The following is a 70422-nucleotide window of genomic DNA, read 5'->3' on the forward strand; positions in this document are numbered from 1 at the left end:
GCCCTTCCCCCGTGTTGGGGGCACTTCAGCAGGGGAGGATGGGAACCTAGTGACAGCCCCATTCTCCTCGACAGGCACGCTGCTGGTATCATGTCTGGAGAGAGCCTGGAGATGGAAAATGGCTGTGAGAAAGGTTCTGTGTTGGCCGTGAGTGATTCCGACCCAGACTTTGCTGTTCAGGAGAGCAGAGTTGGAAGGGCTGGGTCCCTCCCTGGGCTCTACCCTCTCAGACACAGCTGGTCTGGGTGCTGACTCCATCACACTGCAATAAATAGGGACAATTGTCACATGGTCACTGAGGCAAAAGCCTCTCACTCGACTGAAGGCACCCATTGCCAGGAACACCTACCGAATGCACGGGCTGTTTGTCACCTCTGCAATAGCACAGGTCTGACTTCTCTGGAGCCCGTGGGCAGAGCCCCTGCTCGTCAATCCTGCACCTACAAAAAGGAACTGATCGAAGTTCCTCCAAAAAAAGAAGTCATTTTGTGTGTTTTCTCTGAGAAATGGCATAAAACAGGCTCAGACAAAACTCTCCTCACTTGTCAATATCTTCTCCTCTTTCAACAGTCTCCCATTCCTGCGGTGAAACAATGTCCAACGGCAGCTCCATCACAGAGTTCCTACTCTTGAGATTTGCAGACACACGGGAGCTGCAGCTTTTAACCTTCGGGCTCTTCCTGGGCATCTACCTGGCTGCGCTCCTGGGCAATGGACTCATCATCACTGCTGTAGCCTGTGACCCCCACCTCCACACCCCCATGTACTTCTTCCTCCTCAACCTCTCCCTCATCGACCTGGGCTCCCTCTCCACCACTCTCCCCAAAGCCATGGCCAATGCCCTCTGGAACACCAGGGCCATCTCCTACTCAGGATGTGTTGCCCAGGTTTTTCTCTTTATCTTCTTGATCACAGCAGAGTTTTGTCTTCTCACCGTCATGGCCTACGACCGCTACGTTGCCATCTGCAACCCCCTGCACTACGGGACCCTCCTGGGCAGCAGAGCTTGTGTCCACATGGCAGCAGCTGCCTGGGGCACTGCTTTTCCCTATGCTGTGCTGCACACGGCCAATACATTTTCTCTGCCCCTCTGCCAGGGCAATGCTGTGGACCAGATCTTCTGTGAAATCCCCCAGATCCTCAAGCTCTCCTGCTCAGACACCTACCTCAGGGAGGTTGGGGTACTTGTGGTCGGTATCTGTTTAGGCTTTGGGTGTTTTGTGTTCATTGTGGTGTCCTACGTGCAGATCTTCAGGGCCGTGCTGAGGATCCCCTCGGAGCAGGGACGCCACAAAGCCTTTTCCACCTGCCTCCCTCACCTGGCCGTGGTCTCCCTGTTTGTCAGCACTGGCATGTTTGCCTACCTGAAGCTCCCCTCCATCTCCTCCCCACTCCTGAACCTTCTGCTGGCAGTTCTGTACTCGGTGGTTCCTCCAGCAGTGAACCCCCTCATCTACAGCATGAGGAACCAGGAGCTCAAGGACGCCCTGAGGAAACTGATGACTGGTTGCTTTGCAGAAGCACCAATGAACTGCCCATCTTCCCCTGCATATCACTAGTAATGGAACTCATTACAGGCCCAGCCTCTCTTTGGTGGGTTGTTTGATTTGGTTTCTTTGGGGTTTAGCTTGCTCGGGGAGTATTCTGTCCTCAAAAATGTTGCCATTCTTCATCCTATTTCTATGTCAGTCTCTGCCTGCCTTGTGTGCCTCAGAGACTTTGTGTAAATAAGGAGCTGTGCTGTCTGCGTGTTTAAACCAAATAAAGGACCCTGCACCGACTTGTTTGTCTGAGTTCCTTTCTCCAAGTTCTTTTCTGGAGCTGCAAGGTCAGCATCTGTGTGCAGAGGTGGAGGGGGCAGTAGCCACCCTGAGCTGGGTCTGCCTCTCATCCTCACCAGCATGGCCCTGGCCACCACAGCCCACTGTCTCTGCAGAGCAGCACCACCAGTTCAGGGTCTGTGGGGAGCCTGGGGAGGGGGTGCAGGAATGGCCATCCAGGTCAGCAGAGATGAGCTCTGTAGGGAAAAGTCTCTGTGGGGAGATGGGAGTCCCAGGAGAAGAGCAGGGCACCGTGTGTGTGTGCAGGGGGGACATGGAAAGAGAAACCCTGTGGTGTGGGTGACAGCTTGGGTCAGGCTGCCCTTTCCCTGGGTCAAAAGGACCTTCCTGAGGATCCCCGAGGCCAGTTGTCTCCTGCTGTCGTGGGGAGCAAGTTTGGCACGTGGGTCTGCAAGGTACCTGGGTTGGGGATCTCCTCAGCATGCCGGCTGGATGAAGGTTCTCTGTGGCCTCCGTTTCCTTCTGTGACACCAGTCCTAGCAGAGCTGCTTTGCTGGGCTCGACTGGGGAGATGGCAGAAAGGAGTCAAGATTGAGGGAAGGGCTGGGCTGGCTGGGCTGGCGAGTGCCCCCGACAGGAAACAGCATTGAGCTGGGGCGGATTTAGGGCACGGACTCCTATTGGGGAGAAACTGAAGACCTTTATTGTTTGCCACAGCATCATTATATCCTTTTCTCTACTAGTACAACCACCACTATGTAAGCTGTGACTGGTGTACGGGCATTGTCCACGCGCCACTACCACTAACACCATTGGGTGCTGTCCTGCAGGCTTGTGTTCTTCTCGAGTCTAACGGTCTGCACCTATTTACTTCCCTGTTCTCTTCCTTTACTCTTGTTCAAGGCTCAGGGCAGGAGCTGCCTGAATCCTGTTAACTCTTTCCATCCCTTCTCTCCTTGTTCCTCCTCAATTCCCCATTTTGGTTTTCCTACCATATAGACAGTTACTGACGTTCAGAGGATCATTCCCTACATGCAAGATAAGAAACATGGTAATATTAAAATTATTCACATGATTATACTTAAAATCAATAACACAACCTTGATTAAGATCTCCAGCCATTCCCTCAGGCCCCGATTGTTTAATAAGGTAGCTAAAGGAGCCATGAGGATGCTAGCTGCATTACAATGCACACCTATCAACCCTCGTAATGCAGTTACTTCTTTCCCAATTACTTCTACATTATCTATGTGTAGTCCAACAAGGCACGTGTGAAAAGGCTGTTCTGGTTGTGCCATCAAGACGTAGAAGGCTGTCTGGTTCAAGGCATGAGCCAAAGATACCCGTATGTTACTGCTGTTCTGGGGTGTCAGCGTCTTCATCATATGTCCCATAGTCTGTATTGATGTGATCAACACTTCCACTCCCAGCAGCGTGATTAGGTAGATCGCCATCCCCATATTTTGTTTTTTCAAGCCACAGCCTTACACACTGCACTGGAATCCACTCTGGTCCTTGATCTGAGGAAACACAAGCATACCCTCTACCCCACGTTATTAACATGAATGGTCCTTCCCATTTCCCTCTCTCTAGCGAACGCACCCAGACCTTCACATTTGGGTTTAGTATATCTGACATTCTGGAACCTAGGCTTAAAAAATGTTTAATTAGAGGTGGTTGTTGGTCCCCTATGTCGTTTCTAAGGTCTACACAATTCAAGACACAGACCATTTTCCATAAGCTTATCTGCGGGCTTTCCCCCTGCATTCCCCCTTTTGGTTTTTGCAGCATGTTTTTTACAATTTGGTGAGTGCGTTCAACGATTGCTTGTCCTTGTGGAGAGTGTGGAATGCCCATGACGTGTTTTACACCCCACATTTGTAAAAACATTTGTGTCTTTTTGCTGTTATATCTGGGACCATTATCTGTCTTTATAGTTGCTGGTATTCCTAATACTGCAAAGGCAGCAGTCCCGTGTCTAAGAACGTCCCTTGCTTTTTTCCCTGCATTCAGCTGTTGCCCATATCGCCCCTGAATAGGTATCAACTGAAACACGTACCCACTTCTGGCTTCCCAATTCTGAGACGTGTCACATCTGATGGCCATAATTTAAGTGCTTGGAGACCTCGAGGGTTAACTCCAGTTGGGCCTGCGGCCGCAAATTGTTGACAATCAGGACACATACGCACAATTGCACGAGCATCATTGCAGGAGAAACAAAATAGTTTTTGAAGAGCTCGAGCAGATTGGTAGAAAAATTCATGTGATAATTGGGCTTGTTTGAAGATTTGTGGTGTAGGCCCCGCCCAGGTCAGGGCAGTCAATCTGTCTGCTTCCCAATTCCCTTCTGCTATAGCTCCAGGTCAAGTAGTACGGCCTCGTATATGTAGGACGTAAAAATCACTTACCCGGTTGTTGACCAAACTCCATAGTTGTTTAAACAGGGAAAATAACTGCTCATTATTGACATCTTTTAATGAAGCTTTTTTTATTCTTTGAACGAGCCTGCAAACCTACTGTGAGTCAGTGACTATGTTCAAAGGTTCACTCCACCTTTGGAACACCTTAATAACTGCAACCAGTTCTACAATTTGGGGCATTCCTGAGACTGTACGAATCTCCCTCTCCCATTTTCATCCTTCTTTCCAAACTATCACTGCTCGTCCTCATTTTCCTGAGCCATCGGTAAATACTGTGCACCCAGGTACGGGAACTGGGCTGCGTCAGGGTCGGGAGATGATGTGCTTGTCTTTAAAAGACACGAATAATTTGTGTGACAGTAAATGAATACTGATATTTCCAGTAAAATTCAGCAGCGCAGTTTGAAGGGGTAGACTATTTGCCATTCTCCATTCCTGACAGTCTTTTGTAAATGGTACATAGAGAATTAATACTTCTTGTCCTTGTAATTGTACTGCCCGTTTCCGCCCTTTACATATTAACATTGCAAACATCTCTGCCCTGGTTATAATGGTCTTTGTTGGCTGATGTAGCAGGAAGATCCGCTCTATGAGGATGAGGGGGTCTGCTTCAGTCTCCACCCATTGTCCTAATAATGCCAAGGGTTGTGACAGTGTATTTATAATAAAAAGTTGGAGGCCAGGACCCTCCCTTAGTCGGCCCGCTTGCCTTGACTGAATTGCAAGTTCAACAAGGGCTAGAGCTTGTTGCGCTTCCAGTGTTAGACTACGTCGCGAATCCAAGGCAGGGTCACCCTTCAACAACATGAACAAAGGCTGTAAAGTATCATTATTGATTCCCAGTAGTGATTAACCCAATTGACAGCACCTAAGATTTTTGGCAGATCATTTAGCGTTGTGATTTCCCATTTCAAGACCACCTTCTGGGGTTCTACAGTTCGTTCCATTATTTTCCACCCCAGGTAGCGCCAAGGGGGTTCCTCTTGTACTTTTTCAGGTGCTACCTCGAGTCCATAAAACTGTAGGGCCTTCAACGCTTCATTGACCACTTCCTTCTAAATTGTCAACTCAGCCCCTGCAATCAAGATATCGTCCATAGAATGATACACCAGTATCTGCGGGGGCTGTTCACGAACCCCAGAGAGTGCCCTTGCCACACACATTTGACAGATAGTAGGGCTGTTCTTCATTCCCTGAGGCAAGACAGTCCAGTGACAGCATTGCGTGGGTGCACTATTGTTAACAGCTGGAACGGAGAAAGCAAAGCGAAAACAATCCTGCTTTGCGAGGGGAATTGTAAAGAAACAATTAGATCCATTACAATTATCGGCCAATTTGATGGAAATATTGTGGGAGAGGGGACTCCGGGTTGTAAGGCTCCCATACTTTCTATCACAGCGTTGATCTGCCTCAGGTCATGTTAACAAGTGTCATTTCCCAGTCTTTATCTTAATGACAAAGATTGGTGTGTGTGGGAGGACACTCATGAAATAAGGGACATGTGAACAATCCAGCCTTTCCAGAGAATCCGAGCTGGGACGTACCGGAACTGCTGAAAGCGTAAACAACTTGCGGTGCAGGGGGCATGAACATCTTACAGGGGCAGGAGAAGAGACAGCCACCATTAATGACGCAGTTTTAGTTTCTTGAAGAAGATGGGTGTGAACATCTGTGAACGTGATTTGAACAGGACTCGCAATGTGGCCAGTCGGGTTGGACTACGGGCCGTTATTTGCGATGAAGCCAATCAGTATCTATTGGGTGTGGTGGAGGGTTATAAATTGCACTGGAAACACGGAAATAAAGGTTCACTTGTTAGATCACATTGATCGTGTCAGTGTCCTCACGCAGCTCCCACAAGTGGTGCCCGAACAGGGACCCTCAGATTCCTCAGAACAAAGTTGCAATACTTGGAGAGGAAGAGGGTGGAAGGCCGACCGAAAGAGATCCGCTGCCCCGGCGGAGTAATTAAAAAAAAAAAAAAAAAAAAAAAGATACAAAGAGTATCAGCGATCCGCCCAGTCGCTAAGCGGTGACTCACATAGTTACCAGGAAGGAGGAGAGAAAAGGAAGGTGCGCACCTCATCGTGAAACGGTTATGGAATCTCACCCTCACCAGGTGAGCGGTCGGGGAGACAGATGGGGTTGGACAAGCAACAGGAGGCTGTCCTAAATCTGCTCCAGCACATACTCTTAGTGAGAGGACTCAAGTATGAATCCTCGGCTCTTAAAGGGCTGTTATTATGGGCATGGAATAGAAGTTTAATCTCTTCCATGGGAGTTGCTTTTGAACTCGCTATGTGGGAGGCCATAGGGAAAGAGTTATGGGAAGATATAAGCTCGGGGGGAGCAAGAGCAAAAGAAGCAGCAAGTACGCCACGTTATGGAAATTGCTTATGGAGATGTTGCATAGTATGAAAGCTGAAAGGGCTGCTGCAGCTTCTGCCTTTGCTGCCTTTACCCCCTCCTCAGGCGATTTTTTGCCAACAACTACTACTTCTACCTTTTCTATGTGAATTTCTGTTCCTGTTCCACCTCCCTTGACCCCTGCTAATCAGACACAGACAGCGAGTTTGGGGGCTAGTGGGGCCTCTGCGGGGACCGCACCCTCGGAGGAGGAGGTGCGCCATAATGGCGCCAACCCGATCGCAGTGAGAAGGGACTCAGAAGAGAACGTGGAAAAACTACCAGGGGGCGTGGGCAAAGAAAAGGGGGAAGTACGAGAGCCAGCAGACCCACCCGAATCCCACCCCTATCCTGACGACACAACGACCCACCCAGAATCCTGCCCTTATGGCGACGTCACAGCGACCCGCCCAGAATCCCACCCTTACCCCCGTGTCACAGTGACCCGCCCAGAATCCCGCCCTTATCCCCGCATCACAGCGACCCACCCGGAATCCCACCCAGAATCCCACCCAGAATCCCACCCCTCTCGCCAACAGGAAGAGTTTTCTCTTCCGGAAAACGAAAGAGAAAAAAAAAGAGCTGTTTGATGAGCTTTTGCGGTAAGTCGTGAACAAGCTATCGGAATTGAACACTAGAGAAGATGATAATAAAAAACATCCACAAGAGTCTCCGGACACTATTATTCAAAATAATTCTTTTGCTGTACCATCGTCACCACCAGTGCCTTTGTCACAAATGCCTGTGCCAACTACTTCATTTTCAAATACGTTATTAAATGAACAAGAACCAGGATGAAGATGGAAAGGAGTTATTCGTGATGCTTTAATTGAAGGAAATTTTCTTCCGTCTGCCTTTCCTATTGTTACAGATCAAGCAGGAGGTAGAAAATGGGAACCATTTGATTGGAAAATCTTTGAAAAAGCACGTTTAGCAGTATCACAATATGGGCTTCAATCTAGTTATACTCAGCAATTATTACGATCTATTTTTACAGCAGGTGTTTTGTTACCACTTGATTCACAACAGATTGCTAACATTCTTTTGTCCCCTTCTCAGCAGCTTATGTTCTCCAAGGCCTGGCAACAACTCTGTGACCAGGAGGCTGCACGACCAAGGCAGCAAGGGGATCCATTGTATGGGGTACAAGCACAAATGCTAACAGGCCAAGGTCCTTTTGCAAACGTGGCTTTACAACAAGGTTTTTTAGGAGAGGCATTACAATTATCACAGCGGTTAGCTTACCAAGCAATGTTTTCAATCAGGGAACCAGGAAAAGTATATTCCTTTGCCAATATTAAGCAGAATCCACAAGAAACCTTTTCTGCTTTCATTGACCGTTTACATCAGGTTATTAAAAGTCATCCAGATTTGGATGAGGCAATGAAGGAAAAGGTATTTAAAATTTTTGCTTTTGAAAATGCTAATGATAGAACAAAAAGAGTTTTAAGTACACTACCTAGAGATGCTCAAGTAGCGGATATGCTTGAAGTTGTAGAACGCACTACTGGTACTGCATCTATGCTTGCTGCTGTGGTATACAGTGCAGTTCGACCCTTCTTTAATAGAATGGCAGGAAGTAAGCAAAAGAAATGTTTCAATTGTAGAAAAATGGGTCACCTTGTGAGCCAATGTAAACAGCACGCTCAACACGCTGGTAAAAACTGGTGTGTAAATTGCAAAAAGGATAATCACCACACTCGTGACTGCCATAGGCAGGGAAACTGGAAATCGAGCGCGTTATTCCCTCGTGTGATGACAGTAAATCAGGGATTACCTGCACACTCTCCAATTCTGACTCAAAAATCAGATCCGGAATCAGTTCCCTCCATGCTGCCACCTCAGGAAGTGCCGGAGTGGATCTGGAAACCACAATAGATTCAACACTTTTCAATACTGAAGTAGCCTTAATAGACACAAATTTAAAGGGACCATTAGGAAAGGGACTATCAGCATTATTAATTGGCAGGTCATCCACATCACGTCAAGGTATTTTTGTATTACCAGGAGTTATTGACGCAGACTACACAGGGATAATTAAAATCATGGTATATACATTAACTCCACCTGTTCTTATTCCAAAAGGTGGCAAAATTGCTCAACAAGTGCTTTTCCATGCCTGTGTACCTTCATCCAATGACATCGAACGCAACGATGGAGGGTTCAGCTCTATTGGTCGACCAGACGTATACTTTGCTTTGGATCTAAAACGGACAAAACCTGAAATGATGATAATGATGACAGGACCAGATGGACTTAAAATAACTAGAAAAATGTTAATTGATCCTGGCGCTGATGTTACAATCATAGCTGCACACAATTGGCCCACTACTTGGCCAACTCTTAGCTCTCAATTGGGTGTGTTTGGTACACACAATCCACTAGAATTAGCAAAGAAGTAATTTTATTCACATTTCCAGATGGGGCGCAGGTATCTACTAGGCCCTATGTCATGAATACATCAATTACACTGGTAGGTAGAGACCTACTAAGCCAAATGAAAGCACAAATTGTGACTCACCCTTTTTAGTTGCGGCTACTGGGGAGCAGCCTATCCTCAAGATACATTGGAAAACAAAGACACCAGTGTGGATTGATCAGTGGCCGCTCACCCGTGAAAAGCTTCTCAAAATTTCGGAATTAGTACAAGAACAATTGTGTGCAGGCCATGTTGTGCAGTCAGTAAGTCCATGGAACACTCCAATTTTTACAATACCAAAGAAAAATGGAAAGTGGAGATTGCTACATGACCTACGAGCTATAAATGCAGTAATGGAGGATATGGGAGCCTTACAACCAGGCTTACCATTGCCATCCATGATTCCAGAAAAATGGAATTTATTGGTAATAGATTTAAAAGATTGTTTTTTCACAATATCTTTACATCCAGATGATGCGGAACGTTTTGCCTTTACAGTACCCTCTGTGAATAGAGCTGAACCAGCAAAAAGATATCATTGGATTTTGCTGCCACAAGGCATGAAAAATTCACCTACAATGTCTCAAATGTTTGTGGCCTGGGCGCTAGAACCAATTCGGAAAAAGTATCCACAGTACTTGATATATCATTATATGGATGATATATTAATTGCTGGGGAACACCTGGACACAAAAATGCTCATATTTGAACTCATCGCCCAATTAGGAGAAAAAGGATTGAAAATTGCTCCAGAAAAAATTCAAGAAAAAGCTCCATGGTACTATTTAGGATGGATTATAACTGAATCCCAAATAAGGCCACAGAAAATTGAATTGAAAACAGACATTAAAACATTGTCAGATGTACAAAGATTGGTTGGTGACACCCAGTGGGTACGAAATATTTGTGGAATTACTAATGATGATTTAAGCCCTCTGATTCAACTGTTGGGAACGAGCAATCATGCAAATGAGTTTAGAGAAATCGGCCCATCTCAAAAAACTGCATTACAAACAATTTCAGCAAAATTAACATCTCATTATGGATCAAGATTTGTAAAGAACGAACCAATTATGTTAATGGTTGTTAATTCTAGTCAAAACAGAAAATATCCATTTGCTTTTATTATGCAATGGGACAAATCAAAAACTGACCCTTTATCAATTTTGGAATGGCTTTTCTTACCTAGGCAATTACATAAAACTGTTGTAACAAGAATTGAATTACTTGCTCTTCTGATTATGAAAGGACGATCACGACTACTAGAGATTTCAGGGAAAGATCCAGAAATAATAGTGTTACCAGTAGCATCTGTCTGGCTTGATTGGAATTTACGACATTCTATGGAATCACAAACATCATTATGTGACTTTTCAGGCCAATTAACTGATCAATTTCCTGCTCACAAAATGTTAACATTTTTAACTAATCAAGATTTTGTTTCAACTCCAAAATTATCTGAGGTTCCAGTGGAAGGACTTACAATATTCACCAATGCAGGACGAAAATCAAAAAAGGCTGTCAGTACATGGCAATCACCTACAGGTACCTGGGAGGAACACATCATCCAAGGAGACTCAAACGATTCACTACAGACTCTTGAACTACAAGCGGTGGTACGGACATTTTCAAACTGGACGCAACAACCTATTAATATTGTTTCGGATTCATTGTATGTAGTAGGTATAGTGCGTCGTTTAGAGAGAGCTATGTTAAAAACAGTATCTAATCCAATTTTAGGCAAATTGTTAAGTCAGTTACTGCATTTATTGAACATGCGTTCTGATCCTTACTTTATCATGCGTATTCGTAGTCATCTAGCTAATGAAGGTTTGGCAGTAGGAAATAACCGTGCTGATCAGTTAGTAGCGCCTGTATGGGCAGGACCACCTGTAGATGCATTTCAACAAGCTCGCATGTCTCGTGATTTTTTCCATCAGTCAGCTAAAGTGCTTCACAAACAATTCCATATTCCCTTAGCAGATGCACCAGGTATAGTTAAATCCTGTGCTTCATGTCAGAAATTAGGCTTTGGTCTGGGTCAAGGTGTCAAGCCACGAGGATTGCATGCGCTTCAGCTATGGCAAATGGATGTAACTCATATTGCAGAATTTGGACGTTCGAAATATGTGCATGTTTGTATAGATACTTACTCTATGGCAATTTGGGCTACCGCACAGACTGGAGAATCCACACGACATGTTGAGCGACATCTTTATGCATGCTTCGCTGTTTTAGGTATTCCACTTGAAATTAAGACAGATAATGCACCTGCTTACGCTTCACTTCGCTTGGCACGCTTTTGCAATCTTTGGGGTATTAACCATCATACAGGTATACCTCACTCTCCTACCGGTCAGGCAATTGTTGAACGCTCTCACCAGACACTAAAAGCGATGTTGTTAAAACAAAAAGGAGGAACCCAGGGTTGGTCACCTAATGATCGATTAATGAAAGCATTGTATGTTTTGAATTTTTTACGTTTAGCAGGGAACAGTGAGGAGCCACCTATGTTAATGCACGGCAGAGGAATGGGTTCGTGCTGGAAGGAAGAAACACGAGGCCTAGTGCTCTATAAGGATTTAAAAACAGGAAAATGGGAAGGACCAGCAGAATTAAAAGTAATGGGTAGGGGATATATGTGCTTACTTACAGGTAATGGACCACTGTGGGTTCCAGCAAAGTGGGTGAGGCCATATATACCGGACACAAACAAGGATGTGGAGACAAACAGTGATAGCCTGCAGTCTACTGACGATGACAACTGCTCTGCATAGAATTGACATCCGACAGAATATGTGGGTAACATGGGCCAATGAAACAGGGAACAATGCCTTTTGTCTATCTATGGCCACTCCTTCTGATCCTTTCCGAACATGCTTTGTTGGAGTTCCATATTTCAATCCGCAAGATTGGACCAGGTTTGTCTCAAATAGTTCCATCTTAATCGAAAGTGTTGTCAATTGCACATGCTTTGCAATATTCAAACAAACCCAGGTTCTGCCTAATTGTAAAAAAGGAGGTAAAAATAAGACGGGGTTGACAACGGCATTGATCATTCAACACCTCAACAAAACATTACCGCGGGATCCGCAGGAATTAGATTTGGTAGGTTCTAGCTATGGCAATACTTCTTGCTTTGGCTTTGCAGGTAGAATGGTTATAGGAGGTGATGCGCACAAAAAATTTGACTGGACTGGATGGACGAACGTAACCAGTCCTTCCCCATGGTATGATTACAGGAGCAAAAATGGTGACTGTGACGGAGCAGTTGGATGGGAAACACTAGGGAACGAAGTGAGTATTTGGAACAATGGTAGTGCTAAGGCGTTACCGGAGGGTATCTTTTTAATTTGCGGAGATAGAGCGTGGCAAGGGATTCCGAAAAAAGTAATTGGGTGACCATGTTATCTTGGTAAACTGACACTTTTTGCACCTTCTATACTACAGCTTAGAAGTCGTAATCGCTTAAAGAGAGACTTAGCACAGCTGATGCCTGATTGTAGCGATAACGTGCAGCTTTTGGGAAGGGCTTCTAGAATTGCTTTATCATTATTTTTGCCAGGAGCTGCTGGAGGCAATGCCTTGCGAGAACTATCGCATTTAGCATGCTGGACTGCTAAGCAAATTAATCTGGCCTCAAGCATACTAACAGAATTGCTGGAAGATGTAGATAGTGTTAGACATGCAGTATTACAGAATAGAGCAACCATAGATTTCTTGTTATTGGCATTAGGTCACGGGTGCAAAGAATTTGAGGGATTGTGTTGCATGACTCTTTCTGATCATTCTCAATCAATTCACAAGCACATACAAAATCTGCAAAAGAAAATCGAAAAGATTGGCATTGATCGTTCTCCGTTGGACACGTGGTTGAGTTCTTGGGGTATAAGTGGATGGTTACTACACTGGGTAAAGTATGGTATCCTTATTATTATTATGATATTAATTGTACTGCTGATGCTACCTTGTATCCTACGGTACATAAGCTCAATGGTCGAGCAGGCTGTAAAACAAGTCTGGATTGTTCAAAAAAAAGAAAGGGGGATGTGTGGCAGTATATTTACAAAGTAAGGGACATGTGAACAATCCAGTCTTTTCAGAGAGCCTGGGCTGGGACGTACCAGAACTGCTGAAAGCATAAACAACTTCCGGTGCAGAGGGCATCAACATCTTGCAGGTGCAGGAGAAGAGACAGCCGCCATTAATGACGCAGTTTTAATTCCTGAAGAAGATGGGTGTGAACATCTGTGAACGTGACTTGAACAGGACTCGCAATATGGCCAATCGGGTTGGACTATGGGCCGTTATTTGCGATGAAGCCAATCAGTATTTATTGGGTGTGGTGGAGGGTTATATATTGCACTGAAAAACACGGAAATAAAGGTTCACTTGTTAGATCACATTGATCGTGCCAGTGTCCTCACGCAGCTCCCGCACTTTACTCTTTGTTCATTCTGACACCTCTCACATATGCAGCTGCTTTGAGATTCAGCGACTAAAAGATTTCAGAAGTCTAGTTTTCTCTTGCCAGCTCTTTCATTACGTTTAAACCTATGTTTGTGTATCTATCGATGTAACACATTTCTCACAGGATTATCCCTTGTCAAAAGGCGACCTCATTAGGGACACCTTGTACTTAGCACACGGTTGAGGAGTGTGTTTTATTGTTGATGAGACTTGGTCATGCTTTAATTTTCTTTGCTTGCCATAGGAGAAGTCCTTCTGTGCCTGTGTGCAGGTAGTTCTCTAAGGAAAGCAGGTGGGAGATGATGCAATGGAGATGTGACATTTGTCTGCAGGCTTGAGTGGAGAAGTCTGAGGTAAGAGAGGATGTAAATCCCCGTTGGCCAAAGACAGCAATGGGGAGGTAGAGCAGGTGAGGAGCAAAGCTGTCCGTACAGTGTCAGACCTCAAGGGACTGCTGTTCCTAGCTGTACAGAGCTCCTGAGGAGACACTGTGCATCAGTGTCAATTGCAGAATGCTACTATCACCTCTTCTTTAAATTGAAGAGTAAATAGAATTACACTATAAAATTAATTTTAATTAAGTGCATTTTAAATTTTCATCTGTAATTACATTCTGAAAGGATTCCAATTAGCTGTAGAAATCTCAAATACCTGAAGAAAATGAAAGGAATAGAAATATCTCCTTAGGGCTTTCTGTCTTTTAAAGAGCCCCATGGGGTATTTGGCCTTAAGTAAAGGAATCTTAGCGACTGGGAAGAGATTGAGCAAACTGCTAAATTTGCCAGAGTCAGAAGCAAACCCCAAAGTCCCTAGAATGACTGATTGGCCCCACTGAGGGCCACTGCTGACAAAGCCTCCCCAGGGACTCCTTAGAGCAGAGAACTGGAGGCTGTGCTTGCAGGCAGGCAAAGGCCCTGTGCAGGGGGCTGGAGTGCTGAGAAAACCCTGGCTTTGTTTCACCCAGCAGAAAGTCCAAAGCCTGAGCCTCAGGCCCTGGGCAGGCAGATCCTGCCCCTCGCGGGGGGCTCAGGGCTCTTCCCGGGGGCAGTGGGGTGTGAGGGGGAGCAGTGCCAAAGGCAGGGAAACTGGACAAGCCCTCCCGCCTTCCCCAAGCAACAGGCAAGGAGAAACGGGAATTTTTGCCTGGGAGGCCTTGGTGGCAGAGGCCACTGCCATAGCCAAGGGGCCCAAGGCCTTGCTCCTGTTGGGCCTTTGAGCCTTGCCAGAGCCCTCGGCCATCTCTGCTGCAGGCTGTCCTGCACTCTGCCACGCCTGCCCCTCTTCCCTTGCCGGCTGCACACACCCATCTTGCTTTCCCACACAGCTCTGCCCTCAGCATTTCTAGAGCTTTACTGATGTCTGTCCACCCTCACTCTCTGTTCCTTGAAACACAAAGCCATGGGCTGATCCAGACTCCCTCTGGGGACCCCTTGCACCAAAAGGCTACCCTTTGAGGGAGATTTGTTGTTCCTCATATATAGTCTTAATCTTCCAGGCGACACTTTGTGGAGATTTTCTTCTCTTCCCACTACCAAGAAAAGCTCCATCATCACTGGAGCCACCCTTCAAGCAGTTATTATAGAGCCCTAGGCTTGCACTTCATCAGCCCAAAGAACGCCATGCCCCTCAGCCTTCCACACAGGCCCCAAACCCCATCCTGGCAGATCCCATCTGGAGCCTCTCCCGTTCTATCCCATTCCTTCAGAACAGAGCGCTCCACTTGCAGACACACTAGTCCAGATGTGGCCACACCAGTGCTCAGTCAAGGGCCATGATAACTCCTGTCTGGGTGGCCACGCTCCCCCTAATACAGCCCTGTGTGCAGCAGGCCTTATTCAAGGTCAGCATGTCCCACTGACTACTGCGGCTTCCCTCATCATGCCCAGGCTCCTCTCCTCAAGGTCGCAGAATCACAGAATCACAGAAGGGTGGGGGTTGGAAGGGCCCTCTGGAGATCATCTAGTCCAACCCCCCTGCTAAAGCAGGTTCACCTAGAGCAGGTTACACTCGTTGGTGTCCAGGTGTGTTTTGAATATATCCGGAGAAGGAGACTCCACAATGTCCCTGGGCAGCCTGTTCCAATGCTCTCTAACCCTCAATATAAGCAAGTTTTTCCACATGTTGAGGCAGATCTTTATGTGCTACAGTTTGTGCCCATTGCCTCTTGTCCTATTGTTGGGCACCAGTAAAAACAGCCTGGCCTCATCCTCCTGACAGTCACTCTTTAGATACTTATAAGTGTTGATAAGGTCCCCTCTCAGTCTTCCCTTTTCTAGGCTAAACAGACCCAGGGTCCTATCCCTTTCCTCAAAAGAGAGATGCTCCAGTCCCCTCATCATCTTTGTAGCCCTCTACTGGAGTCTCACCAGCAGTTCCCTGTCCCTCTTGACCTGGGGGTCCCAGAACTGAACATAGTACTTTATATTTGGCCTCACCGGGGCAGAGCAGAGGGGGAGGAGAACCTCCATCCACCTGATAGCCACACGCTTCTTCACGCACCCCAGGATACCACTGGCCTTCTTGGCTACAAGGGCACATGGCTGGCTCATGGTTAACTCGCTGTCCACCACAGCTCCCAGGTCCTTCTCAGCAGAGCTGCTCTCCAGCAGGTTGCCCCCCAGCCTGTACTGGTGCAGGGGGTTATTCTTCCCCAGGTGCGGGTTCCTACACTTGCCCTTGTTGAACCTCATGAGATTCCACTCTGTCCACCACTCCAGCCCGTCCAGGTCTCGCTGAATGGCAGCACAGCCTTCTGGCGTGTCAGCCCCTCCTCCCAGTTTAATATCAACAGCATATTTTAGTTGTCTATTTTAGCAAGTACTGCAGCAGATGTCACCTAAATGAGCGTTGCAAATATCTGGACAGATGCAACAATCATGGAATCATAGAATCATGTTTTTTGAACACCTCCAGGGATGGTGACTCCGCCACTACCCTGGGCAGCCTGTTCCAGTGTTTGACCACTTTTTCAGTAAAGAAATATTTCTTCATATCCAATCTAAACCTGCCCTTGTGCAATTTGAGGCCATTTCCCCCTGACCTATCACTTCTTACTTGGGAGAAGAGACTGACCCCCACCTCACTACAACCTCCTCTCAGGTAGTTGTAGAGAGCAATAAGGTCTCCCCTCAGCCTCCTCTTCTCCAGAGTAAACAACCCCAGTTCCCTCGGCCGCTCCTAACAAGACCTGTTCTCCAGACCCTTCACCAGATTTGTTGCCCCTCTCTGGACACGCTCTAGCACCAAAATGTCTTTCTTGCAGTGAGGGGCCCAAAACTGCACACAGGATTTGAGGTGTGGCCTCACCAGTGCAGAGCACAGGGGCGCCATGATCTCCCTACGCCTGCTGGCCACACCATTGCTGATACAGGCCAGGATGCTGTTGGCCTTCTTGCCCACCCGGGCACACTGCTGGCTCATGTTCAGCTGCCTGTCGACCAGCACCCCCAGGGCCTTTTCTGCCGGGCAGCTTTCCAGCCACTCATCCCCAGCCTGTAGCGCTGCATGGGGTTGTAGTGACCCAGGTGCAGGACTCGGGTACTTGGCCTTGTTGATCCTCATAGCATTCGCCTCATCCCATTGATCCAGCCTGTCCAGATCCCTCTGCAGAACCTCTCTACCTTTGAGCAGATCAACACTCCCACCCAATATAGTGCCACCTCCAAACTCACTGAGGGAGCACTCAATCCCCTCATCCAGATGACCAACAAAGATGTTAAACAAGACCAGCCCCAATACTGAGCCCTGGGGGACACTGCTTGTGACCAGTCACCATCTGGATTGAACTCCATTCACCACCACTCTGTGCTCAGTCCTCCAGCCAGTTACCCTGACCCAACCTGAGCTCGTTGTCATGACCAGTAACTCCACACAACAAACCTTTCTTGTCCTGAGTATCCACCATACCAAATGGAACCCAAGTCATGGATGACGTCAAAGGAGCGGGCACTTTACGGACAAGTTCATAAACATTTGTGACAGGTGGCCCATGGTTAAAGCAATGACAGCTGTCTGCACACAGCATGATTGGAGGGGGATGGTTGTATATGAGGGTCTTTTGGATAGTGTAGGACCGGACTGTCACAGAAACGGTATGGAATAACGCGAGGAGAGTGGACTGAGTCTCACTCGGCTGCACTTAATTCTCTTCAGGAATACTCCCATGGTGCTGTGTTTCACATTTGTGACCAAAACAATGCTGAGAACACACGAATGTTCTAGCTGTTTCTGAACAGCTAGAGTTTACACAGCGTCAAGGCCTTCTCTGTTTCTGATTGTGCCCCTGCAGTAAATAGAGGGGTGAGGGTTCAAGGGGTAGGGGAAAAAAGAAAACAGGCCAATGAACTCATATGACCATTTTATCTCCCAAGTATTCTTGCATTTACTCTCTTTTTTCCTCTTCCCTTGTCCCACTGAGGTTGGAGGAGGGAGGTGTGCAAGCTGCAGGGTGGTGCCTGATTCCTTGCTGGGGTTAATCCAAAACATTTACAAACAAGAAAAACTGGTGAGGAATGGAAAAATCCAGGGTGAGAAGGTAGAATGGACAATCCAGAGAACGGGGAAGAAGGCAAAGAGCAGGGCTACAAAATATCAGACTTTCGCCTGCTGAGAGACCCTCTTAGAAGAACCCATGGGCTACAGCCCTGCAGAAAAGACGGGAGCAGAGAGCTGTTTGATGCTCAAGGATCTCCTCTTCACAATACAGAATAGTCCACCTTGATATGCTGGAAATCTCATAAAGATGGCAGGAGGCTGGCATGGGTGAGAAAGGAGGTCTTGACTAAAACCAAGCATGAAGGGGAAGCCCAGAAAATGTGTCAGCTGACTGCCTTCCAGCCTCCTTGGTTCTGTGATTCTGGGAGGAGAGCGACACTCCAGAGCTCTTGGCAGCATTGCCCTCTTGCCAGGAGCTCCCTTCGTCCCAGGCAGGCAAAGGCAAGGGAAAGGTGGCTCTGATGCTGAGGAAACCTGGGGGTGTTCCATGAAGGCTATAGGTCGTGACTTCCAGACTCTGGGAAGGGAGAACATGTCCCTCAGGTGTTGCTCAGGCATCTCCTGGGGACAGTCTGATCTGTACGGTGCAATGGCAAGCGCAGGTGTGGGACACTGTAGGACATCCTGTGGTGGAGACGCTCAAGGGCTCTGGCAAAATAAAAAGCCCCCAAGAGAGCTGAGGTCTTTCTCCCCTTGGCTAGGGCTGTTGTCTCAGCCCCCAACGCCTACCAGAAGACCCCTTCACCTTATGGCACCAGCCCCTCAGTGCCTCCTCAGCCCACCCAGGACAAACCCAGAAGCAGAGGACCTTGGCCCTGCCCTTGGCACTGCACATGCCCACATCACCCTGCCCCAGGAAGAACCCTGAGGAATGGGTGAGGGACAGGGTCTGCCTTGCAGGGGCTGGGGAGTCAGAGCATTCTTTTGGCTTGATGAAGCACACCAAGGGTTACTCAGCATCAGAGCCACCTTCACCTTGCCTTTGCCTACCTGTCCTCACTGCCTCCAGGTTTCTCCTTTAACAGCCCCCAGGGAGGCTTTGTCAGTAACGTCCCTCAGGGGAACCCATTAGTGCTCCAAGAAAATTTGGAGTTTGCATCTGACTTGGACTCCTCCAGAGGTTTCCTCAGCTTCCCCTCAGTGTCTGGGTTTCACGGACGTGGCATCAAAACCACCAGAGAGATCATAAAAAAGTTCTTGGGCTGTTGCTGTGCTGCTGATCTGGGCTGGGCTCCTGGGACAGAGAGAGCTCCTAGCAAGCAGGCAGAGCTGCAGGGAGACAGCTCTGCCCAGCAGCAGCTGCTCTGCCAAGCGCAGCAGGGCTGAGGGGGCTGCCTGTGGGCATCAAGGAGAAAGGAGCGGGGCAGAGAAAGGTTGAAGGCAGGGGAGAGTGGGAGGATGGCTGAGAGCTCACTGGAGGAGAACTCTTCCCAGCCTCTGACACAGTAAGTCTCTGGGTGCAGGGCAATGTGATGGTGGCTCCTTGCAGGATCTCCTGGATGTGTCCAACCTCTGGGATCTGTCTGTGATGTAGAAGAGGAAGACGGGCTGCAGAGCAGGGCTTCCCTGGTGCAGTGTGAGAGGGACAGGGCATGACGGCTGCCTTCTGGTGGGGATGGCTGTGGGGTGTGAAACCCGGTGGTGATGGCTTGAGGGTGTGAATGTGTTGTGCAGTATAGGTTGCCCAGGGCTGTCCTTCCAAGCAGTGCCTCTTCACCCAGGGAGGCTCTGACCAGGGGCAGGAACTCTGTCATCAGCCAGAGTCAGAACTCATCCTGCTTCAGGAACTCCTCGTGGAGATGTGGGGAGAAGCTCTGGGTGGAAGGACAGAACGCCAGCAAAGATGTTTCTCTCCTGACACATAAATCTTTTCCTTCAGCTGAGAAAAGGGACTGAGAGCAACTGGCCTGAGGTGTCACCAACATGGAGGTGCTGTGCTCTGCTGTGTAAGGAGAAGGCTTTCCCAAGTGCCAGCTGTCTTCCTCTCCTGTTCATTATTTGCAGAATGACCAGGGTACTGCTCTGCATTTTTTTCTCCTATTCCAGCTGTTCCTTTTCTTGCTTTTCAAAGCCCCGGGGTTTGGGGCGATTGTTGAAGTATCTCAGATTCATTTGAGACACTGTTCCTGGGGGCCTCTGGGCAATGTAGTGTGAGACTTGGAAACAGGTTGAGTCTCCCTTCAGGAGATGCTGGGCACTGCCTTTCAAGCAACTGAGCATCTCCCTAGGGTAAGGATCTTGAAGTCCCCTTCCCCCGTGCTGGAGGCACTTTAGCAGGGGAGGATGGGAGGAGGTGACAGCCCCATTCTCCCCCACAGGCACTCTGCTGTTAGCATGTCTGGAGAGAGCCTGGAGATGGAAAATGGCTGTCAGAAAGGTTCTGTGTCTGCCGTGAGTGATTCCGACCCAGATTTGTCGTTCAGGAGAGCAGAGTTGGAAGGGCTGGGTCCCTCCCTGGGCTCTTCCCTCTCAGACACAGCTGGTCTGGGTGCTGACTCCAATGCACCGGAATAAATAGGGACAATTGTCACATGGTCACTGAGACAAATACCTCTCACTGGACTGAAGGCACCCATTGCCAGGAACACCTACCGAATGCACGGGCTGTTTGTCACCACTGCAATAGCACAGGTCTGACTTGTCTGGAGCCCATGGGCAGAGCCACTGCTCGTCAATCCTGACCTCACAAAAAGGAAATGAAAGAAGTTCCCCCAAAAGTAAGAGAAGTCATTGTGGCGGGTATCAGTGAGAAATGTCATGAGACTGGCTCAGAAAAATCTGTCATCACTTGTCAATGTCTTCTCCTCTTTCAACAGTCTCTCATTCCTGCAGTGAAATAATGTCCAACAGCAGCTGCATCACCCACTTCCTCCTCATGGCATTTGCAGACACGCGGAAGCTGCAGGTCTTGACCGTCGGGCTCTTCCTGGGCATCTACCTGGCTGCCCTCCTGGGCAACGGACTCATCATCACCACTGTAGTTTGTGACCACCACCTCCACACCCCCATGTACTTCTTCCTCCTCAACCTCTCCCTCCTTGACCTGGGCTCCCTCTCCATCACTCTCCCCAAAGCCATGGCCAATTCCCTCTGGAACACCAGGGCCATCTCCTACTCGGGATGCGTTGCCCAAGTCTTTCTATTTCTCTTTCTCATTTCAACAGAGCTTTATCTTCTCACAGTCATGGCCTACGACCGCTACGTGGCCATCTGCAACCCCCTGCACTACGGGACCCTCCTGGGCAGCAGAGCTTGTGTCCACATGGCAGCAGCTGCCTGGGGCAGTGGGTTTCTCAAGGCTGTGCTGCACACGGCCAGTACATTTTCACTGCCCCTCTGCCAGGGCAATGCTGTGGACCAGTTCTTCTGTGAAGTTCCACAGATCCTCAAGCTCTCCTGCTCGCACTGCTACAAGAGTGAAGATGGACTTCTTGTGGTTAGTGTCTGTTTAGCCTTTGGGTGTTTTGTGTTCATTGTGGTGTCCTACGTGCAGATCTTCAGGGCCGTGCTGAGGATCCCCTCGGAGCAGGGACGCCACAAAGCCTTTTCCACCTGCCTCCCTCACCTGGCCGTGGTCTCCCTGCTTGTCAGCACCGCCATGTTTGCCTACCTGAAGCCCCCCTCCATCTCCTCCCCATCCCTGGATATTGTGGTGTCATTTCTGTACTCAGTGGTGCCTCCAGCAGTCAACCCCCTCATCTACAGCATGAGGAACCAGGAGCTCAAGGGTGCCCTGAGGAAACATTTTCAATCACTTGTCTGTCAGCAGCAATGAGCTGCCCATGGCTTTTCACAAGTGATTTCCCTTTATCTCAGCAACCTCCTGTGCTTTGGGCATTTCACCCAGGAGAACTCTCTTTGCTCAGGAACGTCTGAAGCCACTCCACTTCTCCAAAAGCAGGAACCCAGCCTGTCTGACCCAGAGGCCTTTGGACCTGTGATTGGCACAACGGTAGAGCTGGTCTGCTGTGCTGTATCTCTGTAATAAAAGGGCATTTCCTCAGTGCTCATGTCGAGAGGTTGGAGGTCTTCTTCCAAAGCTGCAATTAGGAACAGGCTGAAGAAATACCCACCATGAGGCTGCGCTGCTGTGCTTGGGTTCTTCATGGGCTCAGGGGAGGAGTGTACGGGGTGATGTGTTAGGAAAGTGCCGGTGCTGAAACTTGACCTGTGGGTGCCCAGTGACCCTGGAGATTGTCCATGATTGACAGGGATTGACCTGGGACTGTCTTCCCATGGCTTTCGGACCCCTGAAACCCCTCACCCTGCAGAGCAGCACCACAAATTGAGGCCATGTGGGGAGCATGTGGAGGGCGCAGGATCAGCCATCCAGGCCAGCAGGGACACACTTCTCTGTGGAAAGGCTCTCTGAGGGCAGGGACAACCCTGGACAAGAGAAAAGGAGGAATTCTGTAATTATGAGGGCAATAAATGTTAAAAAGATACTGATTTCTCCACTCAGCAGGTTGGGGCAGGCTGCTCTGTCACTGGGGCTGCAGGAGCAGTCTGGGGAGCCGCCGGGCTCGGAGTCTTGTGCTGAGGAGAAGGGCTGGCCCAGAGGGGCTGCTGTCAGTGGGCTATAAGGATCTGTTGGAGACAAGAGCAGCAGACAAAGGGGGATGATGGCCTCCATCTCCTCATGTCTCACCTGAGCCCTGGAGCTGAAGGGAATCCTGAACCACCCTGTCTGTCCCCAAAGAGTTCCTGTCCCCGTCAGTGGGGCTGGGGCTGTTGGGGGGAGTGCCCAGAGCTCTGCAGCACCCTGTGGTGGACAATTTTATGGGGCCAGTCCAGACTGGGCTGCTGTGCTGGACAGGGCAGGGAAAAGGTGAGGGCAGGTGGGGAGAGGTGAGGAGGGGCTGAGGTGGGCTGGAAAGAGCCCAGGAGAGGAAAATGCAAGTAGAGCTAAGTGGTGTGTGGACAGGGTGGGGGCAGCCAAAGGGTGCTCCCAGGGCAGAGCCAGGCATTGTGCTGAAGGAAGCAGGCAGCAATGGTGCAGAAGAGAGGGGCCTAATCTCTGCCCTGCCTCTGGACACTGTTGGCCTTTGCCATCAAAGTGCACTGCTGGTTCATGCTCAGCTAAACACCCAGAATCAATTGCTCACTCCCTCCTTACACCCCCAGCAGGATGGGGGAGAATCAGAAGTGACAAATCAGTAAAACTCTTGGGTGAAGACAAAGACAGCTTAAGAGGTGAAGCAAAATCTGTGTGTGCAAGCAAAGCAAGATGAAGAATTCATTCCCTACTTCCCATGGGCAAGCAGCTGTTTAACCATTTCCAGGAAAGCAGGGGCTTCATCACAGGTATTAGTGCCATGGGGAGACAAACACCAGGACCACAAATGTCCTCTTTTCATCCCCCTTTCCCTGAGATTGATTGGTGAGCATGACGTCCTATGGTATGCAATATCCTTCTGGTCATTTTGGGTCAGCTGTCCCAGCTTTTTGCCTACCCGAGCCCACTTACTGTGGGGGAAGAGGGTGAGAACAAGAAAGCTTAATGCTCTGCTGGGACTGCTCAGCAGTAACCAGAACACTGGTGTGTTGTCAGCGCTGTGTCATTAACAGAGCCATAGCACAGCACCATAAGTGTGACTGTGAAGAAAATTAACTCCATCCCAGACAGACCCAGGACAGAGTTAGAGGTCATGGCGTCAGGGTAAGGAATGGAGAAAGGCTCATACAAATGACCTGAGGAAGTCTGTGGATCGCAGAACGTGACTTACTGGGGGACTCAACCTCCTTGGTATTCACGGGACCAGTTCTCAAGGGCACAAAGACTCAGGGGGCTTGTGGAGAAGTTCTTGATGCCAGATGGGCCACCCAGTCTGATGCTGGCCTGGACCTGCTACTCCCAAAAGAGGAAGAGCTGGTCACGGATGGGAAGACCAGTGCCAGCCTTGTTTGGAGTGACTGGAAATGGTGTTCTCTCAGATCTGGAGGGATGTGGGGAAGGAGAGGAGCAGAGCATAGTCCCTGTGTATCAGGGAATGAGAACCTGGGCTGTTGAGGGCACTGGCAGGTAGGATCCCATGGGGCAGGGGCACAGCCCTGAGAGCATCCACAGCCCTTCCTGTCCCTGACCAGCCTCCCTTGGGGCCTCCAACCCACACCTCTCTCCATCAGCCCAGGAGGCCATTGAAGCCAGGCCTGAGTTTCAGCCCCAGCTTCATCTCTGCTGTAAGTGTCGTGCTCTCCAGACACAGCCATAGACACAGCCTTGCCTGCCCATGGACCTTTACGTTCTGTTTACAGCCTCAAGCACCCCATGCTCTGGAGATACCTTATTTCCTTATCTCTGGCCAAGAATGTCAATATTTCAACCTCTGACCTTAGCCTATTACTCTCCTGCACAGCACCAAATTTACAAGTGTGGCTGCATCTTCCTGAAACTCTCCCCACAGGGACTGGCAGGCCACTATGAGGTTTCCAAGGCCTTCCCTTCTGCAGCTGGATGTAACAGTTCTGCATGGCAAGGTTTTGGTAGCGGGGGGGGTTACAGGGGTGGCTTCTGTATGAAGTTGTTAGAAGTTTCCCTATGTCAGATATAGCAAATGCCACCTGGCTTTAAGACGGACCCGCCGCTGGCCAAGGCCGAGCCAACCAGCAACAGCATTTTTCACCTCTGTGATAACTCATTTAAGAGAGTGAAATAGTTGTTGCGCAGCAGGAGTTGCAGCGAGTGAGAGGAGTGAGAATATGGGAGAGAATCATCCTGCAGACACCCAGGTCAGTGAAGAAGGAGGGGGAGGAGATGCTGCAGGCGCCGGAGCAGCGATTCCCCTGCGGCCTGTGGTGAAGACCACGGTGAGGCAGGCTGTCCCCCTGCAGCCCGTGGGCGGTGGAGCAGATGACTGCCTACACCCCGTGGAGGGCCCCCACGCCGGAGTAGGTGGATGCCTGAAGGAAGCTGTGAATCCGTGGGAAGCCTGCACCGGAGGAGGCTCCTGGCAGGACCTGTGGCCCGTGGAGAGAGAGAAGCCCACACTGGAGCAGGTTTGCTGCTAGTGACCCTGTAGGGGGGGGGGGCTCACGCTGGAGCAGTTGGTTCCTGAAGTTCTGCACCCCATGAAGGAGACACACGCTGGAGCAGTTCATGAAGAACTGAACCCATGTGAAAGACTCACATTGGAGAAGTCATGGAGGACTTTGTCCTGTGAGGGGCACCCCACATTGGAGCAGGGGAAACGTGTGAGGAGTCCTCCCCCTGAGGAGGAAGGAGCGGCAGAAAACAACAAAAGTGATGAACTGACCCCAACCCCCATTCCCTGTTTCCCCCCTTGTGCCGCTGCAGGGGAGAAGGGAGAAAAATCGGGATCAAATTTAAGCCCAGGAAAGAGGGAGCAGTGGGGGGAAGGTGTTTTAAGATTTGGTTTTGTTTCTCATTACTCCTCTCTGAGTTAATTGATAATAAATTATTTTTTTCCTTTAGTCGAGTCTGTTTTGCCCATGATGGTAAATGCTGAGTGATCTCCCTGTCCTTATCTCAACCCCACAAGCCTGTTGTTATTTTTTTTCCTCTCCTCTCCCCTGTCCAATTAAGGAGGGGGGAGTGATAGAGTGGCTTTGGTGGGCACCTGGCATTTTGGCCAGGGTCAACCCACCACACCCCTCCATTTGGCATCCTACCATCACGGCCTGGCCCTGCACAACCTCAGTTGTATCCCATGTATGTGTTGGCAGAGAGCTGTGCTGTGGGGTCTGGAAGGTGTGGGCCAGAAGAGATACTGCACAGGGCTGGCCATGCCCTAATACAGGCACGGAGACCACCAGGAGGAAGGAGATGGCCGTGCAGCACAGGTCCCTCCCCAGGGCTGCCTTTATGGCCAGAGATTGAAATGGCTGATGCACGGGGCTGCTTTGTTCCCATTGCATTGGCCCCACAGCAGTGCCCACCACAGGGTGCTGCAGAGTTTTGGGCACTTGCCCCACAGCCACAGCCTCTCTGAAGGGGCTCAAGATCCCCAGCAGCACCAGGGCTGAAGATGGCGCCATTGGCATGAGGAAGCAGGCGCCGGTCTCTGGCTCTCCTGCACTCATCCTGCAGGTGATCTCCCGCCCCGACTGCCTTTGCCCCATTTTGCCTCCTTGCCAGCCCCGCTCCCGAGGGCAGCACCAAAACCTGAGCCCTGAGCTCCTCAGCAGCTCATGCATCTCTCCAGTCTTCTGTCCCTGAGCCTGCTGCATCTCCACTGGCTTCCACAACACTGCAGAGTCCTTGTTTCTGGATACCTGCATTTAGTGGTTTACTCTGGTGGGACTTAGAGGGTGTTTCACTGTCCGAGTCTTCACTCACTGCTCCCCCGAGGGCATGTGGCAAGCCCCCATCCTCCCCTGATCCCTCCGGATTCCTTTCCAGAGGGACTGACATCTGCCATCGGCCCTTTCATAGCTGTGGTACCCTCAAGAAGGTGACTAGGAGCTCATCTACCATCTCCACTGCTCCTGGACTCCATGAAGAGATCTTTTCAGTCAAGTTATTGTGTTTAAAAGATCCCTGTGTTACTGGGAGGTTCTGCCCCTGAACACAGGGAGAAGAAAAGGAGAAAATATGGTTTTACCATCCCATTCCTTTGGATTGTTCTTGGTGGCAGCTGCAGAAGGAGAGCCCAGGCTTCAGGCACTGAACTGGGGAGATACCCCTTTATTGCAGAGATGTTATTACAAGGGTCAGAGGTGACACAGTGTCTTGCCTTCAGCAAGGATCAGACACCTTGGGAGAAGTGGCATGAAACCAAGCAATTACCTGGGAGTCTGATTCTCCCAGGGAAAAAAACTCCAGAGCCTGGCCCAAACTCTGAGCTAAACCCTGGTCACTCTGCAGAGAAGGAGGCAGATTATTGTTGATGAAATAAGGGCCATTGGATCAGTTTCCTGATGGCATCTTTGAGCTCCTGGTTCCTCATGCTGTAGATGAGGGGGTTCACTGCTGGAGGCACCACCGAGTACAGAACTGCCATCACCAGGTCCAGAGATGGGGAAGAGGTGGAGGGGGGCTTCAGGTAGGCAAAAAAAATTGTGCTGAGAAACAGGGAAACCACGGCCAGGTGAGGGAGGCAGGTGGAAAAGGCTTTGTGGCGTCCCTGCTCTGAGGGGATCCTCAGCACGGCCCTGAAGATGTGCATGTAGGACACCACAATGAACACAAAACAAACAAAAAGCAAAAAAACACTTGCAACAATGACATCAACTTCCCTGAGGTAGGCATCTGAGCAGGAGAGCTTGAGGATCTGGGGGATTTCACAGAAGAATTGGTTTAGAAAATTGCCTTGGCAGAGGGGCAGTGAAAATGTACTGGCCGTGTGCAGCACAGCCTTGAGAAACCCAGTGCCCCAGGCAGCTGCTGCCATGTGGACACAAGCTCTGCTGCCCAGGAGGGTCCCGTAGTGCAGGGGTTTGCAGATGGCAACGTAGCGGTCGTAGGCCATGACTGTGAGAAGATAAAACTCTGCTGAAATGAAGAAGACAAAGAGAAAAACCTGGGCAACACATCCTGAGTAGGAGATGGCCCTGGTGTTCCAGAGGGAATTGGCCATGGCTTTGGGGAGAGTGGTGGAGAGGGAGCCCAGGTCAAGAAGGGAGAGGTTGAGGAGGAAGAAGTACATGGGGGTGTGGAGGTGGTGGTCACAGGCTACAGTGGTGATGATGAGTCCGTTGCCCAGGAGGGCAGCCAGGTAGATGCCCAGGAAGAGCCCAAAGGTCAAGAGCTGCAGCTCCCGTGTCTTTGTGAACGCCATGAGGAGGAACAGGTTGATGGAGCTGGCATTGGACATTTTGTCCCTCTGGGCACAGGAACCTGTTCAAAAATGTAAAGTCAGTGAGAAGTTCGGGCAGACGTCTCTGGGTGTGATCTATTCAATTTCTCATAGAACATCCCCCAAACTGCCCTTCCCTCTTCAGGAAGAACTTTGTGAGCTCTGGTTGGTGCTTGCTGAGGGTGTCCCAGAGAGCAGGAGATTCTGCTGTGAGCTCTGCTGGAGTCAGAGTCTTACCACCAGTGAGAGGTCAAGAGGAACACAGAGTGGTCTGAGATTAAATCCACTTCTGGTATCAAAGATCTTTGTAGCTTTGTGGCTCCCGACATGATTCATCCAACAGCAGAGCCGAGTTGAGGGAATTTTGGTTTGTGTATTCTATTCTGGTTGTGCCATCACAGCTGAGGAGTGCTTTTAAGGCAGAAATCCTTGGCATTTCTGCTGCACTTCTTCTGACACTGTCTTGGTCCTGAGAGGCAAGTGACAGCTGCTCGCACACCCTCCCCTGCCTCAGGGAACAGGAGAGAATTGAGGGGTAAAGGTAAGGAGACTCATAGGTTGAGATTAAAACAATGGAATAACAGAAATAAAACAAAATTTAAATCATAATGGTAATAATAGTGCATATATATGAGTAACGTACAATGCAGTTGCCCACCACCCACTGACCGAGGCCCAGCCCATTCCTGGTTAGTGATCCCAGAGGAGAAAATCCTGAAACCGCAGTCACAGAAAGGGAGAGAGCCAGACCCCCAGCTAACCCTCATCCATGTCCTGAGCATGACACTGTACGATGTGGAATATTCCACTGGCCAAGATGGGTCCATTGCTCTGGTTGTGTTCCCTCCCAGCTTTTGGGGCACCTGCACGCTAGTAAGACATGGGAAGTTGAAAAGTCCTTGATTTCTTAGCAACAGCTGATAACATCACTGTACTGTCAGCATTCTGCTCATACCAAATCCTGTACTGAATCCAAACCACAGCACTGTTCTTGGTACTATGAAGAAGAAATAGCTCTATCCCAGCCGAAACCAGGACAACGACAGTACATGCAGCCTTGGTGTCTCAGCTGCACTTCAGTCCTTATCCCCTCACACCGGTGAGTGTAACAGGATGAACGAGGGCAGCAGGGAGAAGATGCCAAAGTCCCCCTGCCAGCAGAGCCAGGAGAGGGAGACACAGTCGGACACTCGAGCGTGTCTCCTCTGTGGTGCTCAGGTTGCTGGGAAGGCAACTCCTGACCAAATCCCCGTGACATTAAGGGCAGAGGCTCTGCTGGGTGAGTGAGGAGACCAGGGGGTTGCTCCAGGGAAGGCGTCTGCACTGCAGGGCATGGCAGGGAGATGCCTGAATCCCCCTCCCACAGCGTGTCTGGGAGCAGTTCTCTCCCCCTCCCTGCCCATGTCTCTGCTTCCTGGAGCTTGTCTGGGCCAGGACCTGTTTTTCTCTCCCCACATCTCCTCCCTCCTCACACTCACAGACCCCATCCCACCTGCCACGTCCACAGCTCTGCCCTGCAGACACCTCCTGGCAGCAGGGCCCTGCCCAGGGGCATCTCTGTGTGGGCAGGGGCTAATGAGCAGCTCAGACAAGTCCCAACAACAAATGGGGTCTCAAGGCCTGGTGCACAATGCAGAAATAAATTCCCATTTCTCCCTGCCCACCCAGCACACCAAGAGGACAAAACTCAAAGCTCAGGTTTCTTCCCTTCAGGTGAACAGTTCCTTGACGTGCTGTTTCCAGAAGGAGCCTCTGCAAATGTTGTGGGGGTGATCTGGAGCTGGGAGCAGCCCTGACCCACGCAGTTCCCTCCCACCAGCAGAAGGAGCCTCCCTGGTTGGGGGTCACTCCTTCCACCCACAGCGTCGCCCCACAGCGCCGTGGGGAGCTCCCTGGGCAGGCTGAGAGCTGACCCTGGCAGGCAGCAGAGTCCCTGCCCTGGCACACAGCCCCTGGGGGGCAGGGACCCTGCTCTGAAGGGCAGCCCTGGGCACCCCTGCCTGCACACCTACCTTCACACCCCGCAGGTGTCCCTGAGAGAAGGCAGCCATCGTGCCCGGTGCATCTGGTGGGGCAGCAGGGAGTCCCTCACCTGGAGCATGTCCTCCTCCTCTACACTAGAGAAACTGTTGGAATCCTCGTGAAAGATTCTCTGTGCTGTGGGGTGTTCCAGGTTTTGGATAGCCCTCCAGAAGCACCAGCTGCATTGCCCTGATCCCAGAGACTTACCGTATAGATGAGTGTAAAGATTTCTTTTCCAGGAAACTCTCAGCTTCCTCCCCTCCAGACTGGCATTAAGCTCTCTCAGCCTCACGTCTCTCCTCTTGGTGCCCACAGGCAGTGCCCTCAGCCCTGCTGCGCTTTGCACAGGAGCTGCTCCTGGGCAGAGCTGTCTCTCTGCAGCGCTGCCCGCTTGCCAGCAGCTCCCCCCACCCCAGGAGCCCAGCCCAGCTCAGCAGCAGGGGAGCAGCCCAAGGCAGCCCTTTCTCTGCCTCCTCTGGGCTCCCATGTGGTTTCCCTGGGGAACCTGCTGTCAAACAGGCTGAAGGACTCACTGATGTTCCCTCCCTCAGCTGGGCACCGACACTGACTGCCAGCTGTGTCATTTCTGCTGTCAGAAAAAGAAATGACCATGACAATAACCTTTTCCCATCCTATCACTAGACAGGACACACGGAAGGTGGCAGGGAACAATTGTGCCCCTGTACTCAGTACCGTGAGGTCACACCTTGAGTACTGTGTCCAGTTTCGGGCCCCACAGTGTAGGAAAGTCGTTGAGGCCCTGGAGCGGGTCCAGAGAAGGGCAAGGGAGCTGGGGAGGGGTCTGGAAAACATGTCCTATGAGGAGCGCCTGAGGGAATGGGATTGTTTAGCCTAGTGAAGAGGAGGCTGAGAGGAGACCTTACTGCTCTCTACAACTACCTAAAAGGAAGTTGCAGTGAGGCTGGTGTTGGTCTCTTCTCCCAAGTAACTAATGACAGGACAAGAGGTCATGGCCTCAAGCTGCGCCAGGGGAGATTTAGATTGGATATACGGAAAAATTTCTTTCCTGAAAGAGTGGTTGGACACTGGAACAGGCTGCCCAGGGAGGTGTTGGAGTCACCATCCCTGGAGGTGTCCAAAAGACATATAGATGTGGTGCTTAGGTACATGGTTTAGAGTTGAGCTTGGTAGTGTTAGGATAATGGCTGGATCTGATGATATTAGAGGTCTTTTCCAACCAAAATGATTCTATGATTCTATGATTCTATGATTCTACAATCAGCATGCTATCGAGTAGCCCTTTGCTACTTCAGTTTGGCTGGCCTGGCTGTGCCCCCTCCCAGCTTCATGTGAAAATTCACCCTATCCTAGCCAAACCCAGGACACACCTTCTCTTGCTAAATTCCACAGTGGCCCCACGGCGTCTTTTTTTCTTCTTTAACTGCAACGTCCACAGCATCAGCTCATCTTGGGGCCGTGTGCATGACAATGTGTGCGGTGAAGAAATTTCTCCTAATGTCTCATCTAAATCTCCCCTGGCACAACTTGAGGCTGCTTCCTCTTCTCCTATGACTTGTCACTTGGCAGAAGAGACTGAACCCCGTCTCACTTGAACCTCCTCTCAGGTAGTTGTAGAGCGGGATAAGGTCTCCCCTCAGCTTCTTTTTCTCCAGGCTAAACAACGCCACTTCCCTCAGCTGCTCCTCACAGGACTTGTGCTCTAGGCTCTTCACCAGCTTCGTTGCCCTTCTTTGGACACGCTCCAGCACCTCAGTGTCTTGCAGTGAGGGGCCCAAAACTGCACACAGTATTCAAGATGCAGCCTCAATGGTGCCGAGTAGAGGGGCACGATCACTCCCCTACTCCGGCTGGCTACACCACTTCTGATACCAATCAGGATGCTGTTGGCCTTCACCTGGGCACACTGCTGGCCCACATTCAGCCGACTGTGAACAGACATCTTTCAGGTCATTTTCCCCAGGCAGCTTTCCAGCCACTCATCCCCAAGCCTGTAGCACTGCATGAGGCTCTTGTGACCCAAGTGCAGGACTCGGGCACTTGGCCTTGTTGAACCTCATCCAATTGGCCTCACCCCATTGATCCAGCCTGTCCAGATCCCTCTGCAGAGCCTTCCTACCCTCCAGCAGATCAACTTGATGTCCTCTGCAAATTTACTGAAGGAACACTTGATCCCCTCCTCCAGATCATCGATAAAAATGTTAAACAAGACTGGTCCCAATACTGAGCCCTGGGGAACACCACTTGTGACTGGCTGCAAACTGGATTGAACTCCATTCACCATCACTCTTGAGGTTGGGCCAGCCAGCCAGTTGGCTCCACAGTAAAGAATATCGTCGTCCAAGCCATGAGCAGCCAGTTTCTCCAGGAGGCTGTTCTGGGAAAATTTTGGTAGCTGTTGCCACTGCTGTAACATTTGGCACAGCAGAAGCATTTGCCTCAACCACCATCTGTGCAGGGAGGTGTCACAGGCTTCTAGATTAAAAGGGTAGGTGGTTCTTTTTGGAGGATACTAGAATAACAAAATAGAGGAATTTGAGTTGGGGAGAAGATGTGGTCAGGGATGTTTGGGGGCACCTGTGAAGCAGCCCAGCACCTCATATGAACTACTCCTGTGGTCAGGGAGAACCTGAGAGCTTTCCCGAATCTGAAAACATAAAGGGGAAGGAAGGACAGCCTCATTCAGGCTGGAAGGGACCTCAGCAGGTGTCTTGACCTACCTCCTGCCCAAAGCAGGGCCAGCCCAGATCAGTCAGGGCTTTATCTAAGCAAGTCTTGCTCCCTTTCTGGCACAGAGCTGGTGCAGACTCCCTGGGAAACAGCTTCCAGCACTGCACTGTCCTCGTGGTGGAAAAGTTTCTCTCTGTGTCTAGTCTGACCCTTTGTGGTTTCAGCCCGTTGCCTCTTGTCCTTGTGCCTTGGATCACAGACATGAGCCCCAATCAGCCACGCCGCTGCGTGTCCACCCGAGATCTTCCTTTCTCAAGGCTGAACAACCCAAGCTCTCAGGCTCTTCTCACAGCACTTGTGCTCCAGCCATGACCGCCTCAGTGGCCCTCCACTGAACTTCCTCCAGTTTACCAATCTCTCTCTGTCATCGTCGGGGGTAACAAAGTAGAGAAGGAATCTGGATGGGGTTTCAAAAGTGCTGATCAAAGGGAGATAGTCCCTTCCACTGGCTGTGCTCCTGCTCACAGCCCAGGATGCAGTTGGCCACCTTTGCTGATGGCTCATGTTTTGCCTGTTGAAACCCAAGGACCACCAGAGCCTTCCGCAGAGCCGCTGCCCACGCAGGCAGTCCCTGGCCTCTGTCATTGCAGGGCCTTAGTCCACTTCAAGGATAGGTCTTTAGCTTCTGTTCCTACTGGCCCATCCTGCTGGCCTGTCTAAGGAAACTTTGGGATTGCAGCCCCAACTTCAGTGTAGTGTCTGTGTTCGTCAATGTTCTATCACCCACAAATGTTATAAAAAGCACTCTCTCTTCTCCCCTGGGACATTATAGCATGTTAAACAGGGCGGGTTATGGTACAGACACCTGCAGGTCCCTACTAGCTAGATGCCTCCAGGTAGAGTACTACGCACGGCCCATGTCTCTCCGAGCCCAAAAGTCCAGTTGGTTTTTTACCCACCTACTTATCCACCCGCGCAAACTATAATATCCCAATTTAGACACAAGATGGGGATGATGCTGAACGCTTTCCTGACTTCCAGGTAAAAGATACCACGCTCTCCCTCTACCCAGCAATCCTGTCCTTCCGTTATGGAAAGCAAAGAAGATGGCCAGGTGCAATCTCCCCTGGGTACATCCAGGCACCTGCTCTTTCAGATACCCAGAAATAGGATCTGAGTGGACATGCCCTGGGGCGCAGCCTTTAGTTCCCCCTGCTCCTCCTGTGGGAATCTTTGAAAGGTGCCTGCAGCTTTTGGGTGCTGCCAGTCATCAGAGAATCCCTCCCATCTCCATGACCTTTCAAAGACAACAGAGAGTGACCTCACTGTGACATTGGTTTGCCCTCTCAGCTCCCTTGGCTCTTGTCCCTCCTGTCCCATAGCCTGCTAAGGATTGTGTTTGCTCAGGGACCCCTGACTTGATCCCCACCCAGTCCTGGCTGTTCTCCTCCAGAGTCCTGCCTCATGTCAGAGGCCAGGCAGAGGTTGCTGGGGAAGACTGAGGCAAAGAGGACATGGAGTATCTCAGATCTGTCTTCCCTTGCTCTTAGTAAATTCAGCAGTGCCCACACAGTAACTTTGATTCTCCTTTAAATGTTCCTGAAGTAGCAAACACTCACTGTGGTGCCCCTGATTTGCCTTTCAAGTTTATATTGAATTGATATCTGGACTATTGCTGAGCTTGGAGGATGCTGTCCTTGAGGACCAGCTGGCTGCCACCGTGTCACAGCTCTGTCTCCCACAGGAACGGCTCCAGTTCATCCTGCCTGTGGCCCTGGCTGAGACATTGCTGCACATTTAGGCTGAAGCACCCCAGCTGTGGAAGCAGGCAAGTTTTGACTTGCCATAAGGAATCCTCGTACTGAGTGTTCAAGACCCTGTGTGTGCTGTTGATGGGAGAAGAAGAGGTGCTGTCAAGGCCAATTCTTTTTCCGATAGCAGAAATGACACAGCTGGCAGTCAGTCTCTGTGCCCAGCTGAGGGAGGGAACCTCAGTGCTGACTTCAGCCTGTTTGAGAGCAGGTTCCCCTGGAGCCCCAGGGACAGCTGGAGGGAGCCCAGAGGGGGCAGAGAAAGGGCTGCCTTGGGCTGCTCCCCTGCTGCTGAGCTGGGCTGGGCTCCTGGGGTGGAGGGAGCTGCTGGCAAGTGGGCAGCGCTGCAGAGAGACAGCTCTGCCCAGGAGCAGCTCCTGTGCGAAGCACAGCAGGGCTGAGGGCACTGCCTGCGGGCAGGGAGGGAGAGCGGAGTGTTCACTGGGGGAGGCATCCTCACAGCCCTGGACACAGTAAGTTTCTGGCTGTAGGACAACGCAGCTGCTGTTCCTGGAGAGATCTAAAGCTGGCACCTTCGATGGTCGGTGCAGAGAAGGACGTGCTCCAGAACAGGGCTTGCCTGCTGCACCTTCAGAGGGACAGGGCATGATGACTTCTTTCTCCTGGGGATGTCTGCAGGATGTGAATCCGTGTGTGCAGGCAGGGGTGCCCAGGGCAGAGCAGGGTCCCTGCCCCCCAGGGGCTGTGTGCCAGGTCAGGGACTCTGCTGCCTGCCAGGGTCAGCACTCAGCCTGCCCTGGGACGTTCCCATGGCGCTGTGGGGAGATGCTGTGGGTAGTAGGAGTGACCACCAACAAGGCAGGATCCTTCTGCTGTAGAGAAGGGCGGCTCACAAATTCCAAGAAACAAAGTCCTTCCGTCCATGGCAGGGCTGTTCTTCTGGTACTTGTGACGAGCTGGTGGCCTTCAGTTTGCTTCCTCAGGCACGGTAAATCAGTATACAATGGGAGCGACATACAGCTATCTTAAGAAAGGTACTTGTCAAGGTCTGAGGCTGGGCCGGCCACTAACAAATAACAGACGCTTTCTATTAACCCCTCTCCCCTCCCAAAAGTGAAAAGGAGAGAGAACAAGAGAGAGTGACTTTATGGCTTGGAAAAGAAAACTAAAACAGCTTTAATCAAATAATAACAATAAAAGAAAATATATTAATAAGAATAAGGAAATAATTAAATATATACAATATGTACAAAACCAATACCAAATCCAACTCCTCCCACCCTGATGACGATACATCACCACCACACTGCAGGGCTGGCACTGGGGCAGTCCCAGGCTGGACTGGGCAGCAGACAGGGACAGGATGCAGGAGCTGGACTCAGGCCCTGGATTCAGGGATCAGGGATCGACGACAGAAGAACAGACGGAGTCCTCCTCAGACATTGGCCATCGAAGAAGAGAGATTGACTCTCGTGATCTCTCAGCTTTATACTGAATATGACGTATACGGGGTGGGACACTTTGTTGGTCAGGTTTGGGTCACCTGTCCAGTTTGCTCCTCCCAGCAGGTGCGAACTTTTCCGTGCTTGTGACCCTTTTCACACCCGACACCCCAACACGCAGTACAAGATCTAGCAGTGACCTTGGTCGCTACAAGAACAAGTATAAGCAAGGGCCTCTCTGCATCCCATTCCTCGGTACTGACTCCCCTCAGCCTTATCACTGCTGGGAGTAGTCACTGTCTGGAAAAACATGCTCCTGTTTCAGAAAATGCCGCTAGTTAGAGGAGACTTAACTGAAAAGTTAAAGCACTAAAACAAAATTAGTTCTGGTTTAACCCAAACCAGGACAGTAATAAAACTTCATACTGTAAAGACTTGTTAGTATAAGAGTTAGGGATGGCAATTTTGTCAACCTAGGACTGGTGGATGCCTGTGGGCAGGTGCATTCCTCAGTGAGCTGTTTTGATGCTCAAGGATCACCTCTTCATGACCCAGAATGGTCCAACCCAACATACAGGAATTCCCACCAAGGTGGAAAGAGGCAGCAATGGATGAGAAAGGAGCTCTCAAACTAAAATCAGGCGTGAGAACTAAGCACAGAGAAGGTGGAAGCTAGCTGCCTTCCAGCCTCAGTGGTTCTGTGATTCTGTTCTGGAAAGATCAGTTCCTGGACGGATCCATGCTCTCTGTTTGTCTATCTGAGTCTCTATCTTAAAGTAACACAGCCCAGCATGCCTACAGCCCACGCTTGTTTCTTCTTTCTCCAGCTGTGTACGGTTTAGCTTGGCCTAGAGACCTGCCGAGGTCCCTTCCAGGATGAATGAATGACCCACCACATGTGTTCCCCTGATGACAATAGAGACAGCTCTCAGGTGCCCCATGACCACAGAAGAAAGCAAACATAACTTTGGTGCACTCAGCTGTGGCTTTTGTGTCCCCCTGTGGTGGGTTGACCCTGGCCAAAATGCCAGGTGCCCACCAAGGCCACTCTATCACTCCCCTCCTTAACTGGACAGGGGAGAGAAAAAAAATAACAACAGGCTTGTAAGGTTGAGATAAGGACAGGGAGATCATTCAGCATTTACCGTCACGGGCAAAACAGACTCGACTGAAGGGAAATGTAATTTATTACCAATTAACTCAGAGAGGAGTAATGAGAAATAAAACGAAATCTTAAAACACCTTCCCTGCACCTGCGGGAGCTGCGTGAGGACACTGACACGATCAATGTGATCTAACAAGTGAACCTTTATTTCCGTGTTTCCAGTGCAATTTATAACCCTCCACCACACCCAATAGATACTGATTGGCTTCATCGCAAATAACGGCCCATAGTCCAACCCGACTGGCCACATTGCGAGTCCTGTTCAAATCACGTTCACAAATGTTCACACCCATCTTCTTCAAGAAACTAAAACTGCGTCATTAATGGCGGCTGTCTCTTCTCCTGCCCCTGTAAGATGTTCATGCCCCCTGCACCGCAAGTTGTTTACGCTTTCAGCAGTTCCGGTACGTCCCAGCTCGGATTCTCTGGAAAGGCTGGATTGTTCACATGTCCCTTATTTCATGAGTGTCCTCCCACACACACCAATCTTTGTCATTAAGATAAAGACTGGGAAATGACACTTGTTACATGACCTGAGGCAGATCAACGCTGTGATAGAAAGTATGGGAGCCTTACAACCCGGAGTCCCCTCTCCCACAATATTTCCATCAAATTGGCCGATAATAGTAATGGATCTAATTGTTTCTTTACAATTCCCCTCGCAAAGCAGGATTGTTTTCGCTTTGCTTTCTCCGTTCCAGCTGTTAACAATAGTGCACCCATGCTACGCTGTCACTGGACTGTCTTGCCTCAGGGAATGAAGAACAGCCCTACTATCTGTCAAATGTGTGTTGCAGGGGCACTCTCTGGGGTTCGTGAACAGCCCCCGCAGATACTGGTATATCATTCTATGGACGATATCTTGATTGCAGGGGCTGAGTTGACAATTTAGAAGGAAGTGGTCAATGAAGCGTTGAAGGCCCTACAGTTTTATGGACTCGAGGTAGCACCTGAAAAAGTACAAGAGGAACCCCCTTGGCGCTACCTGGGGTGGAAAATAATGGAACGAACTGTAGAACCCCAGAAGGTGGTCTTGAAATGGGAAATCACAACGCTAAATGATCTGCCAAAAATCTTAGGTGCTGTCAATTGGGTTAATCACTACTGGGAATCAATAATGATACTTTACAGCCTTTGTTCATGTTGTTGAAGGGTGATCTTGCCTTGGATTCGTGACGTAGTCTAACACTGGAAGCGCAACAAGCTCTAGCCCTTGTTGAACTTGCAATTCAGTCAAGGCAAGCGGGCCGACTAAGGGAGGGTCCTGGCCTCCAACTTTTTATTATAAACACATCCTCTCAACCCATGGCATTATTAGGACAATAGGTGGAGACTGAAGCAGACCCCCTCATCCTCATAGAGCGGATCTTCCTGCTACATCAGCCAACAAAGACCATTATAACCAGGGCAGAGATGTTTGCAATGTTAATATGTAAAGGGCGGAAACGGGCAGTACAATTACAAGGACAAGAAGTATTAATTCTCTATGTACCATTTACAAAAGACTGTCTGGGATGGAGAATGGCAAATAGTCTACCCCTTCAAACTGCGCTGCTGAATTTTACTGGAAATATCAGTATTCATTTACTGTCACACAAATTATTCGTGTCTTTTAAAGACATGCACATCATCGCCCGACCCTGACGCAGCCCAGTTCCCGTACCTGGGCGCACAGTATTTACCGATGGCTCAGGAAAATGAGGACGAGCAGTGATAGTTTGGAAAGAAGGATGAAAATGGGAGAGGGAGATTCGTACAGTCTCAGGAATGCCCCAAATTGTAGAACTGGTTGCAGTTATTAAGGTGTTCCAAAGGTGGAGTGAACCTTTGAACATAGTCACTAACTCACAGTATGTTTGCAGGCTCGTTCAAAGAATAGAAAAAGCTTCATTAAAAGATGTCAATAATGAGCAGTTATTTTCCCTGTTTAAACAATTATGGAGTTTGATCAGCAACCGGGTAAGTGATTTTTACGTACTACATATACGAGGCCGTACTACTTGACCTGGAGCTATAGCAGAAGGGAATTGGGAAGCAGACAGATTGACTGCCCTGGCCTGGGCGGCGCCTACACCACAAATCTTCAAACAAGCCCAATTATCACATGAATTTTTCTACCAATCTGCTCGAGCTCTTCAAAAACTACTTTGTTTTTTCTGCAATGATGCTCATGCAATTGTGCGTATGTGTCCTGATTGTCAACAATGTGCGGCCGCAGGCCCAACTGGAGTTAACCCTCGAGGTCTCCAAGCGCTTAAATTATGGCCATCAGATGTGACACGTCTCAGAATTGGGAAGCCAGAAGTGGGTACGTGTTTCAGTTGATACCTATTCAGGGACGATATGGGCAACAGCTGAATGCAGGGAAAAAAGCAAGGGACGTTCTTAGACACGGGACTGCTGCCTTTGCAGTATTAGGAATACCAGCAACTATAAAGACAGATAGTGGTCCCAGATATAACAGCAAAAAGACACAAATGTTTTCACAAATGTGGGGTGTAAAACACGTCATGGGCATTCCACACTCTCCACAAGGACAAGCAATCGTTGAACGCACTCACCAAATTGTAAAAAACATGCTGCAAAAACCAAAAGGGGGAATGCAGGGGGAAAGCCTGCAGATAAGCTTATGGAAGATGGTCTGTGTCTTGAATTGTGTAGACCTTAGAAACGACATAGGGGACCAACAACCACCTCTAATTAAACATTTTTTAAGCCTAGGTTCCAGAATGTCAGATACACTAAACCCAAATGTGAAGGTCTGGGTGCGTTCGCTAGAGAGAGGGAAATGGGAAGGACCATTCATGTTAATAACGTGGGGTAGAGGGTATGCTTGTGTTTCCTCAGATGAAGGACCAGAGTGGATTCCAGTGCAGTGTGTAAGGCTGTGGCTTGAAAAAACAAAATATGGGGATGGCGATCTACCTAATCACGCTGCTGGGAGTGGAAGTGTTGATCACATCAATACAGACTATGGGACATACGATGAAGACGCTGACACCGACGCTGACACCCCAGAACAACAGTAACATATGGGTATCTTTGGCTCATGCCTTGAACCAGACAGCCTTCTACATCTTGATGGCACAACCAGAACAGCCTTTTCACACGTGCCTTGTTGGACTACACATAGATAATGTAGAAGTAATTGGGAAAGAAGTAACTGGATTACGAGGGTTGATAGGTGTGCATTGTAATGCAGCTAGCATCCTCATGACTCCTTTAGCTACCTTATTAAACAATCGGGGCCTGAGGGAACGGTTGGAGATCTTAATCAAGGTTGGGTTATTGATTTTATGTATAATCACATGTATAATTTTAATATTACCATGTTTCTTATCTTGCATATAGGGAATGATCCTCTGAACGTTAGTAACTGTCTATACGGTAGAAAAACGAAAAGGGGGAATTAAGGAGGAACAAGGGATGGAAAGAGTTGACAGGATTCAGGCAGGTCCTGCCCTGAGCCTTGAAGAAGAGTAAAGGAAGAGAACAGGGAAGTAAATAGGTGCAGACCCTTAGACTCGAGAAGAACACAAGCCTGCAGGACAGCACCCAATGGTGTTAGTGGTAGTGGTGCGTGGACAATGCCCATACACCAGTCACAGCTTACATAGTGGTGGTTGTACTAGTAGAGAAAAGGATATAATGATGCTGTGGCAAACAATAAAGGTCTTCAGTTTCTCCCCAATAGGAGTCCGTGCCCTAAATCCGCCCCAGCTCAATGCTGTTTCCTGTCGGGGGCACTCGCCAGCCCAGCCAGCCCAGCCCTTCCCTCAATCTTGACTCCTTTCTGCCGTCTCCCCAGTCGAGCCCAGCAAAGCAACTCTGCTAGGACTGGTGTCACAGAAGGAAACGGAGGCCACAGAGAACCTTCATCCAGCCGGCATGCTGAGGAGATCCCCAACCCAGGCACCTTGCAGACCCACGTGCCAAACTTGCTCCCCACGACAGCAGGAGAAAACTGGCCTCGGGGATCCTCAGGAAGGTCCTTTTGACCCAGGGAAAGGGCAGCCTGACCCAAGCTGTCACCCACACCACAGGGTTTCTCTTTCCATGTCCCCCCTGCACACACACACGGTGCCCTGCTCTTCTCCCAGGACATCCCATCTCCTCACAGAGACTTTTCCCTACAGAGCTCATCTCTGCTGACCTGGATGGCCATTCCTGCACGCCCTCCCCAGGCTCCCCACAGACCCTGAGCTGCTGGTGCTGCTCTGCAGAGACAGTGGGCTGTGGTGGCCAGGACCATGCTGGTGAGGATGAGAGGCAGACCCAGCTCAGGGTGGCTACTGCCCCCTCCACCTCTGCACACAGATGCTGACCTTGCAGCTCCAGAAAAGAACTTGGAGAAAGGAACTCAGACAAACAAGTCGGTGCAGGGTCCTTTATTTGGTTTAAACACACAGACAGCACAGCTCCTGATTTACACAAAGTCTCTGAGGCACACAAGGCAGGCAGAGACTGACATAGAAATAGGATGAAGAATGGCAACATTTTTGAGGACAGAATACTCCCCGAGCAAGCTAAACCCCAAAGAAACCAAATCAAACAACCCACCAAAGAGAGGCTGGGCCTGTAATGAGTTCCATTACTAGTGATATGCAGGGGAAGATGGGCAGTTCATTGGTGCTTCTGCAAAGCAACCGGTCATCAGTTTCCTCAGGGCGTCCTTGAGCTCCTGGCTCCTCATGCTGTAGATGAGGGGGTTCGCTGCTGGAGGAACCACCGAGTACAGAACTGCCAGCAGAAGGTTCAGGAGTGGGGAGGAGATGGAGGGGAGCTTCAGGTAGGCAAACATGCCAGTGCTGACTAACAGGGAGACCACGGCCAGGTGAGGGAGGCAGGTGGAAAAGGCTTTGTGGCGTCCCTGCTCCGAGGGGATCCTCAGCACGGCCCTGAAGATCTGCATGTAGGACACCACAATGAACACAAAACACCCAAAGCCTAAACAGATACCGACCACAAGTACCCCAACCTCCCTGAGGTAGGTGTCTGAGCAGGAGAGCTTGAGGATCTGGGGGATTTCACAGAAGAACTGGTCCACAGCATTGCCCTGGCAGAGGGGCAGTGAAAATGTATTGGCCGTGTGCAGCACAGCATAGGGAAAAGCAGTGCCCCAGGCAGCTGCTGCCATGTGGACACAAGCTCTGCTGCCCAGGAGGGTCCCGTAGTGCAGGGGGTTGCAGATGGCAACGTAGCGGTCGTAGGCCATGACTGTGAGAAGACAATACTCTGCTGTGATCAAGAAGACAAAGAGAAAAACCTGTGCAACACATCCTGCGTAGGAGATGGCCCTGGTGTTCCAGAGGGCATTGGCCATGGCTTTGGGGAGAGTGGTGGAGAGGGAGCCCAGATCAAGGAGGGAGAGGTTGAGGAGGAAGAAGTACATGGGGGTGTGGAGGCGGTGGTCATAGGCTACAGCAGTGATGATGAGTCCATTGCCCAGGAGGGCAGCCAGGTAGATGCCCAGGAAGAGCGCGAAGGTTAAAAGCTGCAGCTCCCGTGTGTCTGCAAACGGCAGGAGGAGGAACTGGGTGATGGAGCTGCCGTTGGACATTATTTCACTGCAGGAATAGAAGACTGTTGAAAGAGGAGAAGACATTGACAAGCGAGGACAGATTTCATTGAGCCAGTCTTATGCAATTTCTTTCTGATAACCCCCATAATGGCTTCTTTTTTAAGGGTAAATTCAGTCATTTCCTTTTTGCGAGGTCAGCATTGATGAGCAGGGGCTCTGCCCATGGGCTCCAGACAAGTCAGACCTGCGCTATTGCAGTGGTGACAAACAGCCCGTGCATTCAGTAGGTGTTCCTGGCAATGGGTGCCTTCAGTCGAGTGACAGGCATTTGCCTCAGTGACCATGTGACAATTGTCCTTATTTATTGCAGTGTGGTGGGGGCAGCACCCAGACCTGCTGTGTCTGAGAGGGAAGAGCCCAGGGAGGGACCCAGCCCTTCCAACTCTGCTCTCCTGAACAGCAAAGTCTGGGTCGGAATCACTCACGGCCAACACAGAACCTTTCTCACAGCCATTTTCCATCTCCAGGCTCTCTCCAGACATGGTAACAGCACCGTGCCTGTGGGGGAGAACGGGGCTGTCACTACGTTCCCACCCTCCCCTGCTGAAGTGCCCCGAGCACGAGGGAAGTGCACTTCAACCTCTTCACCTCAGGGATGTTCTGAGGTGCCGGAAAGACAGTGCCCAGCACCTCCCGTAGGGAGGATCAACTTGTTTCCAAGTCCCACACCCTGCATTGCCCACAGCCCCCCAGGATCAGTGACTCAAATGCATCTGAGATGCCTAACGCTCCCCCCACAACCCAGACCTTCCGAAAGCAAGAAAAGGAGCAGCAGGAATTGGAGAAAAAAATGCAGAGCAATACCCTGATCCTTCTGCAAATGGGGAACAGGAGAGGAAGACAGCTGGCACTCGGGAAAGCCTTCTCCTTACACAGCAGAGCACAGCACCTCCACGTTGGTGACATCCCAGGCCGGTTGCTCTCAGTCCCTTTTCTCTGCACTAGGAAGAGGTTTATGTGTCAGAAGACATGAAACTTTGCTGGGGATCTGTCCTTCCACTCACAGCTTCTCCCCACAGCTCCATGAGGAACTCCCAGGGGCAGGATGAGTGCTGATGTAGGCTGGTGACAGAGTCCATGCCCAAGGTCACAGACCCCCATGGTGAAGACCCCCTGCTTGGAAGGGCAGCCCTGGTCACCCCTGACTGCACACCCACCTTCACACCTTCAAGCCATCCCCACCAGGATTCACACCCCACAGCCATCCCCACCAGAAGGCAGCCGTCATGCCCTGTCCCTCTCACACTGCACTAGGCAAGCCCTGCTCTGCAGCCCGTCTTCCTCTTCTCCATCACAGACAGATCCCAGAGGTTGGACACATTCAGGAGATCTTGCAAGGAAACACCGACACATCGCCCTGCACCCAGAGACTTACTGTGTCAGAGGCTGGGAAGAGTTCTCCTCCAGTGAGCTCTCAGCCATCCTCCCACTCTCCCCTGCCTTCAACCTCTCTCTGCCCCGCTCCTTTCTCCTTGGTGCCCACAGGCAGCCCCCTCAGCCCTGCTGCGCTTGGCAGAGCAGCTGCTGCTGGGCAGAGCTGTCTCCCTGCAGCTCTGCCTGCTTGCTAGGAGCTCTCTCTGTCCCAGGAGCCCAGCACAGATCAGCAGCACAGCAACAGCCCAAGAACTTTTTAATTATCTCTCCGGTGGTTTAGTGTGAAGTTCATGGATCACAGAGACTGAGAGGAAGTTGAGGAAACCTCTGGAGGAGTCAAAGTCAGATGCAAACTCCAAAGTTTCTTGGAGCAGTAATGGGTTCCACAGAGGGATGTTACTGACAAATCTTCCTTCTGGGCTGGTTGAAGGAGAAACCTGGATTCAGTGAGGACAGGTAGGCAAAGGCAAGGTGAAGGTGGCTCTGATGCTGAGTAACCCTTGGTGTGCTTTATCAAGCCAAAAGAAAGCCCTGACTCCCCAGCCCCTGCAAGGCAGACCCTGTCCCTCACCCATTCCTCAGGGTTCTTCCTGGGGCAGGGTGATGTGGGGATGTGCAGTGCCAAGGGCAGGGCCAAGGTCCTCTGCTTCTGAGTTTGTCCTGGGTGGGCTGAGGAGGCTCTGAGGTGCTGGTGCCATAAGGCTGAGGTGTCTTCTGGTAGGCCTTGGGGGCTGAGACAACAGCCCTAGCCAAGGGGAGAAAGACCTCGGCTCTCTTGGGGGCTTTGTGTCTTGCCAGAGCCCTTGACCATCTCCACCACAGGATGTCCTACAGTGTCCCACACCCGCGCTTGCCATTGCACCGTGCAGATCAGACTGTCCCCAGGAGAGGCCTGAGCAACACCTGAGGGACCTGTTCTCCCTTCCCAGAGGCTGGAGGTCAGGACCTGTAGCCTTCATGGAACACCCCCAGCTTTCCTCAGCATCAGAGCCACCTTCACCTTGCCTTTGCCTGCCTGGGACGAAGGGAGCTCCTGGCAAGAGGGCAGTGCTGCCAAGAGCTCTGCAGTGTCCCTCTCCTCCCAGAATCACAGAACCAAGGAGGCTGGAAGGCAGCCAGCCGCCACCTTTTCTGGGCTTCCCCTTCATGCTTGGTTTTAGCCAGCAGCTCCTTTTTCAACCATGCCAGTCTCCTGCCACCTTTATGTGACCTCTAGCATGTCACGACAGAGCATTCTGGATTGAGAAGAGGAGATCCTTGTCATCAAACAGCTCTCTGCACCCATCTTCTCTGCAGCATTGTAGCCCATGGATTCTTCTAAGAAGTTCTCTCAGCAGGCCAAAGTCTGCTGTCCTGAGGTCCTGCTCTTTGCTTTCTTCCTTTTTCTCAGGATGGTCCACTCTACCTTCTCACCCCGGACTTTTCCATTCCTCACCAGCTCTTCTTTGTTTGTAAATGTTGTGGGTTTACCACAGCAAGAAATTAGCACTGTCCTGCCGCTTGCTCTCCTCCTTTTCCCAACATCAGTGGGACAAGGGATGAGGAAAGAAAGAGTAAAATCAAGAAATCTTGGGGGTTAAGATGGTCACTTGGGGTCATTGGCCAGATTATTTCTCCCCCCAACCTCTTGCACCCTCACCCCGCTATTCACTGCTGGGGCACAGTCAGAAACAGAGAAGGCCTTAACACTTTTCAAACACTTTTCAGAAACTGATAGGTCATTAGTGTGTTTTCAGCATTGTTTTGGTCAACAAAACTGAGACATAGCGCCATGGGAGCTTACATGAAGAGAAGTAAGCTCAGCCCAGCCAGACCCAGTCCAGTTTCCACCTGTTATTCCATCCCTTTTGTGTCATAGTCCGGTCCCACAGTATCCAAAAGACCCTCATATACAACCACCCCCTACCAATCACGCTGTTTACAGACAGCTATCATTGCTCTAACTATGGGCCACTCCTCTTAAATGTCCATGAAATTGTCCGTGAAGTGTCCACTGAGTTCATGTCATCCATAACTTCAGTTCTCTTAGGTATAGGGATTATGCAGGTTGGGAAAAGTGTGTTGTGTGGAATTACTGGTCACGACAACTTGCTCAGGTTGGATCAAGTTAACTGGCTGGACAGCCGAGAACAGGGTAGTGGTGAACGTAGTTCCATCCAGATGGTGACACAAGCAGTGTCTCCCAGGGCTCAGTATTGGGGCCGGTCTTGTTCCACATCTTTATTGATGATCTGGATGATGAGACTGAGTGCTCCCTGTGTGAGTTTGCAGATAGCATTAAGTTGGGTGGGTGTATTGAACTGCTTGGGTGTAGGAAGGACCTGCAGAGGGTTCTGGACAGACTGGATTGACAAGCTGAGGCCAATGCTATGATGTTTGAACACGGCCATGTGCCGGGTCCTCAATTTGGGTTACAACAAACTTCGGAGGAGATATTCAAAACCCACCTGGACGCAGTCCAGTGTGACTTGCTGTGGGTGAACCTGTTTTAACAGGGGGGTTGGACTAGACGATCTCCAGAGGTCACTTCCAACCCTCACCTTTCTGTGATTCTGTGATTCTGTGACCTTGAGGAGAGGAGCCCGGGCATGATGAGGGAAGCCGCAGTAGCCACTGGCACATGCTGACCATGAATAAGGCCTGCTGCACACAGGGCTGTATTAGGGGGAGAGTGGCCACCCAGACAGGAGTTATCATGGCCCTTGACTGAGCACTGGTGTGGCCACATCTGGATTAGTGAGTCTGCATGTGGGGCACTCTGTTCTGGAGGAAAGGGAAGGAACTGGAGAAGCTCCAGACAGGAATTGCAGTATGGAGCTAGGGGCCTGTGTGGAGGGCTGAGGGACCTGAGCTTCTTTAGGCTGATGAAGTGCATGCCCAGGGCTCTATAATAACTGCTTGAAGGTTTCTTCCAGAGATGATGGAGCTTTTCTCCTGTAGTGGGAAGAGAAGGAAACCTCCACAAAGTGCCGTTCGGAAGGTTCAGACTGCATGTGAGGAAAAAGAAATCTCCCTCCAAGGGTAGCCTTGTGGTTGAAGTGATGCTCCATAGGGAGTCTGGATCAGCCCATGGCTTTGTGTTTCAAGGAACAGAGAGTGAGGGCGGAGAGACATCAGTAAAGGTCTAGAAATGCTGAGGGCAGAGCTGTGTGGGAAAGCAAGATGGGTGTGTGCAGCCGGCAAGGGAAGAGGGGCAGGCGTGGCAGAGTGCAGGACAGCCTGCAGCAGAGATGGCCGAGGGCTCTGGCAAGGCTCAAAGGCCCAACAGGAGCAAGGCCTTGGGCCCCTTGGCTATGGCAGTGGCCTCTGCCACCAAGGCCTCCCAGGCAGAACTTTCCGTTTCTCCTTGCCCGTTGCTTGGGGAAGGCGGGAGGGCTTGTCCAGTTTCCCTGCCTTTGGCACTGCTCCCCGTCACACCCCACTGCCCCCGGGAAGAGCCCTGAGCCCCCCGCGAGGGGCAGGATCTGCCTGCCCAGGGCCTGAGGCTCAGGCTTTGGACTTTCTGCTGGGTGAAACAAAGCCAGGGTTTTCTCAGCACTCCAGCCCCCTGCACAGGGCCTTTGCCTGCCTGCAAGCACAGCCTCCAGTTCTCTGCTCTAAGGAGTCCCTGGGGAGGCTTTGTCAGCAGTGGCCCTCAGTGGGGCCAGTCAGTCCTTCAAGGGACTTTGGGGTTTGCTTCTGACTTTGACGACTTGAGCAGTTTGCTCAGTTTCCTCTCAGTAGCTGAGATTCCTTTACTTAAGGCCAAATACCCCATGGGGCTCATTAAAAGACAGAAAGCTCTAAGGAGCTATTTCTCTAACTTTCATTTTCTTCAAGTCTTCGAGATTTCTACAGCTAATTGTAGTTCTTTCAGAATGTAGTTACAGAGGAAAATTGAATAGTGCACCTTATTGAAATTAATTTAAAAGTGTATTTTTAATCAATTGTCAGTTTAGAGAAGACGTGATAGTAGGATTCTGTAATTGATATAGATGCAGAATGTCTCCTCAGCAGGTCTGGACAGCTAGGAACAGCAGTCCCTTGAGGTCTGACACTGTACGGACAGCTTTGCTGCTCACCTCCTCTACCTCCTCATTGCTGTGTTTGTTCAATGGGGATTTACATCCTCTCTTAGCTCAGACTTCTCCACTCAAGTCTGCAGACAAATGTCACATCTCCATTGCACCAGCTCCCCCCTGCTTTCCTTAGAGAACTGCCTGCACACAGGCACAGAAGGACTTCTCCCATGTGCCAACAAAGAAAAGGAAAGCAGGACCAAGTCTCATCAACAATAAAACACACTCCTCAACTGTGTGCTAAGTACAAGGTGTCTCTAATGAGGTGCCTTTGACAAGGGATAATCCTATAAGAAATGTGTTAGATCGATAGAAAGGTAGGTATAAACATAATGAAAGAGTTGGCAAGAGAAAAGTAGACTACTGAAATGCTTTTAGTCCCTGAAGCTCAAAGCAGCTTCATAGGTGAGATATGTCTGAATGAACAAGCAGTAAAGGAAGGAGAAAGCTGGAGAATAATTGAAAAGGCATTTTCCTGGGCAGTTGGCATCTGAAAAGATGACTTTAGAAATGGTCATTTTATCAGGACATTTGAAAATCCAAGAAAAGTTAGAGAAATCAAATACAGCGTGTGACAGGCAGAGTAGTTGTAATTCAGGTACAGAGGAAGATCACCATCGCTTTGGCAAAGCTGAAGCTGGCCCCTGGCCTCACACCTCCTCACCCGCCATGGCCATCACCAGCACCAGCACAAGCCAGCTGCCTGCTCCTGCTGGGACTGACACAAAGCCTCCAGTGACATCCCCAGCAGCGGCACAAGCCTGCTGCACACTCCTGCCCTAGCAGCTCCTGAGCCATCAGGGACAGCAGGAGGAGCTGCACAAGGCAGGGGCTGCTCTTGACCTGTCCCCTGTGCAGCCACCTATGACGCCACCCAGCACGACCCATTTAGCTTAGTATCCCGTTTTAATGTGAAGCAAGAACAGCGTGGGTAGCACTGACCCAAATGTTCTGAATTTTCCTTCCACAAAGGAACCTCAGAGCACTCCGGAGAGTCTGGCGGCTCTCAGCGACCCATGCAGTACTTTAGCCCTCCGGCAGCCTGTTCTGGGCAATAAAAGCCTTCATGTCTGAGCTGTGAGTGTAGTTTACTCACACGCACCTCACTCAAAAAACCAGAGGTGGGGAATGCTCCACTTGCACTTTTGACACTGACACTTCCTTACGGAGCCGGTTACCACGTCTGCCCCAGCCAACCGCAGCTTCTTCCGAGCAGTCATGGGGATGAGTTTTCCCCCAGAGAAGTTCTTCAGGCAGCTCAAGGGATGTTTTACTTCATTGCTGGGCGTCACATGTCAGTGATTCACTCCAAAGGTTACGAGCTGACCCCTGTTACACGCCCCACAAACGCAGACACTCCACAAGAAGCGGACACCTGACTAGGATGAAAGATTCCACAGTGAGGAATGATTAAGGCCCTGCCTGGAACCTCCTCTATTACTCCTGAATTTGACACCTTCTGGATGGAAGAACTAAGGCTAAAAATGTGCTCTACTGCCCATCGGAACACGCACAGAGTTTCAATGTAATAAAAAGCATTACAAAAGAAAGCTGACAAATCCTTCATGCAATTGGGATTTGAGAAGCAAGCTTGCACTGAACAAGGCAGAGCTCTCCTACATGTTTTCTGATTACTAAGGTCCATTTCTTCCCAACAAACGTATGAAGAAACTGTAAACAGTTTGCCACCTAATTTTAATAGAATCATTACAGCAGTCTTAAAAAAAAAACCAACCCACAACCATAAAAACCCTCACACTCAAGGATTTCAGGAAATAGATATTGTCAGCAATAAATCCATTCCTTTAAACAGGAAGGCAGATACAGAAAATGACACTCTGCTGCCACAGAAAATGACATGACATTTTCTCAAGATGAAACTCAAACATATTAAACATCAGTCGCTGAGATCAGCTGCTTGGGGACGGGCCCAGCCAGCAGCAGATCTCGGTGTTCAGGAGCTTTCCAGAGGTTTTCCTGCTGTAGGGAAACACCAGGGGAGCGACGAGACCCGCCCAGAGCCAGCAGCTCTTGCGGGGAGAGGCAGAGGGGCCGTCGGCATGGCCAGAGCAACGGCTGTCCCCGGCTGTCACTGCCTGCCCACAACGGGAGCCTGTGGGGAGCAAAGGAGCGGAGCGAGCAGCTCCCGCGGCATTGTGCGGGGAGGGCGCTGAAGCTCCGCCAGTTGGAGAGGCCGAGGGCGCTCATCCTCCCTGACCCTCGAGGCAGAAGGGTGGGCACTCATGGCAGAGCCAAGGCTGCAGCTCTGGCTGGACACTCTGCACCACCGGCCCCGGCGGTGACCAGTGCCTCCAGCCAGACGGAGCTGCTGAAGGGAGAGGCTGCGGTTCAGCCCTCAGCCTGGGGGAAGGGCCTAGACCTTCCTCCTGGGGAAGGGGTGGGGAACAAACGCAGCTGCAAAAGCTGTGCTCAGGTGGAGGACCTCCTGCGGCAGGCGGCTGAGCTGCAGGAGAAGGTCACGAGGCTGCGGAGCACCAGGGAGGCAGACAAGGAGAGAGCTAGCTGGATGCAGGGCAACGCGGCAGCGGAACCACAGCCTCTGGCCAAAGAGCCTGAGGTTCTTCCACCAGCACACCCAAAACCGCTCCCTCCGGCCAAAGAGCCAAAACTCTGCCACTGGCACACCCAAAACAAAGGGGGAAGCCAACAACAGTGAGGACTGGGAACTGGTGCAAGGAAGATCCAGAAGGAGGAAGAAGATTTCCTCAAAGCCTGAGGTGCTCCTGCAGAACCACTTCATGGCTCTGCAGAATGAGGAGGGACATAGACAATGCCTTAGAGTTGGGGAAGGCGGATAGATTGGTTCCCCGAATTACAAGGGCAACCAAGAAAAAGTGATGGGCAATAGTAGTGGGAGACACTTTTTAGGGTTACTGAGGCGCCCATTTATCGACCTGCTGTCTAGAGAGTTTTGCTGCTCACTGGGGGCTAGGATGAGGGATGTCACAGAGAGGCTATCAAACTTGGCACCTCCCACGGAGCACTCTCCATTGCTGCTGTTTCCCTTGGGCATCATTAACACAACCAGAAGCAATCTCAAGAGCATCAAGAGGGATTCCAGAGCCCTAGGAGAGGCAGTGAAGGACTCAGGGGCCCAGGTCATCTTTTCACCAGTCCTCCCAGTCAAAGGAAAGGCACTTGAAAGAGCCACCAGATTCAGGAAAATCCATGAACGGCTGAAGGAGCGGTGCCACAGCCAAGGCTTTGGCTACTTGGACCATGGGACTCCCTGTGAGAAGCCTGGTCTCCTGGGGGCTGATGGGGTACATCTCTCAGAGAAGGGGAGAACACCTTTGGACAAATGTTAGCCAATCTAGGAAGGAGGGCTCTAAACTAGATTTGCTGGGGGAGGGGATCCTCAATCCATCTCACTTTGAGGCCAGTGCCAGAAATAGATGCCCTGGTCGTGGAAATGGATCGCAGGCCAGTGAGAGAGCACATCAAGTGTAAGAGAACGAATTCCAGCCAGAAAGCACTCCAGCTCGTAAGTCGGCTTCAGTGGGGGGAGGAGCCCACATAAATGCCTCTACGCAACTCACGGAGTGTGGGGAACAAATAAGAGGAGTTAGAGATTTGTGCACATCTACAATGCTGATGATGTTACAGGCATCACTGAGACGTGGTGGGACAGCTCCTATGACTGGTATAGGCTCTTTAGGAAAGACAGGCAGGGATCCTGGTGGGCAGCAGGATGGCCATGAGCCAGCCATGCGCTCTTGTGCGGGCCAGAGGCTATGATCTGGTGGAAGTTACACAGACATGGTGGGACAGCTCATGTGACTGGAATGTGGTCATGGATGGCTGTGTCATTTTCAGGAAAGACAGGCCAACAAGGCAAAGTGGTGGAGTTGCTCTTTACACAAGAGAGCAACTAGAATGTATGGTGTTCCGGCAAGGGGTGGATGAGGAGCGAGCTGAGTTTGTGTGTGAGACTCAAAGGGCAGGCTAGCATGGGAGATATTGTTGTGGGTGTCTGTTACAGGCCACCTGACCAGGATGAGGAAGTAGATGAGGCCTTGTACAGGCAGCTGACAGCAGCCTCACAATCACAGACCCTGGTTCTCAAGGGGGTTTTTAACTACCCAGATATCTGCTGTAAAGGCCTACACAGCCAGCCATTCACAGTCCAGAAGGTTCCTCCAGTGCATCGATGATAACTTCTTGATACAATTGGTGGATGAGCCAACAATGAGGGGAGCACTGCTGGATCTCCTCCTCACTAACAAGCCAGGACTAGTTGAAGAAGTGAAGGTCAAGGGCAGCCTTGCCTGCAGCGACCATGAGATGGTGGAGTTCAGGATCTTGTGCGATAGGAACAGAATACCAAGCAAGATCACAACCTTGGACTTCAGCAGGGTAAACTTTGGCCTTTTCAAGCAATTGCTTGGGGAAATCCCATAGAACACGGTACTAGAAGGTAAACAGGCCCAAAGTAGTCGGTTTATGTTCAAGGATAGTTCTTCTAAGCTCAAGATGTGAGCATCCCAGTGGGTAGGAAATCAAGAAAAGGAACTGGAGACCCGCATGGTTAAACAGGGAATTAATGGTCAAACTCAAGTGGAAGAAGAGAGTCTATAGATCTTGGAAGGAGGGGATGGCCACTTGGGAGGACTGTAAGGCTCTTGGAAAGCTAAGGCCTCCTTGGAGTTTAACCTTGCAAGGGAGGTCAAGGACAGCAGAAAGGGCTTCTTCAAACACGTTGCAGATGAAACTAACACCAGAGGCAATGCAGACCCACCGTTGAATGAGGAGGGTGTCCTCGTGACAGAGGATACAAAGAAGGGTGAGCTACTGAATGCTTCCTTGCCTCTGGCTATACTGCTGGAGACTGTCCTCAGGAGCCCCAGACCCCTGAGGCCCCAGAGGAAGTCAGGAGAAAGGAGGAGTTTGCCTTGGTTTATGAGGACTGGATTAGGGATCAGTTAAGCAAGCTGTACATACATAGATCCATGGGCCCTGATGGAATGAACCCGTGGGTACTGAGGGAGCTGGCAGAAGTCATTGCTAGATCACTCTCCATCATCTTTGGTAAGTCATGGGGAACAGGAGAGGTGCCTCAGGTCTGGAGGAAAGCAAATTTCACTCCAGGCTTCAAAAGGGCAAGAAGGAGGACTCGAGTAACTACAGAGCTGTCAGCCTCACCTCCATCCCTGGAAGTCTTCAAGATGAGGTTGGAAGGAGCCTTGAGCAACCTGGTCCAATGGAAGTAATCCCGGCCATAGCAGGATGGTTGGAACTACATGATATTTGAGGTCACTTTGAATCCAAACAATTACATGATTCTGTGATTCTATGTTTCCATCATTGACTTGTGCAAAGTGATTGGGCATCAGCAACTTGTGTTTCTCTTCTATGTATCCATCTGTTACTTTTGGGAGAACAGAGGTGTCCTTTTCTTTGTTGAACACTTGTTCTTCTCAGTAAGGGGAGGTGATAAGTCTTGGGTCTCCAGATAATGGTGCAGCAATTATATGGTAACAGTGTTCCTGTCTCCTAATGCCTGTGCAATCAGGTGTGGAATTGTGGCATCAGAGGAGAGAAGTTGATGGTGAGGAGATCCTGAGAGATGCCCTGAGGCAGCCAGTCCCTGGGTGTCAGGGTGTGTGGGCAGGTGCCTAGGGTGGTTATCACCTCCCAGTGCCTGTTCTTTGCAGCCTGAAAAGGCAGGTAATCCCGCTACATGGACACACTACCTAACAGAAGAGTTCCTTGCCTACTCCAGTGAAACCCATCGAGTCACTGTTTGGTGCTGTCAGAAGAGCATGGTTGAGATATGGACCCAAGCCACCTCTTAGGATTCCATGATTGTGACACAGACATAACATTAGAGGACACCATGGTTGGGATGTGAACACAAACCACACTTGAAGGCATCGGAGATGAGATAGGAACCCAAGCCCCAACTCACTAGAGGAATCACCCCAGCAGATGTCCAGATGGGCTTGAGATGGAGGGGTGCACTTGACCACTGAAGCCATTGCAGGTGTTATTCAGGAGTGTGAAACATGCACCGTAGTCAAGTGAGCCAAGCGAGCAAAGCCTCTGTGGTGTGAAGGATGGTGGCTGCGATATCAGTACAGAGAGGCCTCACAGATGGGTTATATCACACTGCCACGAACCTGCCAAGGCAAGCACCATGTGCTTACTGTGGTGGAAGTGACAACCAGATGGTTGGCAACATGCCCCGTGACCCAAACCACCCCCCAAAGCACCATCCTGGGCCTTGAAGAGCAAGTGCTGTGGCACCCCAGAAAGACCTGAGGCAGACAGCAGGATTCATTCTGAAACACCCTCAGAAGCCCCTGGGCCAGGGAACGTGGCAATGATTGGGTGTGCCACATCCCCTGTCACGCACCAGCCTCCGGAATGAGTGACCGAGAGAAGGTTAAGGGCAAGTGTGAGAGCAAAGGGGGTTGGGAAATACAAGGGGTGGGATGCAGCCTGGGCAGAAGCTGTTGCTGAAGATTTTTTGCACAGTGTCAAGGACTGCTCTGTTTCTGACTTTGCCCCACCAGTGAATAGACCGGAGTAGTGAGGCTGCAAGAGGTTGGGGGGAGACACAACCAGGCCAATGACCCCAAATGACCATCTCAAACCCCAAGTTTTCTTGCTTTTTACTCTTCCTTTACCCCCGTCCCACTCAGGTTGGACGAGGGAGGTGATCAAGCTGCAGGGTGGTGCCTAATTTCTTGCTGGGGTTAACTCACAACATCTATAAACAAGGAAGAGGTGATGAGGAATGGAAAAGTCCACCATGAGAAGTTAGAGTTGAGGATCCTGAGAAAAGGGAAGAAGGCAAAAAGAGAAAAGACTCTGGCCTGCTGAGGGATCTCCTTGGAAGAATCTCATTGGCTACAGCCCTGCAGAGAAGACGGGTACAGAGCCTTGTTTGATGCTCAAGGATCTTCTTACCATGATCCACAATGGTTCACCTATGACATTCTGGAAGTCACATAAAGGTGGCAGGAGACTGGCATGGCTGAGAAAGGAGCTGCTGGCTAAAACCAAGCATGAAGGCGAAGCCCAGAAAAGGTGGCGGCTGGCTGCCTTCCAGCCTCCTTGGTTCTGTGATTGTGGGAGGAGAGGGACACTGCAGAGCTCTTGGCAGCACTGCCCTCTTGCCAGGAGCTCCCTTTGTCCCAGGCAGGCAAAGGCAAGGTCAAGGTGGCTCTGATGCAGAGGAAACCTGGGGGTGTACCATGAAGGATACAGGTCCTGATGTCCAGACTCTGGGAAGGGACAACATGTCCCTCAGGCATTGCTCAGGCCTCTCCTGGGGACAGTCTGATCTGCACGGTGCAATGGCAAGCGCAGGTGTGGGACACTGTAGGACATCCTGTGGTGGAGACGCTCAAGGGCTCTGGCAAGACACAAAGCCCCCAAGAGAGCCGAGGTCTTTCTCCCCTTGGCTAGGGCTGTTGTCTCAGCCCCCAAGGCCTACCAGAAGACACCTCAGCCTTTCGGCACCAGCACCTCAGTGCCTCCTCAGCCCACCCAGGACAACCCCAGAAGCAGAGGACCTTGGCCCTGCCCTTGGCACTGCACATCCCCACATCACCCTGCCCCAGAAGAACCCTGAGGAATGGGTGAGGGACAGGGTCTGCCTTGCAGGGGCTGGGGGACAGGGCTTGGTCTTTTGGCTTGATAAAGCACACCAAGGGTTACTCAGCATCAGAGCCCCCTTCACCTTGCCTTTGCCTACCTGTCATCACTGAATCCAAGTTTCTCTTTCAACCAGCCCCCAGGGAGTTTTTGTCAGTAACGTCCCTCAGCGGAACCCATTAGTGCTTCAAGAAACTTCGGAGTTTGCATCTGACTTTGACTCCTCAAGAGGTTTCCTCAACTTCCTCTCAGTCTCTGTGATCCATGAACTTCACACTAAACCACCGGAGAGATAATTAAAAAGTTCTTGTGCTGTTGCTGTGCTGCTGATCTGGGCTGGGCTCCTGGGACAGAGAGAGCTCCTAGCAAGCAGGCAGAGCTGCAGGGAGACAGCTCTGCCCAGCAGCAGCCGCTCTGCCAAGCGCAGCAGGGCTGAGGGGGCTGCCTGTGGGCACCAAGCAGAAAGGAGCGGGGCAGAGAGAGGTAAAAGGCAGGGGAGAGTGGGAGGATGGCTGAGAGCTCACTGGAGGAGAACTCTTCCCAGCCTCTGACACAGTAAGTCTCTGGGTGCAGGGAAATGTGATGGTGGCTCCTTGCAGGATCTCCTGGATGTGTACAACCTCTGGGATCTGTCTGTGATGGAGAAGAGGAAGACGGGCTGCAGAGCAGGGCTTGCCTAGTGCAGTGTGAGAGGGACAGGGCATGACGGTTGCCTTCTGGTGGGGATGGCTGTGGGCTATGGACCTGGGCATGCAGCCTGCGGTGCCCAGAGCTGTCCTCCCAAACAGGTTGTCCTCACCCAGGGGGCTGTGACCTGGAGCAGGGACTCTGTCATCAGCCAGGATCAGCACTCAGCTTTCCCAGTGAGCTCCTCATGGAGCTGTGGGGAGAAGTTGTGGGTGGAAGGGAGATTCCTAGCAGGGCAGGGCAAGGATCTTCTGCTGTTCAAAGGGTGCTGTGCTGCTCAGGACTTCTCACTGCTCCAGATCACCCCCAGAACAATGGCAGACGAAGCTTCTCAAGAAGCACATCAAGGCAGGGTTTACCTGAATGGGATGGAACCTGTGCTTTCAGTCTTCTACTCTTAATCACCTCAGGGGTGGAGGGAGGGTTTGGACATGGAAATTATTCTCTCCGTTTGGGAGAAGGCACTGAAACTCCAGATGTGTTTCACTTGGAGCTTTCTAAATCCGGGAGTATCAAAAACAAACCACCTTTGGATTACAGGCCTTCCCAGCATCAACTCTCCATCCTCATCAGCAATGAACTCATGTTCCCATCAGAGCCTGGTGCCACGGAGGTGCCCCTGGGCAGTTCTTGGCTGCCAGGAGGTGTATGCAAGGCTGAGCTGCGTACACAGAGCATGGGATGGGGTGTGTGAGTGCTGCCAGGGAGGAGATGTGGGGACAGAGAAAGAGTTCCTGACAGGGACAGCTCCAGGCAGCAGAGACCTGGGCAGAGAAAACTAGAAATGTCATGGCAGCGGGAATTCAGAAAGCTCCTGACCCAACACAGAGAGCTGCTTCTGAGCAAGCCTCCCTGGTCACCTCTGCCCCCCAGCAGACCCTCTGCCCACAAGCTGAGGGGGGTCCAGGGCAGATGCTGTCTCTTCTGCAGCAAGAGCTGCAGTAGAGCCAAAGTGCATCTCTCCTGACACATAAACCTCTTCCTTCTGCAGAGAAAAGGGACTGAGAGCAACCGGCCTGGGATGTCACCAACGTGGAGGTGCTGTGCTCTGCTGTGTAAGGAGAAGGCTTTCCCATGTGCCAGCTGTCTTTCTTTCCTTTTCCCCATTTGCAGAAGGATCAGGGTATTGCTTCGTGTTTTTCTTTTCTTCTTTCTGCTGCTGTTTTTTCTTGCTTATGGAAGCTCTGGGTTGTGGGGATATCTCAGATGCACTTTGAGACACGGGCCCTGGGAGGCTGTGGGCAATGCAGCGTGTGGAAATTACAAACAAGCTGACTCTCCCTTCAGGAGATGCTGGGCAGAGTTTTTCAGGCACCTGAGCATCTCCCAGGGGTAAAGGGGTTGAAGTGCCCTTCCCCCGTGTTGGGGGCACTTCAGCAGGGGAGGATGGGAACCTAGTGACAGCCCCATTCTCCTCGACAGGCACGCTGCTGGTATCATGTCTGGAGAGAGCCTGGAGATGGAAAATGGCTGTGAGAAAGGTTCTGTGTTGGCAGTGAGTGATTCCGACCCAGACTTTGCTGCTCAGGAGAGCAGAGTTGGAAGGGCTGGGTCCCTCCCTGGGCTCTACCCTCTCAGACACAGCTGGTCTGGGTGCTGACTCCATCACACTGCAATAAATAGGGACAATTGTCACATGGTCACTGAGGCAAAAGCCTCTCACTCGACTGAAGGCACCCATTGCCAGGAACACCTACCGAATGCACGGGCTGTTTGTCACCTCTGCAATAGCACAGGTCTGACTTCTCTGGAGCCCGTGGGCAGAGCCCCTGCTCGTCAATCCTGCACCTACAAAAAGGAACTGATCGAAGTTCCTCCCAAAAAAGAAGTCATTTTGTGTGTTTTCTCTGAGAAATGGCATAAAACAGGCTCAGACAAAACTCTCCTCACTTGTCAATATCTTCTCCTCTTTCAACAGTCTCCCATTCCTGCGGTGAAACAATGTCCAACGGCAGCTCCATCACAGAGTTCCTACTCTTGAGATTTGCAGACACATGGGAGCTGCAGCTTTTAACCTTCACGCTCTTCCTGGGCATCTACCTGGCTGCGCTCCTGGGCAATGGACTCATCATCACTGCTGTAGCCTGTGACCCCCACCTCCACACCCCCATGTACTTCTTCCTCCTCAACCTCTCCCTCATCGACCTGGGCTCCCTCTCCACCACTCTCCCCAAAGCCATGGCCAATGCCCTCTGGAACACCAGGGCCATCTCCTACTCGGGATGTGTTGCCCAGGTTTTTCTCTTTATCTTCTTGATCACAGCAGAGTTTTGTCTTCTCACCGTCATGGCCTACGACCGCTACATTGCCATCTGCAAACCCCTGCACTACGGGACCCTCCTGGGCAGCAGAGCTTGTGTCCACATGGCAGCAGCTGCCTGGGGCACTGCTTTTCCCTATGCTGTGCTGCACACGGCCAATACATTTTCACTGCCCCTCTGCCAAGGCAAAGCTGTGGACCAGATCTTCTGTGAAATCCCCCAGATCCTCAAGCTCTCCTGCTCAGACACCTACCTCAGGGAGGCTGGGGTCCTTGTGGTCAGTGTCTGTTTAGGCTTTGGGTGTTTTGTGTTCATTGTGGTGTCCTACGTGCAGATCTTCAGGGCCGTGCTGAGGATCCCCTCGGAGCAGGGACGCCACAAAGCCTTTTCCACCTGCCTCCCTCACCTGGCCGTGGTCTCTCTGTTTCTCAGCACTGGCTTCTTTGCTTACCTGAAGACTCCCTCCATCTCCTCACCACTCCTGAACCTTCTACTGGCAGTTCTGTACTCGGTGGTGCCTCCAGCAGTGAACCCCCTCATCTACAGCATGAGGAACCAGGAGCTCAAGGACGCCCTGAGGAAACTGATGACTGGTTGCTTTGCAGAAGCACCAATGAACTGCCCATCTTCCCCTGCATATCACTAGTAATGGAACTCATTACAGGCCCAGCCTCTCTTTGGTGGGTTGTTTGATTTGGTTTCTTTGGGGTTTAGCTTGCTCGGGGAGTATTCTGTCCTCAAAAATGTTGCCATTCTTCATCCTATTTCTATGTCAGTGTCTGCCTGCCTTGTGTGCCTCAGAGACTTTGTGTAAATAAGGAGCTGTGCTGTCTGCGTGTTTAAACCAAATAAAGGACCCTGCACCGACTTGTTTGTCTGAGTTCCTTTCTCCAAGTTCTTTTCTGGAGCTGCAAGGTCAGCATCTGTGTGCAGAGGTGGAGGGGGCAGTAGCCACCCTGAGCTGGGTCTGCCTCTCTGCCTCACCAGCATGGCCCTGGCCACCACAGCCCACTGTCTCTGCAGAGCAGCACCACCAGTTCAGGGTCTGTGGGGAGCCTGGGGAGGGGGTGCAGGAATGCCTGTCCAGGTCAGCAGAGATGAGCTCTGTAGGGAAAAGTCTCTGTGAGGAGATGGGATGTCCTGGGAGAAGAGCAGGGCACCGTGTGTGTGTGTGCAGGGGGGACATGGAAAGAGAAACCCTTTGGTGTGGGTGACAGCTCAGGTCAGGCTGCCCTTTCCCTGGGTCCAAAGGACCTTCCTGAGGATCCCCGAGGCCAGTTGTCTCCTGCTGTCGCGGGGAGCAAGTTTGGGATGTGGGGCTGCAATTTCCCCAGGGTGGGGATCTCCTCAGCATGCCGGCTGGATGAAGGTTCTCTGTGGCCTCCGTTTCCTTCTCTGACTCCAGTCCTAGCAGGGCTGCTTTGCTGGGCTCGACTGGGGAGATGGCAGAAAGGAGTCAAGATTCAGGGAAGGGCTGGGCTGGCTGGGCTGGCGAGTGCCCCCGACAGGAAACAGCATTGAGCTGGGGCGGATTTAGGGCACGGACTCCTATTGGGGAGAAACTGAAGACCTTTATTGTTTGCCACAGCATCATTATATCCTTTTCTCTACTAGTACAACCACCACTAAGTAAGCTGTGACTGGTGTATGGGCATTGTCCACGCGCCACTACCACTAACACCATTGGGTGCTGTCCTGCCGGCTTGTGTTCTTCTCGAGTCTAACGGTCTGCACCTATTTACTTCCCTGTTCTCTTCCTTTACTCTTCTTCAAGGCTCAGGGCAGGAGCTGCCTGAATCCTGTTAACTCTTTCCATCCCTTCTCTCCTTGTTCCTCCTCAATTCCCCATTTTGGTTTTCCTACCATATAGACAGTTACTGATGTTCAGAGGATCATTCCCTACATGCAAGATAAGAAACATGGTAATATTAAAATTATTCACATGATTATACTTAAAATCAATAACACAACCTTGATTAAGATCTCCAACCATTCCCTCAGGCCCCGATTGTTTAATAAGGTAGCTAAAGGAGCCATGAGGATGCTAGCTGCATTACAATGCACACCTATCAACCCTCGTAATGCAGTTACTTCTTTCCCAATTACTTCTACATTATCTATGTGTAGTCCAACAAGGCACGTGTGAAAAGGCTGTTCTGGTTGTGCCATCAAGACGTAGAAGGCTGTCTGGTTCAAGGCATGAGCCAAAGATACCCGTATGTTACTGCTGTTCTGGGGTGTCAGCGTCTTCATCATATGTCCCATAGTCTGTATTGATGTGATCAACACTTCCACTCCCAGCAGCGTGATTAGGTAGATCGCCATCCCCATATTTTGTTTTTTCAAGCCACAGCCTTACACACTGCACTGGAATCGACTCTGGTCCTTCATCTGAGGAAACACAAGCATACCCTCTACCCCACGTTATTAACATGAATGGTCCTTCCCATTTCCCTCTCTCTAGCGAACGCACCCAGACCTTCACATTTGGGTTTAGTGTATCTGACATTCTGGAACCTAGGCTTAAAAAATGTTTAATTAGAGGTGGTTGTTGGTCCCCTATGTCGTTTCTAAGGTCTACACAATTCAAGACACAGACCATCTTCCATAAGCTTATCTGCGGGCTTTCCCCCTGCATTCCCCCTTTTGGTTTTTGCAGCATGTTTTTTACAATTTGGTGAGTGCGTTCAAAGATTGCTTGTCCTTGTGGAGAGTGTGGAATGCCCATGACGTGTTTTACACCCCACATTTGTGAAAACATTTGTGTCTTTTTGCTGTTATATCTGGGACCACTATCTGTCTTTATAGTTGCTGGTATTCCTAATACTGCAAAGGCAGCAGTCCCGTGTCTAAGAACGTCCCTTGCTTTTTTCCCTGCATTCAGCTGTTGCCCATATCGCCCCTGAATAGGTATCAACTGAAACGCGTACCCACTTCTGGCTTCCCAATTCTGAGACGTGTCACATCTGATGGCCATAATTTAAGTGCTTGGAGACCTCGAGGGTTAACTCCAGTTGGGCCTGCGGCCGCAAATTGTTGACAATCAGGACACATACGCACAATTGCACGAGCATCATTGCAGGAGAAACAAAGTAGTTTTTGAAGAGCTCGAGCAGATTGGTAGAAAAATTCATGTGATAATTGGGCTTGTTTGAAGATTTGTGGTGTAGGCGCCGCCCAGGCCAGGGCAGTCAATCTGTCTGCTTCCCAATTCCCTTCTGCTATAGCTCCAGGTCAAGTAGTACGGCCTCGTATATGTAGGACGTAAAAATCACTTACCCGGTTGTTGACCAAACTCCATAGTTGTTTAAACAGGGAAAATAACTGCTCATTATTGACATCTTTTAATGAAGCTTTTTCTATTCTTTGAACGAGCCTGCAAACCTACTGTGAGTCAGTGACTATGTTCAAAGGTTCACTCCACCTTTGGAACACCTTAATAACTGCAACCAGTTCTACAATTTGGGGCATTCCTGAGACTGTACGAATCTCCCTCTCCCATTTTAATCCTTCTTTCCAAACTATCACTGCTCGTCCTCATTTTCCTGAGCCATCGGTAAATACTGTGCACCCAGGTACGGGAACTGGGCTGCGTCAGGGTCGGGCGATGATGTGCATGTCTTTAAAAGACACAAATAATTTGTGTGACAGGAAATGAATACTGATATTTCCAGTAAAATTCAGCAGCGCAGTTTGAAGGGGTAGACTATTTGCCATTCTCCATCCCAGACAGTCTTTTGTAAATGGTACATAGAGAATTAATACTTCTTGTCCTTGTAATTGTACTGCCCGTTTCCGCCCTTTACAAATTAACATTGTAAACATCTCTGCCCTGGTTATAATGGTCTTTGTTGGCTGATGTAGCAGGAAGATCCGCTCTATGAGGATGAGGGGGTCTGCTTCAGTCTCCACCTATTGTCCTAATAATGCCATGGGTTGAGAGGATGTGTTTATAATAAAAAGTTGGAGGCCAGGACCCTCCCTTAGTCGGCCTGCTTGCCTTGACTGAATTGCAAGTTCAACAAGGGCTAGAGCTTGTTGCGCTTCCAGTGTTAGACTACGTCGTGAATCCAAGGCAGGGTCACCCTTCAACAACATGAACAAAGGCTGTAAAGTATCATTATTGATTCCCAGTAGTGATTAACCCAATTGACAGCACCTAAGATTTTTGGCAGATCATTTAGCGTTGTGATTTCCCATTTCAAAGCCACCCTCTGGAATTCTATGTTATGTTCCATTATTTTCCACCCCAGGTAGCGCCAAGGGGGTTCCTCTTGTACTTTTTCAGGTGCTACCTGGAGTCCCTAAAACTGTAGGGCCTTCAACGCTTCATTGACCACTTCCTTCAGAATTGTCAACTCAGTCCCCGCAATCAAGATATCGTCCATAGAATGATACACCAGTATCTGCGGGGGCTGTTCACGAACCCCAGAGAGTGCCCTTGCCACACACATTTGACAGATAGTAGGGCTGTTCTTCATTCCCTGAGGCAAGACAGTCCAGTGACAGCGTAGCATGGGTGCACTATTGTTAACAGCTGGAACGGAGAAAGCAAAGCGAAAACAATCCTGCTTTGCGAGGGGAATTGTAAAGAAACAATTAGATCCATTACTATTATCGGCCAATTTGATGGAAATATTGTGGGAGAGGGGACTCCGGGTTGTAAGGCTCCCATACTTTCTATCACAGCGTTGATCTGCCTCAGGTCATGTTAACAAGTGTCATTTCCCAGTCTTTATCTTAATGACAAAGATTGGTGTGTGTGGGAGGACATTCATGAAATAAGGGACATGTGAACAATCCAGCCTTTCCAGAGAATCCGAGCTGGGACGTACCAGAACTGCTGAAATCATAAACAACTTGCAGTGCAGGGGGCATGAACATCTTACAGGGGCAGGAGAAGAGACAGCCGCCATTAATGACGCAGTTTTAATTCCTGAAGAAGATGGGTGTGAACATTTGTGAACGTGACTTGAAAAGGACTCGCAATGTGGCCAGTCGGGTTGGACTATGGGCCGTTATTTGCGATGAAGCCAATCAGTATTTATTGGGTGTGGTGGAGGGTTATAAATTGCACTGGAAACACGGAAATAAAGGTTCACTTGTTAGATCACATTGATCGTGCCAGTGTCCTCACGCAGCTCCCGCAGGTGCAGGGAAGGTGTTTTAAGATTTGGTTTTATTTCTCATTACTCCTCTCTGAGTTAATTGGTAATAAATTACATTTCCCTTCAGTCGAGTCTCTTTTGCCCGTGACGGTAAATGCTGAATGATCTCCCTGTCCTTATCTCAACCCCACAAGCCTGTTGTTATTTTTTTTCTCTCCCCTGTCCAGTTAAGGAGGGGAGTGATAGAGTGGCCTTGGTGGGCACCTGGCATTTTGGCCAGGGTCAACCCACCACAGGGGGACACAAAAGCCACAGCTGAGTGCACCAAAGTTATGTTTGCTTTCTTCTGTGGTCATGGGGCACCTGAGAGCTGTCTCTATTGTCATCAAGGGAACACACGTGGTGGGTCATTCATTCATCCTGGAAGGGACCTTGGCAGGTCTCTAGGCCAAGCTAAACCGTACACAGCTGGAGAAAGAAGAAACAAGCGTGGGCTGTAGGCATGCTGGGCTGTGTTACTTTAAGATAGAGACTCAGATAGACAAACAGAGAGCATGGATCCATCCAGGAACTGGTCTTTCCAGAACAGAATCACAGAACCACTGAGGCTGGAAGGCAGCTAGCTTCCACCTTCTCTGTGCTTAGTTCTCACGCCTGATTTTAGTTTGAGAGCTCCTTTCACATCCATTGCTGCCTCTTTCCACCTTGGTGGGAATTCCTATATGTTGGGTTGGACCATTCCGGGTCATGAAGAGGTGATCCTTGAGCATCAAAACAGCTCACTGAGGAATGCATCTGCCCACAGGCATCCACCAGTCCTAGGTTGACAAAATTGCCATCCCTAACTCTTATACTAACAAGTCTTTACAGTATGAAGTTTTATTACTGTCCTGGTTTGGGCTAAACCAGAACTAATTTTGTTTTAGTGCTTTAACTTTTCAGTTAAGTCTCCTCTAACTAGCGGCATTTTCTGAAACAGGAGTATGTTTTTCCAGACAGTGACTACTCCCAGCAGTGATAAGGCTGAGGGGAGTCAGTACCGAGGAATGGGATGCAGAGAGGCCCTTGCTTATACTTGTTCTTGTAGCGACCAAGGTCACTGCTAGATCTTGTACTGCGTGTTGGGGTGTCGGGTGTGAAAAGGGTCACAAGCACGGAAAAGTTCGCACCTGCTGGGAGGAGCAAACTGGACAGGTGACCCAAACCTGACCAACAAAGTGTCCCACCCCGTATACGTCATATTCAGTATAAAGCTGAGAGATCACGAGAGTCAATCTCTCTTCTTCGATGGCCAGTGTCTGAGGAGGACTCCATATGTTCTTCTGTCGTCGATCCCTGATCCCTGAATCCAGGGCCTGAGTCCAGCTCCTGCATCCTGTCCCTGTCTGCTGCCCAGTCCAGCCTGGGACTGCCCCAGTGCCAGCCCTGCAGTGTGGTGGTGATGTATCGTCATCAGGGTGGGAGGAGTTGGATTTGGTATTGGTTTTGTACATATTGTATATATTTAATTATTTCCTTATTCTTATTAATATATTTTCTTTTATTGTTATTATTTGATTAAAGCTGTTTTAGTTTTCTTTTCCAAGCCATAAAGTCACTCTCTCTTGTTCTCTCTCCTTTTCATTTTTGGGAGGGGAGAGGGGTTAATAGAAAGCATCTGTCATTTGTTAGTGGCCGGCCCAGCCTCAGACCTTGACAAGTACCTTTCTTAAGATAGCTGTATGTCGCTCCCGTTGTATACTGATTTACCGTGCCTGAGGAAGCAAACTGAAGGCCACCAGCTCGTCACAAGTACCAGAAGAACAGCCCTGCCATGGACGGAAGGACTTTGTTTCTTGGAATTTGTGAGCCGCCCTTCTCTACAGCAGAAGGACCCTGCCTTGTTGGTGGTCACTCCTACTACCCACAGCATCTCCCCACAGCGCCATGGGAACGTCCCAGGGCAGGCTGAGTGCTGACCCTGGCAGGCAGCAGAGTCCCTGACCTGGCACACAGCCCCTGGGGGGCAGGGACCCTGCTCTGCCCTGGGCACCCCTGCCTGCACACACGGATTCACATCCTGCAGACGTCCCCAGGAGAAAGAAGTCATCATGCCCTGTCCCTCTGAAGGTGCAGCAGGCAAGCCCTGTTCTGGAGCACGTCCTTCTCTGCACCGACCATCGAAGGTGCCAGCTTTAGATCTCTCCAGGAACAGCAGCTGCGTTGTCCTACAGCCAGAAACTTACTGTGTCCAGGGCTGTGAGGATGCCTCCCCCAGTGAACACTCCGCTCTCCCTCCCTGCCCGCAGGCAGTGCCCTCAGCCCTGCTGCGCTTTGCACAGGAGCTGCTCCTGGGCAGAGCTGTCTCTCTGCAGCGCTGCCCACTTGCCAGCAGCTCCCTCCACCCCAGGAGCCCAGCCCAGCTCAGCAGCAGGGGAGCAGCCCAAGGCAGCCCTTTCTCTGCCCCCTCTGGGCTCCCTCCAGCTGTCCCTGGGGCTCCAGGAGAACCTGCTCTCAAACAGGCTGAAGTCAGCACTGAGGTTCCCTCCCTCAGCTGGGCACAGAGACTGACTGCCAGCTGTGTCATTTCAGCCATCGGAAAAAGAATTGGCCTTGACAGCACCTCTTCTTCTCCCATCAACAGCACACACAGGGTCTTGAACACTCAGTACGAGGATTCCTTATGGCAAGTCAAAACTTGCCTGCTTCCACAGCTGGGGTGCTTCAGCCTAAATGTGCAGCAATGTCTCAGCCAGGGCCACAGGCAGGATGAACTGGAGCCGTTCCTGTGGGAGACAGAGCTGTGACACGGTGGCAGCCAGCTGGTCCTCAAGGACAGCATCCTCCAAGCTCAGCAATAGTCCAGATATCAATTCAATATAAACTTGAAAGGCAAATCAGGGGCACCACAGTGAGTGTTTGCTACTTCAGGAACATTTAAAGGAGAACCAAAGTTACTGTGTGGGCACTGCTGAATTTACTAAGAGCAAGGGAAGACAGATCTGAGATACTCCATGTCCTCTTTGCCTCAGTCTTCCCCAGCAACCTCTGCCTGGCCTCTGACATGAGGCAGGACTCTGGAGGAGAACAGCCAGGACTGGGTGGGGATCAAGTCAGGGGTCCCTGAGCAAACACAATCCTTAGCAGGCTATGGGACAGGAGGGACAAGAGCCAAGGGAGCTGAGAGGGCAAACCAATGTCACAGTGAGGTCACTCTCTGTTGTCTTTGAAAGGTCATGGAGATGGGAGGGATTCTCTGATGACTGGCAGCACCCAAAAGCTGCAGGCACCTTTCAAAGATTCCCACAGGAGGAGCAGGGGGAACTAAAGGCTGCGCCCCAGGGCATGTCCACTCAGATCCTATTTCTGGGTATCTGAAAGAGCAGGTGCCTGGATGTACCCAGGGGAGATTGCACCTGGCCATCCTCTTTGCTTTCCATAACGGAAGGACAGGATTGCTGGGTAGAGGGAAAGCGTGGTATCTTTTACCTGGAAGTCAGGAAAGCGTTCAGCATCATCCCCATCTTGTGTCTAAATTGGGATATTATAGTCTGCGCGGGTGGATAAGTAGGTGGGTAAAAAACCAACTGGACTTTTGGGCTCGGAGAGACATGGGCCGTGCGTAGTACTCTACCTGGAGGCATCTAGCTAGTAGGGACCTGCAGGTGTCTGTACCATAACCCGCCCTGTTTAACATGCTATAATGTCCCAGGGGAGAAGAGAGAGTGCTTTTTATAACATTTGTGGGTGATAGAACATTGACGAACACAGACACTACACTGAAGTTGGGGCTGCAATCCCAAAGTTTCCTTAGACAGGCCAGCAGGATGGGCCAGTAGGAACAGAAGCTAAAGACCTATCCTTGAAGTGGACTAAGGCCCTGCAATGACAGAGGCCAGGGACTGCCTGCGTGGGCAGCGGCTCTGCGGAAGGCTCTGGTGGTCCTTGGGTTTCAACAGGCAAAACATGAGCCATCAGCAAAGGTGGCCAACTGCATCCTGGGCTGTGAGCAGGAGCACAGCCAGTGGAAGGGACTATCTCCCTTTGATCAGCACTTTTGAAACCCCATCCAGATTCCTTCTCTACTTTGTTACCCCCGACGATGACAGAGAGAGATTGGTAAACTGGAGGAAGTTCAGTGGAGGGCCACTGAGGCGGTCACGGCTGGAGCACAAGTGCTGTGAGAAGAGCCTGAGAGCTTGGGTTGTTCAGCCTTGAGAAAGGAAGATCTCGAGTGGACACGCAGCGGCGTGGCTGATTGGGGCTCATGTCTGTGATCCAAGGCACAAGGACAAGAGGCAACGGGCTGAAACCACAAAGGGTCAGACTAGACACAGAGAGAAACTTTTCCACCACGAGGACAGTGCAGTGCTGGAAGCTGTTTCCCAGGGAGTCTGCACCAGCTCTGTGCCAGAAAGGGAGCAAGACTTGCTTAGATAAAGCCCTGACTGATCTGGGCTGGCCCTGCTTTGGGCAGGAGGTAGGTCAAGACACCTGCTGAGGTCCCTTCCAGCCTGAATGAGGCTGTCCTTCCTTCCCCTTTATGTTTTCAGATTCGGGAAAGCTCTCAGGTTCTCCCTGACCACAGGAGTAGTTCATATGAGGTGTTGGGCTGCTTCACAGGTGCCCCCAAACATCCCTGACCACATCTTCTCCCCAACTCAAATTCCTCTATTTTGTTATTCTAGTATCCTCCAAAAAGAACCACCTACCCTTTTAATCTAGAAGCCTGTGACACCTCCCTGCACAGATGGTGGTTGAGGCAAACGCTTCTGCTGTGCCAAATGTTACAGCAGTGGCAACAGCTACCAAAATTTTCCCAGAACAGCCTCCTGGAGAAACTGGCTGCTCATGGCTTGGACGACGATATTCTTTACTGTGGAGCCAACTGGCTGGCTGGCCCAACCTCAAGAGTGATGGTGAATGGAGTTCAATCCAGTTTGCGGCCAGTCACAAGTGGTGTTCCCCAGGGCTCTGTATTGGGACCAGTCTTGTTTAACATCTTTATCGATGATCTGGAGGAGGGGATCAAGTGTTCCTTCAGTAAATTTGCAGAGGACATCAAGTTGATCTGCTGGAGGGTAGGAAGGCTCTGCAGAGGGATCTGGACAGGCTGGATCAATGGGGTGAGGCCAATTGTATGAGGTTCAACAAGGCCAAGTGCCCGAGTCCTGCACTTGGGTCACAAGAGCCTCATGCAGCACTACAGGCTTGGGGATGAGTGGCTGGAAAGCTGCCTGGGGAAAATGACCTGAAAGATGTCTGTTCACAGTCGGCTGAATGTGGGCCAGCAGTGTGCCCAGGTGAAGGCCAACAGCATCCTGATTGGTATCAGAAGTGGTGTAGCCAGCCGGAGTAGGGGAGTGATCGTGCCCCTCTACTCGGCACCATTGAGGCTGCATCTTGAATACTGTGTGCAGTTTTGGGCCCCTCACTGCAAGACACTGAGGTGCTGGAGCGTGTCCAAAGAAGGGCAACGAAGCTGGTGAAGAGCCTAGAGCACAAGTCCTGTGAGGAGCAGCTGAGGGAAGTGGCGTTGTTTAGCCTGGAGAAAAAGAAGCTGAGGGGAGACCTTATCCCGCTCTACAACTACCTGAGAGGAGGTTCAAGTGAGATGGAGTTCAGTCTCTTCTGCCAAGTGACAAGTCATAGGAGAAGAGGAAGCAGCCTCAAGTTGTGCCAGGGGAGATTTAGATGAGACATTAGGAGAAATTTCTTCACCGCACACATTGTCATGCACACGGCCCCAAGATGAGCTGATGCTGTGGACGTTGCAGTTAAAGAAGAAAAAAAGACGCTGTGGGGCCACTGTGGAATTTAGCAAGAGAAGGTGTGTCCTGGGTTTGGCTAGGATAGGGTGAATTTTCACATGAAGCTGGGAGGGGGCACAGCCAGGCCAGCCAAACTGAAGTAGCAAAGGGCTATTCGATAGCATGCTGATTGTAGAATCATAGAATCATAGAATCATAGAATCATAGAATCATTTTGGTTGGAAAAGACCTCTAATATCATCAGATCCAGTCATTATCCTAACACTACCAAGCTCAACTCTAAACCATGTACCTAAGCACCACATCTATATGTCTTTTGGACACCTCCAGGGATGGTGAACTCCAACACCTCCCTGGGCAGCCTGTTCCAGTGTCCAACCACTCTTTCAGGAAAGAAATTTTTCCGTATATCCAATCTAAATCTCCCCTGGCGCAGCTTGAGGCCATGACCTCTTGTCCTGTCATTAGTTACTTGGGAGAAGAGACCAACACCAGCCTCACTGCAACTTCCTTTTAGGTAGTTGTAGAGAGCAGTAAGGTCTCCTCTCAGCCTCCTCTTCACTAGGCTAAACAATCCCATTCCCTCAGGCACTCCTCATAGGACACGTTTTCCAGACCCCTCCCCAGCTCCCTTGCCCTTCTCTGGACCCGCTCCAGGGCCTCAACGACTTTCCTACACTGTGGGGCCCGAAACTGGACACAGTACTCAAGGTGTGACCTCACGGTACTGAGTACAGGGGCACAATTGTTCCCTGCCACCTTCCGTGTGTCCTGTCTAGTGATAGGATGGGAAAAGGTTATTGTCATGGTCATTTCTTTTTCTGACAGCAGAAGTGACACAGCTGGCAGTCAGTGTCGGTGCCCAGCTGAGGGAGGGAACATCAGTGAGTCCTTCAGCCTGTTTGACAGCAGGTTCCCCAGGGAAACCACATGGGAGCCCAGAGGGGGCAGAGAAAGGGCTGCCTTGGGCTGCTCCCCTGCTGCTGAGCTGGGCTGGGCTCCTGGGGTGGGGGGAGCTGCTGGCAAGCGGGCAGCGCTGCAGAGAGACAGCTCTGCCCAGGAGCAGCTCCTGTGCAAAGCGCAGCAGGGCTGAGGGCACTGCCTGTGGGCACCAAGAGGAGAGACGTGAGGCTGAGAGAGCTTAATGCCAGTCTGGAGGGGAGGAAGCTGAGAGTTTCCTGGAAA

At 50.6% G+C, this 70422-nt stretch overlaps 5 protein-coding genes across 5 annotated transcripts; 3 read left to right on the plus strand and 2 right to left on the minus strand.

Annotated features, from left to right (window-relative positions):
• The first annotated feature begins 593 nt into the window (after positions 1 to 593).
• LOC147412394 (olfactory receptor 14C36-like) lies at positions 594 to 1559 on the plus strand. The gene has a single exon (XM_086481384.1). The coding sequence runs from the start codon at positions 594 to 596 to the stop codon at positions 1557 to 1559; it is 966 nt and encodes a 321-aa protein (XP_086337510.1).
• Positions 1560 to 20829: 19270 nt separating this feature from the next.
• LOC147412395 (olfactory receptor 14A16-like) lies at positions 20830 to 21765 on the plus strand. Its single transcript, XM_086481385.1, has one exon. The coding sequence runs from the start codon at positions 20830 to 20832 to the stop codon at positions 21763 to 21765; it is 936 nt and encodes a 311-aa protein (XP_086337511.1).
• A 5062-nt stretch (positions 21766 to 26827) lies between these two features.
• Positions 26828 to 27595, minus strand: LOC147412396 (olfactory receptor 14C36-like). Its single transcript, XM_086481386.1, has one exon. The coding sequence runs from the start codon at positions 27593 to 27595 to the stop codon at positions 26828 to 26830; it is 768 nt and encodes a 255-aa protein (XP_086337512.1).
• A 13794-nt stretch (positions 27596 to 41389) lies between these two features.
• Positions 41390 to 48479, minus strand: LOC147412397 (olfactory receptor 14C36-like). The gene is made up of 2 exons (XM_086481387.1): positions 48473 to 48479; positions 41390 to 42306 (listed from the first exon to the last, which is right to left on the minus strand). Exons 1-2 carry the CDS (start codon positions 48477 to 48479, stop codon positions 41390 to 41392), a joined length of 924 nt encoding a protein of 307 aa, XP_086337513.1.
• A 9580-nt stretch (positions 48480 to 58059) lies between these two features.
• On the plus strand, positions 58060 to 59025 carry LOC147412398 (olfactory receptor 14C36-like). Its single transcript, XM_086481389.1, has one exon. The coding sequence runs from the start codon at positions 58060 to 58062 to the stop codon at positions 59023 to 59025; it is 966 nt and encodes a 321-aa protein (XP_086337515.1).
• The last annotated feature ends 11397 nt before the right edge of the window (positions 59026 to 70422 follow it).

Source organism: Leptosomus discolor, unplaced genomic scaffold, assembly GCF_034619465.1.
Source record: "Leptosomus discolor isolate bLepDis1 unplaced genomic scaffold, bLepDis1.hap2 HAP2_SCAFFOLD_41, whole genome shotgun sequence".
In the NCBI taxonomy this organism is placed as follows: Eukaryota; Metazoa; Chordata; class Aves; order Leptosomiformes; family Leptosomidae; genus Leptosomus; species Leptosomus discolor.

Bases quoted from the DNA above. Each gene is read 5' to 3' on its own strand.
- LOC147412396 (XM_086481386.1), bottom strand. From the start codon at position 27,595: ATGTACTTCTTCCTCCTCAACCTCTCCCTTCTTGACCTGGGCTCCCTC.
- LOC147412394 (XM_086481384.1), top strand. From the start codon at position 594: ATGTCCAACGGCAGCTCCATCACAGAGTTCCTACTCTTGAGATTTGCA.
- LOC147412395 (XM_086481385.1), top strand. From the start codon at position 20,830: ATGTCCAACAGCAGCTGCATCACCCACTTCCTCCTCATGGCATTTGCA.
- LOC147412398 (XM_086481389.1), top strand. From the start codon at position 58,060: ATGTCCAACGGCAGCTCCATCACAGAGTTCCTACTCTTGAGATTTGCA.